Source organism: Mastigoproctus giganteus, chromosome 5 (genome assembly GCF_048544385.1).
Source record: "Mastigoproctus giganteus isolate SK-2022 chromosome 5, ASM4854438v1, whole genome shotgun sequence".
Lineage (NCBI taxonomy): Eukaryota > Metazoa > Arthropoda > Arachnida > Uropygi > Thelyphonidae > Mastigoproctus > Mastigoproctus giganteus.
The window spans coordinates 155,171,173-155,243,261 of NC_143579.1; positions in this window are offsets into that span (position 1 = coordinate 155,171,173).

Sequence of the window (72,089 nt, forward strand, 5' to 3'; positions counted from 1 at the left end):
GCGTGGCCTGACCATTGCCTTATACAGAGGGATAATCACCTCCTTTTCCCTGCTAGCAAAATTCCTATATATAATTGACAAAACCCCATGACCTGCCCTGGCAGCCTGTCTGCATTGTTCAGAAAACTTTATATCTGCCTGCACAATTACTCCCAGGTCTTTTTCATTTTCTACCATCTTAAGTGTAGTACCACACAGTTGGTACGTTTCTCTGGGGTTACTTCTACCCATATGCAGTACTTTGCATTTGTCAAGGTTAAACTTCAGTTGCCACTTCTTAGCCCATCTGCCCAAATTATCTAGATCCTGTTGCAGTAGCACACTGCCATTACTGTCATTAACAACCCTGCCAACCTTTGTATCATCTGCAAACTAAGCCTGATATGCCTTCATCAATATCATTGATAAATATGCAAAACAAATGTATTCTGCTATGTGGGTAATCCTCCAGGAACGGGGATACACAATGTTGATGTCCTTCGATGTCCCTACCCCATTCCTCTTTATGCATATGCAGCAACTATTTGGTCATTGGCCCCTACAACAGACTTCAACAAGTTCCTCAGCCTGAAACACTGGCTCCTGAAATGGCTCAACTGGCAACCAGTACACTATTTCTCTACATCAATCTCGAAGTCACACCATGGAAACAACGAATCATGGAAACAACCTTCTTGCACTGGCCAGACTAAACACTGGATGACTTGACGTTCCTGATATCAGTGCGCTAATAAAAACTCCCCGAATTACCGGAAGAAATCAAGTGGACACAAGGCTCCCGCTGAGTATCAGTTTCAGCAAACTCAAAGGCCTCAGACGCATGTTCCCAGGAAACACGGTTGATTTGATAAACAGTCTAACCATCGACCTCGATAAATTCTGCAGCAGCAGTACACCACAGACGCCAGAAGCTAATGGACACATACATAAATCTACCGTTATAACTCACAGGGACACCACCAGAAGGAAAATATGGACTGCCTCAACAAGGAAATACCTTTATGTACATATACTTCACGTTCGTTTTATCCAGTTGATCAAATATTATCTTGCTTAGTTTGGGATACTACGGTATTTTCTCAATTTTCAAGTACGCAATTAAAGAATTCTGTAAATACTGTTCCTTTCAGGTTAAGCACACATGTGGCTCCATATAACCCCGGACCATGTCCCTAACTTAACCTGTGAATATTATAATCGTCCCCACTAGCTTACTGCTGTCCAGGGGTAGCTCTAGAGCGGAGCAATAAACAGATATTAATAATAATAATGATTTAAGATACATCTAATTGTTGCCATCTTCTGTAGAAAAAAACACTAAGTTGGGAATTCTGATGGAACTCCAGTGTGGTTGGTAATCTTTTTTATAACAGATGGCCTATTAATCGAATTCGCTTCGGTCGCATAGAATATGACAAGCGATTTTTCAACATAATATTTCTGTATTTTGGTAACCAGCATATTAAAAACTTCTGATAGTCAATAAAATTAAATTTTGTAATTGTTTTTTCAAGTCTTTTAAAAACCAGAAGTATACGCTATTCATACACTATCCACTACAGCTCTGCTTCTAATTATTCTATTCCTATGATTTCAGCAATTCAGTGGAAGAAATGGAATGACTGAGAGGTTTAAAAGTTTAGCAAACCAAACGAAGATCACTGAGATTTCTCCGCTGGCATTCCTGTATTGCTGAACAACACAAGGTTAAGAATAGGTGGAGGACTACCTTCACAGCCCACACTGTGTATTTTGAAAGGCTCTTCGTTATGAAAAAATCGTGGGATGTAGGCGAAGATTATCCGATACTTCCAGATGTGAAGACTTTTTTTGATCACGATAGAAAATGTCTTAACGACTCCAACTGGGTAGGTATAAATGGAAGATGGAAGCATTATAGTTATGCATATTGAAATAAACAAGGAAAATGGTTTCATTGTTATGCAAATTAGCTGGAGAAATTCAATTCTTAAGAAGAGAAGTTCAGAGAACAAGTGAACTTGACAGGAGGAGTAAAGAGATTAAGAACCACATGAGGACGAAAAGAGGTGATCTGTAGGTTTGGGAGGATTTCAATATTAGAGCGCGCACGAGAATAAGTACCACTTTAAAAACCGAAGCAATCAAGAGTAATGTAAGTTTTATTGTACACCGGTTTGGTTATTTACCACTCGCGGTCAACTGGCCAGGGGCTACACTCCATTTTTCATTCCTCATCAAGATATGGGAATATGCTTATACAATTGATATTGTCCACAATTCACATGCCACTTGAATATAATACTGCTGGAATTTATGCTTTGAATTACTCAAACATTTGATTAATAAAAGCCATAGATACTCTATTACTATTTACATCAGCTTAACTTCAACGCTTATCCTGTGCTTCCGGTCCTTCATAATCTACCATGATCGATATCAAGATACTGAGCTTGAGTCAACAACTGATATGAGAAAATGCTTTGAGTTTTTCCAAGTCACATCTTGCTATGACCTAATGCAGACTCGTCCTCAGTGCTTGAGTCGGGATCCGCTAATGGCAAGTTTCCAAGATGGATGGAATTTCTACGATGCCTGCAATCATCTTGATTGTGGTGTTCAGTATGGCTTGCTGAATTTTGTTTCAGAGTGAAACAAAACGAATTTTTCTATAGGCTTTGGGTGTGTATTACTTTGGCGCATCTGTATTAGTATAACACCAATTGTAGCAGCCAATGGTCATCTGAGTAAATTCTTTTGATACTATATTTGGTCGTGTGCCTGGATGCATAGCACGACACTGAACGCATGGCACGACACACACACATTCCTTTGTGGTTTTTTATATCTTTATTATGCATTGGCGTTGCTTTGCAATTCATGTTGATGTGGAGGGACTGGATGTGCTGTTGAAAATTTAACAAACCGAGATTTCGACATCATCTTTGATGATGCCGAATCTCGGTATTGAGAAGCTTTTAGAATTTGACTACCATTCAGTTCCGGTGAGATGTGTGTTGGAGATGGCTTTAGAGGGAAGTTGATATGTGCTGACTTATTAGGATTAATTGCTAATGTGAAACGTTGAAGCCATATTATATAGTTCATTGCATCAGATTATTTAAATCACGTACTCACGTACCCCCACCCCTTGACCACAGCAGGCTTTTAGTGAGGGAAGTGACTGCTTTCGTGTAAACTTCCTTTTCCAAAATAAATGCTGCCCCGCTCGGCAAGTTCGTGCCATTAATTCGAATGTTCCACCATTCATGCTTCTTAAGGTAAAAGATTCAGACTTCCTCTAGCCACGATTTAGTGGCAGTAGCAGCAGCAAAAACAACATTTGAGATTATTTGCTAACTGGGACACGTTAAACCAGTTTTTCCTCTACTTTTTCTTCCTCAATACCTCTACTCATGAGATGCCTTTTCTTTACAATTGCGAGGACCAAGAAATTTTAATTTTTATACTTCTATTCTGCCTAATTTTAAAATTAGTTTTAAATTTTAATCAGTCTGAGAACTGTGACCATTGGCTCTGCGATTCACTAAGCATTCACCACAAGACTGAAGGAATGGATAAAGAAAAGGAGCTATTGGAACTCTGCTCTGGAGTAGAAACATTGTTCAGTTGAGGTGGAACGTTTTGGTTAGAGACAAAGCAAATTCAGATATGGGCGTCGCTTAATTTGCCTCTAAATTGTGTTCTAAGTTCGGTTTGTCAGAATGAAAAAAGAAACATAAAAACAACCTCCCGTCTCGAACAGCAAATGCGATGATATTCTTGTATTTTCCATATTATAAACTCCTATAATCATAGAGGCCGTCCCTCAGTAAAAAGAGAAACCATTCTTATTAAATCGAACCCCCAAACGTTTGCACATGATGTAGAAGAATAGTGCTCGTAACCAATGTGCTAGCCACGAGGTCAATCTCTTCACTGCCTGACGTCTTGGTTTTGTTGGTTGTAATACTCTTACACAATAATCTTCACTCTTGGCTAGCGCGGAGGTTATATCCATCATTAAGATACCCACCCTTAGCTTGGACTGATTATCTAGCTCCATCACAGTTATAGAATTTTTAGTGGGAATCAAATGGCTGAAAAGACATCACTATCTGGAAATTCTGTTTTAGGCTCAAGAGTTTTTTTATATGAATTCAGAGGAAATCAGTCCAACCACTTTGTTACGTGATTATTCAAGCCATTATCAATTCTTAAACATTAACTTTCTTCTGTTCTGAATGTTCACGGATCAGATGCTTCCGTTAATCTCTTCGCGATGATTTGCTTTCTGCCACTATGAATTCTTAAAGCGCTTTATTCGCTTTATAAATTTTAATGCGTGTTCTTCGAGTACACACACAGCTGAATACACCGTGATCTTGCGCACTGAGAACTTGTCGATACAGGAAACTAAACCTTTATACAATGACTAATCGCTCAAATAAATTTCCCTTTCGAAAGCAGCCTACAAAGTGGACAGAAAGATGACAAGCAACTGGAGTGTCCTGAGATATTTAATTACAAACTAATTAATTTCTAGAATTAATTAGTCTGGTTACTCCTGCTTGAACGCAGAGATCATTGTTTGCTGAAGTGTCATTTCGACTGTGCCACTGGCTGTCTCGCGAACACACAAGGTTTGCCCTTATGGGGAGCAGAGTTGGTAGAATCGTATTGAGTTCGAGCTCCGTGGATGATGTGAGGAATTTTTATGGGTTTTTTTTCACAACTTTGCTGAGTTAGTCTGTCTCAGACGAGGGTAACATGGATTTTCCTCCCGAAAACTGGTTTTTCGTCCAGGACAGAGAAAATCGAGGTCGCTGATGCTCCTAAAGCCCTACTGCGACAACAATTACGTAGATTATGAATACCATAATTAAAAATAATAAAATAAGTACAAAATCGCCATAAAACTTTCACGCGTGAAAAAATACATCGTTTTTCGAGTTTTAACAAATTTCCTTGCAGTGTGGATTCAATTTCGAGTGTGATCAAACTCCAGTAGCTCCATCATACATTAAGTTTTCACCGACTCTACTGCATATGACATTGAATTAGATTGAATTGATTCGTCTTAATTTTCGACGATTCTTTTTTGGAGTGTGGAGATACAATGGAAGTAATGGTTACATGCACGACGTACTCAAAAAAATTAATGTTTTAGTCCCTGGACACTTCTATTTGTGAGTCGGTTTTATGTTCTGCTGTCATCTGTATACCTGACATAGGTTTGAATAATCTCCAGGCCAGCTGAGTAGTGTAGGGGAAAAGTCACTCGATCATTTCCTTTGTAACTTTTCCCCCATCTGCTCGTGCGCTTGGAGTGCACCTGGCTTTCCCCAGATTGCGCCCCCTTTTGGCTATTGAGGGAATCGTGTTCCCATTTCGGTGGTTTAGAACGTACCTCCCCCCAACCACATTGCTTCTTTGAAGTAAGTAATTCATAGTTGCTTGGATCCCATTCGAATTTATCCGGTGGTTACGCTACAGAGCGAGCATTTACATCTTTGATAACTAAGTACTGTTTGGGAATTACCCAAAAGACTTTCGCACCACAGTTTTCTTCTGATGTGTCTAAAGTGTTCTTGAAGGTTTCAGCGCAAAAAGAATCTTCTTTCAATACTTGGAAGCACTGATTTCAATCTTATGCTCTACGTTGGTAGTGCACTTCTACTGTATCTGTACCACGTTTCACCTTGCAGAGTCCTGTTATTTCTTTAGGGGAAGGGACGATTTATCCCTCTCCAAATTGATACCAGTTCAGTATATAGTAAAGGCAACAGTTAGCTAGTTACACATGTCTTGACTGGCCTCTTAAATATATTTTGAAAGAAATGAAGATGTAAAGGCAAAAATAAACACATAAAATCCTTGTCTAACCATCTTTATGTTTGCAGGGTCCGCACTAGCCATAAACGAAGGGCGATTGATTTATGGCAGGAAACCGCTGTAGGTGGCGCTTCATTCTTCTCATTTCTCCAAAGGACGAAGACCGATCGTCAAAGTTAAGGAGTCCACGATGTGTACCGAAAGTACGGACGTGCACTCGCCTCGCCTCCCTGTCTCAATTTAATGACACCTCAGTAGCCTGAGGGTGATCGTATAACACGGAGGCCGCCTCTCCCCTCAGCGGTTGTTGGTTTAAGTGCAATACTGAGCAATTTTCTAATTCTCTTCCAACTGCGGTACTCAAAGTACTGAGAAGTGATAGCCTCAAGGAAGTGCTGGTGGAGGATATCTCCGTTATCTAGGAAAAAAAGTTTAGGAATACCACAGACCAAGAACTGTCGTTTGAGATATACGAGTTTATTTTCCCCTGGAGTTGGCTGTGCTTCTAAAATTACTTCAAAATAGGAAGGAAATTTCCTGAAATTGAAGATCCACATGGTTGAAGTAAGCTACTTTCAGAGAGCACCTGAAAACTCAATTTATACACGACAGAACGAGACAATGCTCTGTATTTTTACAATATTCGAGTTCAAATGGTCTTTCTTCGGGATGTAAAGGGCGGCTTTAAATGATGGATCCGTATCAGCAGTTTCTAAGAGAATGGACGAGACATGATCGATCAACAATACTTTGATAGGAATTGAGGATTTTTCTCTTTCCTTTTTTTAACTTTTAAATATATTGCTCAAAAAGTTACTTGGTATTTTTAGACGTACATACTTCCCACACAGTGATGATAACATCACCAGAACATTACAGCAGAATAATGAAATGCATTAAACGTGTTTCGCACTACATGTTATCCCATCTCATATTCATTTTTGAGAATTATGTTTTACCAATGACTTACATTAATTAAACTGCACTGTAAACAACATTTATGCAGAGATTGACATTTGAACTCATGACTTTTTAATGTCACTCTCTTCTATAATGTATACATTGCGTTTAAGCATTAATTTTAATTTTGTTTGTTTTACAAAGCAAATTGCATCTAGAAATATTTAAATGGATGTTTAACATTCTCTTATATCGTAAGCACATTACCAGTGCTGTGTAAATACTGTACTGTGGACAAATAAGTACGTTTGAACCAAGTTGAGCCAGCCCATGACGTTGACAAGTGGGATGGCAGCCTGGAACACCTTTTGAGTTATTTAAATATCACTTGGGGAGTGGGGGCCAGAGTGTCTTACCCGGGCTACCAAAATACTCAAGCAGGAACTACAGTCAACAATAGGAATGAAGTACTGTGAAGTAGAACCAATTTTTCCTGACCTGGTCCGACAACTGGTTAGCCCGATTCGGTTCAAACCCGAGGGCGAATCCAAAAATGTTATCAATGCCCCACATTTGTCTATTCAGGTCGGAAGTTTTCCTTTTTTCAGTTTATGCCGAGAAACTAAGAATATGAGGCATCAATATACTGTTCTTTCCGTCCCAGGGCTCCAGTTCGCCCAAGGAACTCGAACTCAGGCCTTATTCCCACGCAGTGTGAAATTTCTGAAAACAGATATTTTCCAAAGCAGTGCGAAACTATATTTTGACGGGCTAGTTTTAAACTCGGGGGAATAGCATAACACTTTTAGGACTGTCTATATGGTCGCGGGTTGGACACCCGTGGATTTGTTGGTTACTACAGTCTTTGCAATACTTCTTTTTTCACTGTTACCCGGCTAGTAGCCCTCAAGAATTCTACGTTCTGAGTTAATTCTTCAGAATTCTACTTCTATCTGAATGTCCCTGAACAAACTCTTATAACTGCCTCCACGATTATCCCTACCACTGAGTCGGAATAACTGGTCTGTAGCTACCATCTTCACTCTTAGAACTGCCTTTATATATTGGCGATACGGTGGTACTTTTCCAATCCAAAGGAATCTCTCCCGAGCTCAATGATACCATCATAATTAAACACCAATCTTTAACCTTTCTACACCTCGATTTAAGGATCTTCTTAGATCGAGGTATAGTATCTGTTCAATTCATCAGCTGGGTTATCTAGGACTTTCCCACACCCATTACAAGTTCCGATCTGATTCAATTTTCTTCTTTGTATTCGAATAATAAAATGGTAATAATATTCAAGGCATTACAATGCTTTTCAGCTATTTGGCACTGCTGATCCCATATCACAGTAGCCCCTGATCTTAGAGTAGTAGTTTTGGAAGTCTTTTGCCCCCAAAGAAATATAAAAATATTAGTAGACTACTTGTGAAACTAACCAAGATCTTCAGCCCGAAGAGACTAAACCACCAACCATATACCCTCTGATTTTAATTGAGAGAAAAACATTGTGTTTTGGTCACTTGAACACACCTCAACAAAAATATGATTAATCGAGAATTTCTCCTTCCTCTTTAATAAATTATTAATCAGTGGAAGGAGAAACTCTTGGTTCATGAAGACTATAAGATTATAAGTTACCGGTTTTGTTTTGTTTTTTCATCTAATATTTACATTTTTAGTATGTTTTTCGAATATATGTCTCTCCAAGAAGATATCTTGGCCTTGTGTTTTGGATCTAAAAGACAAATCATAAATTATTCGAAAGATTTTAACGGGCTGTGATATGGACTAGAATTAAACTAATTTTTAATTACGAAACTATAATTGAATAATCTCATTTAAGTTTCACAATTCACAAAACTGATAAAGAAATTTTCGTGTATGTGAATACAACGAAGAAGAAAGCTAATCAGATCGGACCCTCGTACACTGGGTATTTGAGACAGTCTTAGATAAACCAGTTGATGTTGCGGACGAATTGAATAGGTACTTTGCATGGGTCTTTACTGACGAAAGATCCTTCATGCTGAGAAGAAGCTGTGCGAGTAAAGCTGAGCCATATGAAATTAGTGACGTTGTGATTACAGATGGTTGTTTATTGGAAAACCTTTTGAGCATAAAGGCAAGTAAGGTTCTCAAAGTTGATGGTATATACCCGTTATTTAGGGTATCTTTGGAATCAGGGAGATTCCTTTGGATTCTCGAAGAAGTGCCAATTAATCACCAATACATAAAAGCGGTTCTAAGAGTGAAGTTGATACTACTAACTTCAGTGGTAGGAAAAATCTTAGAGGCAATGATTAAGAATGCAATCAATCGGAATTTAGATAGATATGGTATTGACACACAACATAGTTTTGTTACGGGAAAATCATGTTTAACTAACTTAGTACGCTATTTTGACACAGGAACTCATGATATGAATTTAAGGAACAATTTCGACAGTTTATTTGGATTTTAGCAAAGCATTTGACTCGGTCCCCCATGAGAAGTTACTGTATAAGCTTGAACAGGTTGGGATCACTGGGAAAATTCTAAGATGGATTTCAGGGTGGCTGCAGGGCAGAAAGCAGAGGATTGTCATTAATAGATATTCTTTAGACTGCTGCAATGTCAGGAGCAGAGTCTCTCAAGGATCCGTTCTTGGACAACTGTTGTTTCTCATTTTCATAAATGACATCGACGAAGGGATGTCAAAGATGCGATGGCAAAATTTGCAGATGGTGAACTAAAGATTGGCAGAGTCGTTAATAATCAGTGCCAAGCTCCTTCAGGAGGACTTGAAGAGACTTTAAAGATGATCAGAGAAGTGGCAGATATGTTTTGATGTTGCTAAATGCAAAGTTTAGATAGATAGCATATACCTGGCAGTTTTGAGGGAGATTGCAAGGGAGTGTATTAACAGAAAAAACACTTGATGAAAAAGGGATCTGGAAGTTACAATATGGGCAGATATGAAGTTTTCTGAACAGTGTAAACAGGAATCCAGGAGAACCCATGGTGTCCTATCGATGATTTATCGAATGTTATTCTGTACAGATATGGAAATTATAATCACACTGTATAAGGCAATTGTAAGGCCATATTTAGAACACCGTTTAAGTATGGAGATCTCATCTGAAAAAAAGACAACGAGCTTCTTGAAAAGGTCCAAAGACAGGCAACGCGAATGGTGAGATCGGCAGAAGGATGACCGTATGAGGAAAGACTCTGATTATGTGAGCTACAGAGATTCACAACCAACTTGGTGACCAGATTGAGATTTATAAGGCTCTCAGAGGGATTAGTAAAATGAATGAAGGCATTTTCACTGTTATAAAAAATTCGAGAACTTGGGGTCATTAATTCAAATTACTATGGTTGAGGTTTACATTAGATTGAAGGAAGTTTTCTTTTAGCCAGCGAGTCGTTGATTATTGAAACAAGTTGTCCTCGCCAGGTAGTTGAGGCTGACAGCTTGAATAAATTCAAGTGTCAACTGGATAGTTACCTGTGGGAAGGGGGGGGGATGGTTTCCCCTTCACATGACACATACACCGATGAGCCAAAACATTATGACTAGCGAGTCGTTATACAAATCGAAGCAAGTGCAGGTGAACTATGGCGCATGTGCGGGTTGGGACACGGTATAAAAAACACCTGATACTGAGCTCCGTTAATAATTGTTACTCTTGTTCTTCAGATGTGAAAGGCAGCGGACTTAAGCGAGTTTGACAAAGGGCAAATAGTAATGGCCAGATGACTGGCCATCAGAGCATATCCAAAATGGCAAAGCTGGTGTGATGCTCACGGTCAGCCGTGGTTAGTACCTACCGAAAGTGGTCCCAAGAGGGAAACCCATGAACCGCCGGCGAGGTGTTGGACGACCATGGGTCATCAATGCTCGAGGTGAGTGAAGGCTCTCACGGATGGCACGTGGCAACAGAAGGGCTACTGTGGCGCAACTCGCTGGTAACTGGAATGCGGGTGACGGGAGTAATGTGTCACAACACACAGTGCATCGAACTCTGCTGAAAATGGGGCTGCGTAGCCGCAGGCCGCTCCGAGTGCCCATGCTAACCACGGTTCACCGGCGACGGCGCCTACAATGGGCACGCGAGCATCGAAACTGGACCTTGAGTGATTGGAAGAAGGTCGTCTGATCCGATGAATCATGTCTGGGATACCCTGGGTCCAGTCATCCATGTGCCAGGTATTCTGACGTCTACCACCTAACTAAACGTCATTGATGACCAGGTACACCCTTTCATAGCAACAGTCTTTCCCTCTGGCAGTGCCGTCTTTCAGCAGAATAACGCGCCATGCCACACCGCCCGGATTGATCAAGACTGGTTCGCGGAACATGTGGAAGACTTCCAGGTATTGCCCTGGCCTTCAAATTCCGCAGACATCGATCCCATCGTGCATCTGTGGTTTGTGTTGGAACAGCAACTCCGATCTGAGGCATCTCAACACCGGATCTTACAGGAGTTAAAGGACCTGCTGATCACTGTTGATACCAGATACCATAAGACACATTTAGAAATTTTGTAGCGTCCATCCCTCGCCGGGTACGAGCTGGTTTGACTGCACTGTAGGTGGTCATAATGATTTGGCTCATCGGTGTATACCTCAACTTGAAATTTAAGAGGATTATAAATTTTGTCCAGTGACTCAAAGATCACTAGGTTCCCCTTTTGAATTTTGTCCAGTGGATTTGACTCTGTCTAACTTTACGACGGATTAACCATATTACTGAATTGATTTTTTTCATTGTGATGACAGAGCACATTTTTTACCCTAATTTTGAGTCTTTGATGACAAAAGCAAAACAACGAAGCTATATACGTGTAAATAAGAAAACGTAGTGGGAATAGAAATTTAACATTAAAAGTAACCTTCATTTTTGATATAACAAATACTGCAAAATTCTGGGAATTCATCTAAACTTGAATCACGAGTTTCACAAGAATTCGGGTACTTCCTTGTTTTCAGACTAAAATTACCACCTTGCAAGCAGAAAACGTTGAATACAACTTTAACACTTTAATAATTTCATGCTGGAATCAATTTTAAAGAGAACTGCTGATCCTTTGGTTCTTTCGTAATTCGTCCTTTGGAGTTTTTATTTATTTATTATTTTTTATTTTATTTACGTTAATAAAAATGCATTTTTGCCACTAGGGTTGCGCGACTGTGGAAAGCTCTACGCTAATACATTACAAGTTAAATGTTCCAGGAATGGGTCTTCCTCTTCTGGTGCACTACACGATTAAAAATTGTACAGACTGTAAAGTTTATATGAAACGTATTCTACAAGCACTTTACGTTATTTGTTTTACATCAGTCTGTGGTTCAAAGAGCTTACAAGTAATCTGTATGGTTCCCTGTAGCCTCGTGAGTCACTTCCGGTAGCGTAAGAATTTCTCTATAAGAACATGACCGTCAGGTTTCAAGGCCAACCTGCCTCGCGTAACCGTGGATTTTGTGATCTCCCGAAAACCATATTTGGAGTTTTTCTGTACCATAGCTGAAGTGAAATAGGGGAGAATGTACGCTGACTGTGACAGGAGTTTATATTCTTATAATACACATATACTTTCGCTCTATTCGCACATGGAAAAAACAACATTGACAGAAATGTTTGCTGAATGACAAAAATGCCTGACGCCATTATTATATTTAAGATTAATTTTTTTGTTTTCCACAACACAACTAAATTCTATCGAACGAATTTTCAACTTATTTTTCACGTAAGTTTAAAGGCCCCTTCATATTCCATTCCCTTGGTTGGTGTGGCACAAAGGAGGAATAAATGGTAAGAGTTCATAAAGCTTTTGACAATGTTTCTCACGAAAGACACTGGAGCAAACTGAGTTTACTGGTACCTTGAGTCAAGAGGCTGCATAAAAGACATTTCATAAATGGGCAGTCTGTCTTTGGTGTACTAGTTTGGCAAGTGTATTTCCTCAGAAATCAGTATTGGGATTCCTCTCTTGTTTCTAATCTTCCTTAACATCAGAAATGAAACGTAAAGTTTGTTGGTGATCTAAAGTTAGTACTGGTGGCTAATTACCAGAAACAAGCCAAGCTGCTTCGAAATGACTTCATTTGCAGTTTTCCAATCTGCAACCGAAGCAGATCGCTTGCAGAGATGTCGGGAAAATGGCAACTAAGGTAATAACGCTTTGAAATGTAAAGTCTTGCACTGGAAAACAGAAACCCAAGAGTGAGTTCCAGACTTCGTGTGGTGGGAGGATTTCAGGATAGAAACTACTTAGTGGTTACGTTACTCAAATATGAATAGCCATGTAGTATAAACAGGTGGCTAGGATGGAACACGGTGTTCTGAATTCTACAGAACCTTTGAAAGAAAGGAGAAGGATGACGTCATTGTCCCACTACATAAGAACATGGAGACACAACATTTGTAATTCTGGACTGCAAAACTCGACAACTACATCTCAGAAGGATTTTGAAATGGGGAGGACTGATTCAGGCCCCAAGGGGGGGGTCATCAAGATATATGATGAAGGTATACACAGGGTGTCCAGAAATCTCCTTTACAAAGTTTACAGGTTATGATGTAAACAGTGTACATGATAAAAACTGGAAACCACAAAACGCTATAAAGAGGATATCTTCAAGTTTTAATGAGATGTGTTCGATGTTGGCACCTTTAGTTACACTATAGATGTAGCCCTGTAATTCAGTTCCTCCCATATTGGGTACAAGATATCCTTATTAACGCAATTCACAAGCTCCATAATGATTCCTGGAATAGCTGGAACTTACAACTGGTATTCATTTTCTGAAATTTAGAAAACTGCATAGGGGACGTTTAGGTTGGCAGTTTTAAATATTAGAAGTAGGGAGCGTTGTGGAAAACTTGAAGTGAGTTCAGCCATTTGATGGTCCTGTAATGCACTTCTCAGATAATTTGGTGGATAATGCCGAATTTACACAGAACGTTTGGGCTCCTTCTAAAGTATCACATAGATGGCAGCCAAACTGAATTAAATCCATATGAATATCTATTTTTCATCTATCTATTATTATTATTTTCGAAATAACCGAAAATACTGTACACACTTATTTCGAGGTTCGTAATTGCTTAATATTTACTAAAAACGAAAACTAATATAGGAAAATATAGAAAGGAAGGGGTTTCCTATAAATAACGTATGATTTTTCCCCCACAACAACAGCAACACTCCTTTCTTAAAGACTGGAACGAATTCAAATCAAATTCTTATGCTTTCGAAATCATCATCGCTGCTCTAGACGATAACTCCGTGGATTTTATTGTTTACATCATAAATGCTATTACTGTCTCTTCTCTGTCTCTTCTTGAACAAACAGCTTTTACTACACTTCACATGAATTCTCATCATTAAACTTAATTATCGCTGCCTGTTCCTCGTACTCATCATTTCCTTGCTAGATCTCTTCCGGTTCCTTAGGGTAATAAAAAACCCAAAACTTATTATACGCTTAACTCATCTATGTATAAGAAATCACCTTTTCACTAAGCCTGAAAATATTTACATAAATTTCAAATGTATTTCGTCAATTCTCGACTTTCTACGCTGCTTGCCACTATAAGAAAAATAAATTATAGTAATGCATGTTAGTAGAGTTCAGCTTTTTAATAAAACTAAGTCATGAACTGTCAAACTAATAGAACAAACTTATCTGCGAAAAGATCTAAACCTCCCGAACACTTCCTTGTCCATTTCACAAATATACGTGGTCTCAGTTCCAATCTCAATGATATCCATTTCCACTTACAGTCTGCCAAACCCCATGTACTCTTTCTGACAGAATCCGAATTATCAGTTTATTCAACCACTGACCATCTCAGTTGTCCGAATTATTCACTGTATTATTACTTTTGCTTCAACGGTGGTACTTGTGAATACGCCCGTTCTGATATTCCCTGTCAGATTTGGTAATTGGTAAATTACCAAAGACAGTAATTTTGAATCTCCTCTTTTCGATCTTCTCTGACTTAAAATCTCTCTCTCACATTATGTCAAATTAATCTGTTTCCTCTATTGTTCTCCCAACCCCACTCATCACTCGGAACTCTTTTGACTCTTTGAAACTTGACTTTTCCCACTCCAACTTTCTTTTCCTTTGCGATTTTAAAGCCAAAGATTTAATGGCTTCCGTTTTCTAGTCACACAGACCCAGATTGAGATGCTGAGGCTTTTGCAATCAGTGATGACCTCGTCAGATTCATTTATCTACCAATATTAACCAAGCATTCAACACACACGAACGTTTTCTCGGAAACAACTCTTCTAAGTACACAATCGAGGTGATGGTCTCCTCTCCAATGGAGCCTTTCGCTCGTGCCCATTCTCAACCTTGTGTTATTTGGCATTACAAGAATGCAAAATGGGATGATCTGCGAGATTAAAAAAATAATAACTATAATAAGATCTCATTTTTTCTGACAGCTGTGCTAGAACTAGTGTAGTTCTAACACAAACCGATTCAAGTAATCTTTAGGATAATATGAGCATGTACTCATTGGTATAAGTACTGTACTGTACTGCTCTTCAACGTTGAATAAATAAGTTATTCGTCCCATTATTTTTGTCTCCTGAGTTGTTCTATATTGAATAAAGAATTTTCTTTTGGTTTTGGCTATTTTTCGAATTTGAGGACATCTGTCTTATCTGTGTCATGATTCTGATTCCATCACGCACTTCGCCGCGTGCAAACTTTGACTGAGGAAAAAGAGGAGATAAAAAAAAAGGAGATAAAACACTTAGGAAGAGTGCGTATATGAATGAAAATCAGCCTAAAATCATCCGAAGACACGAAGTGGTTCTGTTCAAAATATAAAGAGCTGAACTCTCCCTAAAATTTAACATCCTTCTTGACTTCCATGTTGCGCAGAAAATGTGGTCAACGCCTTTCAAGCAGTTGTTATTTCCCCGTTATATTTATTGAGAAATATGTAAGTCGTGGCAGTTGTATATCTTGAGCGACCTCTTGTGTCTTGTACATAAAACATCAGCATGTAGGTCACGTAACGCTAAGAACACTTTTTTTTTTTTTAACTCTACCGTCGACAGAATGTTGGAGGTAATTTTTGTCAGGACCTCCCTCATACATAATGCAAAGAATGTTTCCAGCCTTGTCATGTAAAACCAAAAATGCACACAGCCTATTCACATGGCAATTCCTTGTAGGCGAATATGGTGTATACGCGAAGAAATATTTACAGTATGTACCTAAGTGTTTCAGCAGTTTTGAATAAACTCAATAAAGAAACACTCTTCGGGTATTTAGAACTTCATAATTGCCTAATATTTACTAAAAACGCAACTTAATAGACGTTATAATTAGAATGAATCCCAAAAACTCTTGTTTGTAACAATCTACATTTCAAGTTGGTGAAAATCTTCTTTTCACTCGGGTGGAAACCACTTTGTCTTCTCTGGTTTTCATTGTAAACAAAAGCACTTACAGAGACATTTTAACGAGGCATGTTCTTAATCATTTTCTTAGTTGCTAACGGAGTCTTAATTGCCGGGTCTGAAGGAAAGAGTCCACACACTGCGAAAATGAGATCTGCTGTCTTTACCGAAGAAGGATGAATGTATTGGGTCTCCACGAAGGATATAAGAATTATGGCCTAGAACAGATTTTCAACCCAATTCGTCAGTTGGGTGATGGTGATCACTAGAGGCGCGTACTTCTGTGGACTCATTGAGTTGGGCGTGACCAAAATTATTAGGGAAATAAAATGAAATCATAAATACAACTTGAGCACAAGGAGAAGGTAAAGACTTCATCGTTCACCGGCCCTAATGGCACTGCTAAACTTGTCTTTATAGACTGGTAATATACGAGCCATATTTCGCTCTTGTACTTAATTAATGTTGGCGTAATAATTAACTAGTTAATACTTAACCTTTGTTTCTGATCCCTGAGAGATTAGAGGCGATTGAGAACCTTCGACTGATTTGTATTCTGACAATAAATTTATGGTTTCAAACAAATAATAATTACTGTCTTTACGATAAAGCCAGAATTAGCTACCAAAAACAGGCTTAACCACTCAAGTTGACGTTTGTAACGTTGTGGCATCTCTTACTGAGGAAGAGGATGCCGCAGCCATGTTCGCATAAAATGTGGCTGCGTCATCCGCATTCTTAAAAGCCTCATTAAGTACTTCTGAGATTGGCTTTGGCAGTGCCTTGCTTACAGGGCTTTCCGCATGCCGATGCAGTCCAGACTCTTCGTGCTTTGCAGGCTTTCCACGTAATTTGTCAGCATTGATTTTGCTGATCAGGCTGGCAAGCAACTTCTTCAGTTTTACTAATTGCAGCAGTGGAAAGCTTTCTTTCATGAAATTCTTGGTCTTGGTATTGATAGCTTGTACTGATATGTAGTTTGTTTAATGCTCCTCAGATGCTAATTCACTGCCCTTTAGACCGAAAAACTCAACCAAGTTTATCCTAAGTTTGAGTCACACTTCAAGGCAAAGCCGTGCAAAAAGGGTAAATATGCGAGGCATTCGTGCTCCGGAACAGAATAGGACCAAACTCACTATCGCATAGTCTTGGTGGGTGGGTGGGTGGGTGGTTGTTGTTGTTGTTATAGGATTTTCTATATGTCCTAAGGGTTACTTAGGCCATATTGCACATAGGTAGGTGCGGATGGAAAGCCAAAGATAAGGAAATCCTTGATTCGACGATCCTCTAAGCCTCTGTAGTCACCAAGAATCATTTGGTTGCTAAGCAGATTTTTCTCGCAAGAGAGTTTGAACCAAACAACAGAATTTCTATTTGATTAATTGGGCGCGTGTGGAACTTTGATCAGCAGCCATAGTGCGAGCAGAACTCCCAGTTCGGGATGGGACCCCACGAGTATATGCCGTTTGGAGTCTGGCCACGTCTTCGTAAGAGCACTGCGAATACTAGTCTGACAGTCAGGAAATATTAATGGGAAATGGGTGGAGGACCCGCATGCGGAATAATTTATTGGTCTGAGTGACTCAAGGTCCGGTATTTATAAAGGTACACAGTAATTAACCCACAGAAGTCATCAGATGGGTTAAGAGTTCAGTTTTTGGCAAGTACTGCTACTGTTTTTCATTCGTCACTGCCGCAGTGTCTGTCAACTTTCTAGTGTCACGACACGTCCGCCGATCATAATCAAAGGGGACATTTCCTTGTGTGGCGTCATGTGGGAAAGTGACCTGGTGGCCGTCAAGTGAGCCGTGTACAGAGCGAGATTTCAGGTGCAGTGTGCGTGGTCAGGGTACCGATGAACGTAGGGCAGGAAAGGGGGAACAGATTTAGAATTTGATAGCGGCTTTTTTATAACCCCCCTCGCCACCAGCCGTCACCTGAGTGAGCATACGAGTAGGTTAAGGGATGTTAATAGTTGCCACTTAACACTCAGTCACCCGGGTGGAGAGGTCGAATCGTACCCCGAAGCCAGAAGAGAATGTGCCTTTTACCTTCGAAATGAACAATCAGCAATACACTCCTAGAAAATCCTCCGACACGAGGTCATGCTGAGAAGGAACTTTCACAACTGTGGTTAATAAAATTAAGATCAGCAAAGAAAGAAGATGAATGAAGAGATGATAGAGTGGGAATATCTAATAAGGAGTACAATATACTTTATTCTTTTTTAACGTAGCTGTCTTCCTAAGGGCAACCCCCCCCCTCACGGATTACTTACCGGATGTACCAGGTGAATAATCTACCAGATCTTCTATGCAGTCTATCAGCTTTCTGATCTTGATGGAGCGACAACTTGCACACGATGACCTCTAAAGCTACCTTAAATCTTAATCGATAGCAGTTTTATATTCATTCGTTGTGACACTGAGGCAATACTTTGGGTACCGTAATACTCCATATTTCAGGTCACCTGTGCTGAGGTTAAACTAAACAATTACACAGAAAGCCAAGTCTCAATAAGTACTTCTTAATCTTGGATACTCCCCTCTTTACTTCTCCCATTTCTTTGTTTACACCGCTTATCTCCTGTGGATTGTCAAGTATTCTTAAAAGTCATTTGACATGCGCGCATCTTTTTCAAAGAGCACTAAACCCAGGGAACAAATAAAAAAAAAATCACTTTTGCTTTTTATCTCTGGGGATCATTGGGAACAGAGCGTAATTACGAGAAGGCCAAATAATGATAGCGAAAACCTGAGGGAGGAATTACAGAAACCAAAACAATAAATTTAGACGGCATTCTGTTATATTATTATTGTTGCTCCTATATTATTTCTTCCTGATGGGGGCGGTCCACCCCCCCCTAACATGTACTGCTACCAAGTGCACCAAGATGGTTGTCATGTCTGCTGTTACCGTTGGTCGAGGAACTCTCTGACCAGGGTCGTGCAAAGGTACTTGGGGGCCCCGGAAGGAAAAGGGATTAAGGGGACTCGTTTATTTATGTTGAGACTTTGACGGCTCCCTCGATATTGGGGGTCCTGGCGCGGCACATCCAGTGCATCCCCATTTGCACGGCCCTGTCTCTGACTATCCTACAGGTATTCAGAATTGCGACTTTCTGGAGTTCCTTGTTGCTTCCTGGGAGACTTATTGATGCTAAGCCATTATGTAGGGTCTTTGGCACCATATTATTATTATTATTATTATTATCCGTTTATTTCCATAAGGAAACCACCCAGGGACGGCAAAGTGCCAGGAGGGTGCTATGTACATATCAGGGTACGAGATACTACGTGCAGTGGGTTACATATACTGAATACGTAGTCTCGTCCCGAAATATTATATACACATTTTATGTTTAATATATATAGTATTTACACATTGATGATTCTGTACATACATTATACAACTGATATATTTACAATTCACTAATAATTCAATCTATAAATTACATATTAACATAACTGTTACAGAAGGTATATTTTTACAGTCAACAAATTATTATTGTTCTTAAAGCAGAAAGTTTCTCTTTTACTCTAAATTCTTTGGTACTTTGCAGCCGATTCATATTTTGGTAAGTCTATACGAATCCTGGAAGATCTCTTTCCGGTATGTTGCATCCTCACACAGTTTTTCGGCATCTATGTGTAGTGAGTTAAATATTTTCGCTGCATTTGATGGGAAGAATCTTTGCAGGCTACTAAGATTGTTCAGGACTGAACGCAGTGGATTATTTACTTCTCCGCAACGTCTAGCAGTGGCACGCGGTTTGACTAGAATATTATCCAGGACTGGAGCATCCACTCTGCCTGTGAGCATTTGTGCGAGAGTGTGTATGTTCCTGTTAATTGTCCGCTGCATCCAGGGTACGATGTTAAGGTTTGAGTAGAGAATGGCCCTTGAGATAGTAAAAGGGTGGCCAGCAACTCTGTTAAGCCATCGCAAGAAGCAGTACTCGATCCCAAGGACGGACTTATAATGTGAATCTGGAGCTGAAGACCAGATTTGCGAGGCATACATTGCAATTGGCAGGACACACATTAAAATGTACTTGGTCGCTAGCTGAGGATCCCTAATTCCTACCAGTTCCTGTCTGGTAGCCCATAAAGCGGCGAATATTTTTGTCTTCATATGAGCGAAGTGTTGAGCAAAGGTGAGTCTGTCATCCCACTTAAGACCCAGGTCCAGGTGAGAGTGCACTTTTACCACATTAGACCCGTTCACAGAGATCGAGATGTCATTTTTATTCTGCTTGCAAGTTATGGTCATTTGGGCAGACTTCTGCGCATTAATACGGAGCCCGATGCAATCCAGGTAGCTCTCAAATTCTCTGATTGTGCTATTTGCCATCTGACAAATACCTTCTGCTGATTCACGGTCTTTGGAAGTGATGAAGAATTTTACATCGTCAGCATATGTTATAAAATTGTAGTACCGTGCAAGAAACGGCTCCAGGGCGGCCGCGAAGAGAGTAGCCGAAAGAACTCCCCCTTGTGGCACTCCTCGCGAGATGGTAAAGCAAGATTGTAGCTTTTGGTGCTTAACTATAAGTTTCCTATGTTCTAGCAGGCTGGTTATTATAGTTAACAAATTTCCTCTTACATTAAAATAATTCTTTAAAATCGCAATAAGCGCTGGAATTGAGACGTTGTCGTAGGCTGCGGAGATATCCAAAAAAATAATATCGATTTGCTTTTTCTCATTTAGTGCTTTCTGCACGCGAAAAAGGGTTTCCAGTAAGTTTGTTATTGTTGATCTACCGGAAATAACTGAGTGCAAATGTGGTGGTCTATGGCTGAAGCAGTGTTGATTGATGGTGGGAAGCAGTGCTTTTTCGAATACCTTCTGTAGGGTGCAACTGACAGAAATTGGTCTGTAATCCTTAGCCAATTTTGGGTGTTTAATCTTTGGTATTGGGGTTACAATGTAATTTTTCCAGGCTTGCGGGAAAGCTCCTGACCTAATGATTTCCTGATAGATGTGCAGTAATAGATCTATTATAAATGGGCTACTTATTTTAAGGATGAACATTGGAAATTTGTCTGGTCCAACAGTGGCCTTATTGGGCAGATCGTTGATTGCTTTCATTACGCTCTCTTTGGTGATTTGTATTTCACTCAAAGGAGGTCTTGTTGGTTCCTCTATTGCTGAATGGTTTCGCTTGGTTAAATCTTTCAGGAATTCAAAAATTTTGTTGCCATTATCAGTGTTCTCAATTTGATTCAGTCCATGCAGGTTACTAAAAGTGTTATTAGCCCATTCCTTGAAAATGCATTCGGTCATATTCTCTGTGCTATTTCTATTGCTAGTAATTCTTTTTGCTCTTTTTAGTTTATTATGAACAACACTGCAGTGTGCCTGTCGTTTTGCTTTGATGAAATGTGCTCTTTCTTTCTTATAACGAATGTGATCGGAAGGATGACCCGTTCTTTGCCATTTTCTATACAGTTTTTGCTTCCTGAGGAAACTTGCTTTCAGTTGTGGGTTAAACCATTCTTTTGTTCTCTCAGATATTTTGATTTCTTTTGCTGCTCCTTCCAATGCTGTTTGGTGTAGCTTTTTAGTGATCATTTCTAAAGCTTCGTCTACTGGCTTTTCTTGCAGGTCATTCCAGTTGTAACTAGTCAGGTGACTGAGAATGACCTCTGCATTAATATACTTCACGGAGAAAAGATACTTCCTTTGCTTTTCCCAGTTCGTGTGGTTACCCTGCATGTATTTGTGTATCTTCAGTGCTGCTTCTATTTCAATGGGATTGTGGTCCGACTTAAATTTTATGCAGTTTTGCGCTAGCCTTATGTCTAAGGAACTATGATACAACAGGTCAAGTTGCTGCATTCCCCTTGTCACTGGTGTCGGAAGCTGCGTTAAGTGCAATGCACCCAATGTCGCATCCAGCTCTTTCTTGGCCTCCCTGTGTTTCGGAAGAGGCAAATTAAAATCTCCCGCTATTATTGTGTCGACTGATGGCTTTAGATTTGCAGCAAGCCAAGCATAGAGTTCGTTTCTTGTCTCCTTTGTGTGCTCAGGTGGGAGGTATATGATGCATAACTGTATTTTCACGTGCTCTTTTGAAAAGGTAACGCAAATCCCTTCAAAATTATTTGAATTGGTTTTTCGTTCTCTTATAGGCTGGTATTTATTTTGATAGCAAATTATAACTCCCCCTCCTCGCCTATCTGTTCTTCCGGTTCCCACACATTTGCAGTTTGCTGCCGCAGTTAGCCGATCCAACTGTTTTCCATTTCCCAACCAGGTTTCGATTAGGCAAATGAAATCCAGGTCCTCGTACATCATCATCGTTTGTAGGGTGTGGAGCTTATTTGAGATGCTTCTCACGTTTTGTACAAACAGGTGGATGTGATGTTCTGCATTCCCAGCTGGGGGTAGTTTTCTTGATTGCTATTGAGCCCGATTACTTGCATCATTTTTAACCAGTGGTCTGGCCCATCTGTCTCTGTAGGGCTTGACTAAGGTACCTACTGGCCAGGCGCTTACGTCTTGTAGGCGAGTTGCTGTATCTGGTGGACAAGAGATTATAAAGGAGGAGTAAGCTGGGTGTCGTGTTTTCACTTGCTTGACTTCCACAGTTATCCCATGTTCGCCCTCACACATGGCTTTAATGTTTCTGGGCTGTGTTGTGGGTCCCAGCCTTGATACAAAAATTTGCTCTCTGGTTGCAACGGAAGTAATGTTGTACATTTCAGAAAACCGTTTGTTTGTTTCAGGTGTGTTACAGGAAGACACGTTAATACTTTCTCTGTGAACTGGATTACGTCGTCGGCTGTCCTCGGCAAGAGTAGGCATGAAATTTTGGGATGGGCGGGTTTTTCTACCCTCAAAAGTGTTATGCTTTTTAGGTAGCATAGTGATGTGCGCATAAGTGAGTGGGTTTGCAGGAACATGATTTGAGGGGGAAGATGTAATTCTGGAGTTCGTACTCTTGGAATACATGCATGCTCCAATCATTTCAGTTGATTCCTGTTGTCCTAATATTTCTGAGGCTTCTTTATTTTGGTTTCGACTATTCCTAGTGGAATGTGTGGAGCCATTTCCTTGTGCTGCCCCTAAAGTTTCACTGGGTTTGGTGCTATTGCTTGCGAGGTCCTGCTGCAAACAGACAGTTCGCGGCTGGGCTTGAGATTCACATATTATTTGGCTGTCTTGTAGTTTTGCAATTCTTTCTGATATGTTTTCCCCCGAATTCAATTCTTTTCTTGTCTTCTGTTTGTGATTTTCAATGCTTTCTGTCCTCCTGTACAATCCATGCATATCACTTCTACTTTTCTTTGGGTAGCTCTGCCTCGCATAGCAAGTTTCGTCGGTTACGGGAGCCGTTGAGCCACCTTGTGCAACGAGGACGGATTCAAAGCATCCTAGCTTTTCCTCCAGTCGTTTAAGGGTGTGCAATATTTTACTGTTTTGTTCTTTGAGAAGAAAATTCTCTTCCTGCAGTTCCTGTAGCATTTTATGTACAGGGATGAAATTGCTCGCGAGGTTTTCAGCGTATTCCACAGCCTGCATCGAAAAGGGGCTGATGCAGTCTGCAAGGATATCCTTTAATTCCGTACGCGAGACATATTCTTTACGGTTCTCTTCCTGCCTTTCATCCGGGCTATGATTGCTCCTCTTTCTAGCGAAACCCCCTTCAGAGTGCTCGCAGTCTTCCGGGCAAATATCGCATCCCAAGGTTTCAAAAATTGATCCTTCAGGATGGCCCAAGATGCCATTTCCAAGGTCAGTCTTCGAGAGGATTTCTTTTGTTGCTTGTTCAAGGTCATTAATCTGTTCTGTGCAAGAATCTTCACAAATGACTTCATTGGGTAATTCTTCATTATTTTTCCCTGTTTGTTGCCTACAGGCGTTACATTCAAACTTGCGTTTTCTAGTTTTGTTTAATTTCTTAATATCTACAGAAGTACAATCAGGCTTATTGCAATAGTTTTGGTGACAAGTAACGCATTTAATTATGAAGTCGTCATTGGTCAGACATATGCAGCAAGTAAGCGGCACGGCTGATGCGCTGAAATCTGTCATTCTGAAATGCAAATGGGGGCTGGAATTTCAGTAATTTCGAGGCAGGTAGTCTTTAGTACAACAAGATAGGGCACTTCTATCGTTCTATGACTAGCCGAAGAAATATGCAGGTGGAAATGGGGGAGGTTTTAATCCCTAACTTTGTCACCGCTTGACCTTGTCCAGAGCTTAAGTGCCGTATTGCCTTAAGCAGAATATTGCTATGTTCCGCTGCACTGAATCGCTATAAACCAACCGTTCCTTTCAACTATTACGCGAAGTATGAATGCTTAAAATCAAGATTAGACATATTACCTGTTCAGGATTCCATTAGTAGACACTATATCCAGATTCCACTTCTCATAAGCTTTCTGTCAATATGCAGTTCATTTATGATCCTTTCAGGTTAACTTAGGTATTTGAGTATTTTTAGGAGCACATAATTCAGTAACTCACTGACCTTCGCCACCTAGCGGATAGCTGACACGATGACCGGGACAGTCGTTAGTCGTTGCATATGCCACAACCCTTTTATCTCCTGTCTTAGGTCCGTGTATATCCTGATCTTTTTCTCATGGGTTTTCTGGAGGTAGCTGGTGTTCGGCATCGCTATGTCAATCAGACAGGTAGCCTTTCCCTTCTTGTCCATAAGGGATTTTCTTGTCCGTTATTATGACGCGGTCCCAGTACAGCTTGTGGGTTGGGTTCTCTTGTACATCATGGGGTTCGTACTTGTAATACGGTACGCTTTCTTTGATCAACTGGTATTTCCTCGCTAGCATCTGATGTATTATCCTGGCTACCTGGTCATGTCTACGAGTGTACTCCATCTGGATGAACACTTTGCATCCTGTGGTGATGTGCTGGGTCGTTTCTGAAACAATGTGGCATTGTGGACATGTGTCATGTGGGCTCCTTTGCGATGAATTTTTTGTAATTCATGGTGTTGATTATCTGGTCATGGATAGTGAGCATGAATCCTTCAGTCTCAAGGAAGAGCACCCAGCTCGTGAGCTATGCACTGGAAGCCATTTTATCTATGTGGTCTTGATGGAGGTCACTGTAGTATCTACCATGGAGTGTTTTTTTTTTTTTTCCATCTTTCTAGCTTCGTTCGTCCAGTCTGGGCGGAGGGGAATCCTCGCTTAGGTTAAGTGAGATGTGCCGCTTGTTTAGCTTCCTTATGGCCTGGTAGAATGCTGTGTTTTTCTAGAAGTAATCCTTGAGATTAGCTATCGCTGTCTTCTATTGCTTGATGAGGTCTATCAGGCCCCTTCCTTCTTTCCGAACTATTGTCAACCTCCACGGCTCACTTCGGGTGGTGTTGGCGGCTCTTTTTCACCACTGTCCTTGTCATTCTCGTGATATCCTCCAGCTGGGTGTCAGTCCAATCTATGATCCCGAAGGTTTCTGAGTTGTTATAAAAAAGGATATAAAATGAAAAGGGCTGAATTGATTTTCGGGGATTATCAGTATGATAGTCGTAAATTACGGGAGACTGCATTGATTTCTCCATTCCACAATACGCAATTCTGATCTGAAGTTGAAGAGTATGGGCACAGGTTGTCTAATTTAGACATTCGGCGATCACTGTACGTGCAAGTTCGATTACAACGAACTGGTAAACCGATATTATTCATCCGCTGGCATTTATGCATTATAGTTAACTCTGAAGTGCTGAATTACTGAATATTTATAGCCGATTCTGGCTAAAATGGAACAGCTGAGCACGCATTACGTATTACAATAAAGCAGTTATAAATTTTGTTGGGCATATTACATGGCAGTCTCTAAGACGTGATGAGAGAAGTGGACAGGAAATTAGAATTGCAACAGGTATCAAAGAGGGTCGAATTAAACAAAAATATGAGAAAACCCATTCGGAAAATGGATGGAAACTCCTAGTCTACGAGGGTGAGTCAAATGAAAACGAGCTTTCGATTGACTAAATTATAATTACGCTGTCATGGACATATATTTACTGACTGGTACCAATTCTTCTATTGAACAACGATGTCTGTTACGCGAGGAGCGATGCACAGCGGCTGATAGACAATATGGTGTTGGAGAAGACGGAACTCCTCAGCTAGCGCGACAAAGCGATAATCAGGTTCTTAGAGGAGAAGGCGCCTATCAGTGAATTTTACCGGCGTACGGAAAAGATATAAGTCGACAAATGAACGCCACATCCACCAATGGAAGAAAAGAGAAATCATTACCGTGCAGGAATGAAAAAGAAGTTGCCAGAGAAGAGAATGTTGTCCTGGTAGCCGAAGTAATCAGGACGGATCGATGTTCGACGGTGGGTGATGTTGCCAGAGAGCTGAGTATCAGTCATGGGTCTGCCAACACCATCATCCATGAAAGAATGCAGTACAACAAATCAAATTATTATTTTAATGGTACCAGAGCTTGTTGCTCACATCCGCATGTGAAGTCTGCACTCACGGAGCAATCTGCATGTTGCCCGGGCTGAAAACCAGAATAACTCACAAAGGGAATCCTGCTCCCTCTGCCTGAGTTCGGCTAACTGCAGCTTAATCTAAAGAGGGATTTAGAAATTCTCCAGTCGTCGACGGGAATCGGACCAGACTTCTCCACCTAAACGAGTCCAAACGACGATGTATCATTCCGAATAAGCTGCCATAGAGAATGGCAGTGCAGGGTTCTGAAATGTGCCAATGATGAAAAGAAAAGATTGCGAATAAGATTGTGTATGCAGCACCGAACATGGTATGAAGAGGAAGGAAATTACTTGGATTACATAGTGACCTGAGGCTGAGACCTAGCGTAGCCACTTCTATCCAGAGAGCAAGCAACACGCAGAGTTATTACCACAGCAACGAAGTCTAATCCTTTCGAAAGCACTGGGAAAGTGATCTCATGTATAACTATCGCAAGGTCTGCCGTGTCATTTCAGTGTACAGATAAACAGTCCACCCAAAACATTACGCAAGAATCCTCAGAGTTGATCTGCTACATACCATCAAAAACGAGTGATCCGGAAGTTTGGCAGATAATGTTATTTTCTTACACTTCAATAAGTGGCCACATACGACTCAGAGAAACTATGGCAACCATCTGAAAGCTGCATTGGAAAGTGAATGGGCATCGTTTCAGGTTTCTATACGTTTCCTTCAAGTGAATAGAATGTTTAATTGGAAGGGAAACGCAAAATTTTCACCTCCTTATGAAGGAGAAGCGTTTCAGATTGATTTTGAAGGACACGATGAACAGTCTCCACTCACTTGAATTACATACTAGCGTTCCAAAGGCAATCATTAATCTGGAAATATTGCTGCAATAGACTAGTAAATATTATCGAAAAATGTATAGAATGAACTCCTCCTACAAAGAAAATTATACATCTGGCGACAGTGGGTTTTCAATCTAAAGTTTTAATTCCAGGAACTCCAGAAAAGTTTCTCTAAGATTTGAATCTCTCACCAAACCATTTAGCTCCCTCTGTGTAGATCGCATTGATTCACACAGAATGGGATTGATATTTTCATGCCGGGAAGACTCATTTTCATCATGTATTACTACATTACATTCTGAATCTGATGGTGAAACTGAACGGAGAATTTCTGGTCGAGAAGATCAGAACCAGGAACGACGAGTCTTATAGCAGATGGCAGATTCGGACACAATTATTTTTAGCCTTGCACTTTTAGATAAGCAAAACAGAATCTTCTTCATGGCTTCTCAGTTCACGCCAGACCAGACTTTGGGAATACCAAAAAGGAAGAGCTTTCTTACCTTGACTCCATTTCTTCAACTGTTTATTCCATTGAAGGGATAACCAATAGATAACCAAGGGATAACCTTGATCGCTAAGTTTTTTCCAGAAATATGCACAATACGCATTTTATACAAATTCTATAATGCTTTTTTCTTCAGCTCTTACTACAATCCAACCACAAACGTATCAGATTAATTTATTTCTGCGTTTATGACGATTACAATTACAACGCTCAAGCACAGAAATAACCACGGTTTACTTGGATTGTTCTTGTATGAAGTAAAATAGAACAGAGAGCTCTTAGCGGTCTGCTGAATATTATAACGCCATCTTGTACCATACATTTCAACACTTCTGGAGGTCTCTCTGTTCGCGTTCTAGAAAAATTCATAACCATTGGTCGCCAAGCTTGTATTAATAAAAAAATAAATAAAATTTAAAAACAGCTAGCGCTGTAAATTTGTTATTTCAGACACGGTTACGTATCTTGGACTGACCCGACTTACCAGCTATTCTAAAATACAATAAAATGACAAGGCAACTGCACTATCGATCTTCCTGTACATCACTGGAGAATAAACCATGGAAAGAACACCAAAATCAACCGTCTAAGGACTGAACCTCAGACGACTTTTCTGTGAACCACACATCCCAAAGAACTTGCGCCGCTACACATGATACGTAACTACCAACTGCGGTGTCCCGATCCGGCTGCTTAAATCTCTTCTACATAGATAATGAAAAACTTAAACAAGCAATGTCCTCCAGTTCATAACGTATCTGCACTTGCAGTTATGGATGTTGTAACTCGCTGTATGATACGACTTTCTTTTGGCTGTGCATATCCAAGTGTATGAATACAGAGTTCATAATAATATTTGCACTGGCACAATAAATGTTCAGAGTAGTTAGCGTTTGATTCACAAGTTATCTGTCCGTGAATAACATTTATCCATGAAATGCTTCATGAATATCAAATATAAATAGCACATAAATATCAAAACTGCCACATTTCTACACATCCAAGCTTTGGCCTCTTTGCATGTTCAGTTAGTGACAAGTCACGCTCTATTCTTTCGAGTCAACGAGTCAGCAGAATTCTTCTTCCTAACGATCATCCTCTTCAGAATAAATTCTAGCAAATATTGAGCTCATTCTTCTACTTTCCCCGAGGTCTTTTCATAACCAGCCTTCGGGTGAAGGGAAGCTAAATTGATACGAAGCCCTCCCTAATATCAGGAACTAAATAAGGCGATTGTTACTGCAGCACATTCGATCCCCACCTCTCTCTCTCTCTCTCTCTCTCTCTCTCTTTGTCCCATCAAGACTACGGCTACGTCCCCATACGACTGCACTCTCCATTCGTACGTGATGGCACAGTGGAAAGGTCCACTACAACAGTAGCAATCCCCGGTAGGGGCTAAAGTGTGTGCGTTTACTACTACATGATTATTTAAGCTTAATAATTCCCCAGAACACTGCTTTAGCGTCTCCCTCTTTAGAAAATATTGGGACATCCACTGAACGGCCATTGTAACTTCTTCCTATGTCATCTTCTAAATTCGGAATTTTTAACACATTCAGCAACTGAATAAAGGAAATTTCAATCTTCCTACTTTTCTGGGACTATTTTCAGTATTGACTGAAAATCTGCTTTTATTCTGCCAGCGAATCTGCCTTTATTGAGCCAACGAATCTGCTTTTATTGAGCCAACGAATCTGCCTTTACTGAACCAACATACAAATGCATATGAGGTAACAATATTGCCCTTCATACTAATGGAGCCCTGGTTTGACTTACTGCCACAAAACGAATTCCAAGCCCACGCAAAAGACGTTTGCCACAAAGGCCAAAGTTTGTGTGAGGTGGGGGATGGGGGAAGAATTTGATCTCTGTACGTGTTAGGTCGTTTGTTTCACCGAAAAACATGTAAGTAATTTTAATGCCGTTTGCGATGATAATCTCGACACCAAAACCCTCTTTTCTAACCACTCTATCAGCAAGACAAGATATACAACCTTCAAGGAAGGTTCGTCGTCAGATCGGCGACGTAGATTTGAAGGAACGACCGTGACGGCAATCATGAGGGAAGACAAAGGCCGACTCCCTAGAAATAGGCCTGGAGCCTGTAATTTCAGGCTGGGAATTAGGGGTTTCACCACGGAAGGTCGTTACCAGTTTGTTTCCACCCCCTACCCCCCGTTCAGCTCTTCCTGCATGCTTTTGATATTGGTACGGGGGGGGGGGATTGACGAGAATACTGAAAGTACGTATTAAACCTACAGAACGACTTTCTTAATTTGGCTTGATGGCCGCTAGGGGGCAAAAATAAAATGAATGGATGGATTTCATTTAACTCCAGGTCTGTGGTCAATTTCTAGTTGATACAGAGATAAACAGGAGGAAATTTATTCCGACATTAAGTAGCTGCCTCAGAGTTAAAAGAAGAGTGCAACCAGGCGAAGAACACGTTGCTCTGTGTGGAATTAGTGGTTGACTTACAGACGCCTGCATCGCGTGCTTAAGATTCCAAACAGCAGTAGCCCTGCAGCAGAGGTTTTGAATCTGAACGAATCTCAAGGATTCTGTAAATATTTTGTTATTGATTTTAACTGTACACGTATGTATTATTGTTTTTAAATATACTGGAATTCTGTGGCCCGAAGATGCTTGAAAACCAATACAATAGAGTACATATTAGAGGACGCTACCAGCGGAAACAGAAAGGGCATCAGAGAACAGTTAATTTATCCCTCCGATCTAATATACGTATAAGTAAATTCGCAAAGTCTCTCACTTAGCGCAGTATTTCACGAAACTTGCACGTTATGTACTCAGTCTGCACACACTAGATAATTTTCCAGCACACAAGCAGATCGATGAATCGAGCTGACATATTAGGTCATATGGCATGTTTATCTTTCATATCTAGTCATGTTTACAACTCTTCAATTGCAATTGTCAGAGAGATCGGAGTTCGTAAAGTCTATTTTGGAGCAAATAAAGTTTCCAGTTGTATCAAATAAACTTGTAGTTCATTATCATGTCTGAGTATTATGTACAGGTCAGATAAACCCGGAAGCAGTATATTCAGCTTAGATAAATTTCTGGCAGTTGTAATTCTGAAGGCATTGTTTGTCAATGGCAGAGAGCTGTATACCTCAGAACTTACAGTTACAAACACAGAGTTTGAAAAATTCGTTCTGCAGTTGTCCAAACAATATATTGAGATACTTTATGGGAACTGCTTGAGTGCTTCAGGCAATAACATAATATCTGGGAAATCATTTGCAAGATTCCATCATTTCTGTGTATTATTTGCCATATTACTCTTACTGACCTTACCACATCTGCAGGCATATTGAAAGAACAAGCGTACCATGCTCCTGTCTTCAAACAGCCAAGCTTTAAGACAATATCAACCTTGTTTTTCAGGGAATTACAACCAATATTCTCAAAATCTTTTGAGTCTTCGAGGCACAAAAAATCGTTTTAATTTCTTCGCGAGCAAGCGATTGGAGTCTACCCATCAACCTTGTACATCATCAGCAGTTGAAATTTTTTTCTTTACAGTTTGGGTCACTCCACAGTACTCCATAGTAGTACCAACTGTTTGGGTCACTGGCGGATTGGGCCATACAACTCCCATTCAAGCAGCTTGAAACCATACCAGGGTCTCCAAGACATCGCAAGGGGAAACACCGTCACAGAGCATAATCACTTAGGCAGGGACATTGATCATTCCATGTATGCTGGCAATGCAGAAATACACAACGGAAGAGTACCCTACCTACACAAAGTGGGTAATGCCCTATCATAAAATTTTCCCAGGTACCATAGGATATCTACACAGGTTTCTAATGCCATTCATAACCATATCAACTCATATAGTCCCAATAATCAACTTAGGACATACTGTGCCGTATATATTATGTCTGTAAATTGCCTGTGTTCTGTGGTCGATTTGCTGGACAAAAAGCCTATGCTGTCCTCGCCTGAGACCGACTAACTTAAGCCACATTGTGAAAAAGATCCCGTAAAAATATCTTGCGTCATTGGCGACATTCAAACTCAGCCTTTTCCAACTGGTGATTATACGAAATGCGATACCCACGAGGGTTTTCGCAAAGCCATGAGGTCTGAATTACTTCGGATGAACTCGGCGAGGCTGCACGTCGAATCAGAAACAAGAAATGCCCAGGCCTTGATCTCATTGAGCCCGAAATATTGAAGAAAACAGTGGAATTTCAGCCACAATTACTCCTCACATTATACAATAGATGCTTAGAAACCGGTCTATTCCCAACTACATGGAAAATAGCTAACCTAAAATTAATACTAAAAAATCCTACAAAGAATCCAGAAAACCCCGAGGCCTATCGACCGATCGCACTGCTCCCAGTGGCCAGCAAGCTGTTTGAAAGATTGCTCCATAAAAGAATAACAAATCACTATGAAACAGCAGGCCTCCAATCCGCAAACCAGTATGGCTTCAGACCGGGGACCTCAACTGTGGATGCACTGGGGAACCTGCTCAAGATAGTGCAAGACTGCAGACAGAAGTACTTGCTGCTCATCTCCGTTGATTTTGCCGGGGCGTTTAACTCACTTTGGTGGCCAAGCGTCCTGGCGAGGCTGAGGAAGGCCCGAGTGCCCATAAACTTGTATAAAGTCATCGAAAGTTATCTAACCCAAAGAATAGTGGAGATAAACGTGCAGTACCAGAAACTTACGAGAGAGGTGCACAGAGGATGCCCGCAGGGGTCGGTTCTGGGGCCACTCCTGTGGAACATTGTCCTCGATGAGTTCCTAGAAATGGACCTGGGACCCGTGGGAGCGCATGCGTTTGCAGATGACCTTACCTTGACAGTGGAGGCAGACTCCAGGGCCCAACTGGAGGTGTTGGCAAACCGGGCACTACAGCAGCTACAACAATGGGCTTCCAAAAACCAATTAAGAATTTCACCAGAAAAAACCTCATCAATCCTCCTCAGAGGGAAACTACAATTGAGGCGGCCCCCACAAATAAAAATTGAAAATGTCACCATAAAATTCGCGAGCGAGCTAAAGTACTTAGGCGTAATCCTGGATAATAACTTGTCTTTCCAGCAGCACCTGAAATACATCCGGAGAAAAATCAGGGGCTACTCTGGGATGGTAGCCAGGATCACAAAGAAAGACTGGGGTCTCAAAAAGAGAACCCTGTCAATATACTACAAAACAACTTTCCTACCAGCAATCACCTATGCAGCAGCGGTGTGGTTTCCCAAAGCGGCACTGGTTGTGAACAGAAGAACACTTGAAACGATCCAAAGGACCATATTACTCACAACAACGCGAGCTTGCAGCACAGTAAGCACTCCAGCACTACAGGTGCTTGCTGGAGTGCTCCCCATGGATCTAGAGGTTATCCAGGCAGGGTTGCTGTTCCTGCTGTCCAGGGGAGTGGCTGCCACCCATCAGGGCTACACGACTGATCCGGCGAACAGCCTAAAGAATGAAAAAGTCAGGTTACAGACCCACCTCCTAAACCTTTGGCAGAGAAGGTGGACTGAGACCACCAAGGGAGAAGTGACAAAAAAATTCCTACCGGACATCCGAAAGATATATCCAAAACAACCGGTGTGGTACTTCCCAGGGTACCACATGACAACACTGTTAACAGGACATGGCCCTTACAATGAAAAGCTCTTCGGGCTGGGTCTCACCGACGATCCCAGCTGTACATGTGGAGAGAGCGAAAGCTGGAGCCACATAGCTTATGAATGTCCACAATATGAGGACCTCAGAGGGATTCTCATAACAAGAATCAGATACCTTCCGAAGGGATTGGAGTCTCACTTCCTGGACTCAGAGGAAGAATACAGGGCGCTCTCCCTCTTCGCGCAGGATCTATTCCCCAGGAGGAAAATGCTAATTGCAATCTACAGCAATCAACACAGAGACTGACAAGAAACGCTACCAGATGAAACAGAAAATCGAAATTCTCGGGACACCAGACTCGACCAAATGGAACGCTGACAACTGGAAGAGAAGTTAGGACGGGGATTACCCCATGAGTGACATTGAAAACAGAGAAGAGACAAAACGCAGCATAACTGCCAACAGACTGATGGCGACCTGAAGAGGGCACTCTAGCTCCCTTCACCTTTTATTCCCACATCCTTGGGGAGGGGGGAGGGGACGACCTTTGCTCCCTCCCCTTCTCGCCACCCTACAACTTCTACTCTGGTGGGGCATGGGCATGCCTCACTGAAAATTGGGGCTACCTACTCTATTGGTCCCATATTTCTGTCTCTCACCCCCCAGTCTTCTGTCTCCCCCCACTTCTGTCTTTACGCTAACGAAAGCCCCATACAACAAAAATTAACGTGCCAAAAATCCTTTGAGCCTGAATTCGGCATAACAACCTTAGCGATCATACCCCCACGCCAACGCATATGTGTATGTATACACGTGTATGTAATTGTACATGTGTGTATATATGTGTGTGCATCGTCACTGACCTAATGGATTTTTTTTTTTTTTTTTTTTAGGTCCTAGCCGCCGAAATCTCAGGAAATTAAGCAGCAGGACCTGCCAGAGTAAATCTTAGTCTACTGGTGTTTCCTGGTCTGCCTCCACGGGGCGAAAGTGGGGCAACGTTGGGCCTCAGTAGGGGTCCAGCGGCTAAATGACCAGATGAACAACGGTACACGACACTACACATGTACAATATCCATATACTTTTAAATCTCTGGCATTTCCCAGCGAACTGGTTCACTCACAATGAAAGCAACGCGGAGATGGGGGAAACCCCTGCCGTTTGACCCTAAACACACTTTACACTTTACACTTTACTTCGGTTGATCTTTTCTCTTTCATGTGAACAAGGGCTCAGAAGAAACCAGCAGTCCCAAAGTGAAATGACAAGATTTTGGAAAAAAACATTAAATAAATGTAATTTAAACCATTACTCTGAGCCAAACTACAAGAGAGTACTTCCCAATGATAAAGAATAAATTTTGCACCTCACGAACTTTATACTGCTTCGTTTCCTTAATGCATTCAAAACTTTTGAAGAACGGTTTTCTAAACACACCAATTTTAACAGTCAAAAATATATCCCACACATTTGAATAGGCGTCCTTCTCTTCAAGGTCCAAAAGGCAAAATTCTCTTCAAGGTCCAAAATGGAAAATTCTCTTCGAGGTCCAAAAGGCAAAATTCTCTTCAAGGTCCAAAACGGAAACTCGATCTTACAGAATTACTACTTGACTTCCGCAGTATTATCTGCGTTGCACGCGAGTTTCAGACTTAAACACTGTATGGGGGCATTGTGTGGACACCGAACAGAATACATACAATTCATTATTTAAGCTAGTTCATGGCAACAGTCATTAGGCATGCGCAGACTACTACAATCAATATGGTGAACAGCTTCCATTTTTCATCTTTGATCTATCATCAAAGTGAACTAATTGCCTCGTTTGTCCGTTATTCGTTGTCTGCGCTTCTCTTCGCTCGCCCTGTTTTAAGCATTCGCCGAACTCTTCGATACAACAACGTTACGTTGTAAATTCCGGGGGTTCAATTTCCCATGACCTCCCGTTCTAGCTCAGTGATTCTCGGCATCCTCGGCCACAACCATCATCCTGACCGCCGTAGTAACGAAGGGATCCGAGAGCCATAGTATGTTTAACGAATTCATGCTCGAAGAACTTTGTCTACCTCCGCTCTTTCAAAGGCAGTTGCCATGGCAACAGGGGGAAGACGAGGAGAGCGGCTATATTAGCAGAACAGAATTCTGTCACCTTCATTTCATCCCCGCCCGAAGCATTCCGTTTAGGGTGGTATTCTGTCTCCACTTTGGGAGTGGGAGAGTGCGATTTGATGATGCGTGAAAATAATCAGAGCATTTTAACGGTAATACGGCCCGTCTTAAGTTAAAACGGCAGAAATTGTAAATATTCCAAACAAGACTGCAGGCGAAGTTGATTGAATTTATATCCGAAGCATTTACATCTTAGAAAAACTAAGGTGCTTCAAGTCTAGTTTGGGCACGCAGCAGTAATTCACAATTTCGTGAGAAACGGGCCAGGCGCATTTGCTGTAAGCAGATGACCTCCCTCCCCCTCCTCCCCTTCAAAACTATTCGCGAGACGACCCAAAATCAAGAGTACTAAATAGCAACTTGAGAATTTGTACAATTCTACATCTTTATGAATATGCCCTCAGAACGATATGGGTTTCTGGAAGTATCCCTAGTTTTTCCATCATGGTCCATCTTCCGAAAGTACCAAGGGCCTGGCATCCTCTGCAGTAGAGTCTGATGATCAATATTTGGAATGTTTACAATTGTTGGTTGTGCTGATGCCCGTTTATAAGAATGATAAGCATCCGGCTAGTACTGCAATCGATCTATATCTATAGGCACGAGTGCATGAAACAGAAGCAATTAGTGCAGTTGGGATCTGGCCAGAAAATTCAGGGTTAATTTTCAAGTTTCTATCTTATGCTAGAGTTGGCCTTTATCCCGGAGGAACTTTAGAAATATGTTTTTGGTGTAAACCTCTGTCCGCAATGTGCAGGGAGAAGTTATGAATACTGCAGTATTCTTGCATTTCACCAGACAAGGTTTCTGGACGCATCCAGAGTTTGGCCAAAGTAAGTTTGCGGATGTGAGGAACTTGGAGTTAAGATTCCGTCTAAGAGTTAAAAGATTTTGTTGGCTACAGACGGATAGAGCTGATCAGGATTTACGAGGACTCATTAATCAACTGCAGCTGTGTTTCTGCCATTACAGACAATGCGCTGGCCGATAGAACTAGGTGACAGAGCAGCTCAAGCTCTATTCGCGTATCTGTGAACTCGCAACTAACAGAGCACGCGGAAAGAAAAACGAATCATTTTATATTTTTGTGGAATTACACAATCAAATCTGCTGAAATTCGTCCAGATGAAATCCGTTTATGTTAGTAGCACTAGGAGATCAAGTACAACATAAATTCCTCTGCACACCACTGGAAAAATAAAAGGTTGCAGCACGTTGGAAGAAGCTTGTTTGCTCACGAAAGAAGTGGATCTTCTGCACCACAACCACGTACATCGTCCACGTATATTTCCGAGCAAGTGGGAAAAAAACTACAAGATTTCAAGTAGGAAATCCTGCCTCTCTCTCTCAGCATACAGCTCAGGTGTGGCCCAAATGGTTTACAATTGAAGGATACAAACTTTCCTGACAAAGTCAAGTCTTTCAAAGAACTTCTCAAGCCAGGGCACCAGTCTGAGAGGTTTCTTGTCACTAGTGCACTGACGTAAAACTGCAGATTGTGTCCTTTTGCGCACCGGTCTGTAAATCAGCACGTGTATGAGGCACGCGTGCACGAAACAGCGAAGAACACTGTCTGACTTTACAAGCGAGAAAACGAAAGAGTTTCTGTCACTCAAATCGACTGCCATAGTTCAGATCAATCTGGTGTTCGCGATACAAGATTTACAAACCGAAATATTCATTATTTATCAGTTGCGTTTATAAATACTAAATCTACTATCATACTAGAGGAGCCCTAACGAAGAATTGTGGAAAAATATCCAGCCTTCACTACTAACGAATGATGCAAAGCCTGTGGTTCAAGGGTTAGTCATATTTGAATACCGCGAATTGTCTTTGGGATGACGAATCCAAGAATGCGCTCGACTGTGAAGTAAAAACAGCGTGTGAGTCAGACTGTACAAATGCTTAATTTCGGTTCTCCACTCTTCAAGAATGAACCTCCTTCCTCCGACGCTTAAGTGCTGAACACGATACTTCGTTGTTACTGTTTCGAAGTGACTTGCAGGATTCCAAGAGAAGCTTGTAGCGCGCATTCTTGGTTACTGTTGCTAAGGCGCCATTCAAGTCGTGAAGTTAAACTTTGTTCCACTCGACTGAACAGCGGAGTGTTTGAGCTACTGTTGATTACTTCCACACTCCTATCCAGTTCGGCTGGTTGCTCCGTACAGCGGGCTACTTACTAATATCACCGTAACTCCTTCCGCTACGTCGTGTTTGCCGTGGCTTCCCTGAACTCGCGATGGCAGAACGCACTGGTAGAAACACACGGGATTTTATAAATAGCTTCGTTAGGTTCACACGACGCAGGTTTCGGAACACAAGGGTTATTTTTGCATTATCTTCTCTTTTATTGGTTCGTCGACGGGGTTTCGATAGACCCCGCAGCTGCTTCCGATGTCCGTAACTTGTCGGCACTTCATTAAGCGGCGCAGTGAGTGACACCCCATTGCATTAAGTTCTCGGTAAACACGCGGCCATTTAAGATGGATGATTTTGAGAGAACGCCTCTGTGGCTGCGTACACCGAGATCGTCGTAAACCAGGTGTGTAACCTGTGTGCGCCTGCAGCGTTCTGAGCTCGCACAGTGGAAATCACTTCATTTTTTTGAATAAGAAATGCATTTTGGAGTAGTCGCAGGTGAACGGTTGCGTGGGTGTTGGCATTCGGTGTATTTAAGTAGGTTAAAGAAGTTTATCTTCATACTTGAACATTCCGACAGCATCCAGCACCACCCGGATTGAAAAGTACGCCAGTTTAAAAGGATGAATCCGTGGCGGATTGGTAGAAAGCTCCACACAGTTAGCAGCACATGCGCTACACGCTTTTACTTGAGGTTATCTGGTGAGACATTGAAATATGATCCTGGAGATTACCTTGTTAGGCCGTTTCTGTCATCTAATCAAGGTCAGATCGCAGCTGCTTCGCCTCACCACCACTACGTACGGGAATCGTCAATCAAAAGGGTGGGTTTAGCCAATGATCAGATTTATTTTTGCGTGAATATTTACAGTTAGGATTGATATAAATCGCGCTTGATGTGGGCAAGGGTTGCCTGCGTGTGGAGTGCGGAGATTATCTTTAATGGTGTACAGTCCTCCTGCTCAAACTCAAATTCAAGTAGGTGCAGACTACCATAAAACCTGTGGAGTTGTCTGAACGAGAGAAACAAATCAGTTTGGTATGACTATCTGCCATAAATGTGTTAACGGAACTCTAACTTATTTCTTGTTTATATGGGAGTTGCAGTTACGGAATCAGCAGGGGGTTCAGTCGCTGACCCAAAAGAAGTGAAGTGTCTCAACTCGACGATGACGGGTTTACAAAGGAAGGGAAAGAACATAAACAAACGAACAGAGAACGAGGGAAACCTCCACGAAAAGCATCTGGGGAGGGGAATAGAAACTTGACCTAGGTCATGAGAAATTACGAAGTGAACACAATTCGTGGGAGTTGGAATGATGCGGATCAGAGGATTGGATAATTTGGCGTCGATGAAGAAGAAAATCGAAGTTGATGCACATGAAACGAAGGGAAGGCGAAAGGAAAGTGGATTCCGGAGAGGACAACGCTGTGAACTGAAATCAGAGATGCGAAATGTGTGCCACGGATTTCTGTAATTAAAGGAGATTACTGGGGCTCAGTAATGGGTGCCAATGGTTGGAAGAAAACTTTAGAGAACACTTAAAACATGCTTTTGTCGCGTGCTCCGTTATATGAAGAGCAGATGCCTTCCAGAACTGGAAGTCATCCAGAAATCCAGTAGAGGTGAGATTGGGTTCATGGCATATCTCCAAATAAAAATTCCAGGATACTCATACCCAGATCATATGACTATGCCTCTGGAGTATTCAGTGAACTCGGATGCAGTGAAAAAGGGGAGACGAGAAGTTGGTGTTAACTCACAGACTGGATTCATAGAGGGAAAAACCTGCAAATTACAATTTCATTTACTTAAGGACTTCTTGATTAGCAGATAAATCACAACCTTCACAATTCCATCCATTACAAACTACGATGAGTTCGAAACTGTTACTGTAGTGGGGTTTAAAGAGCATCAGCGACTGAGACCATATTGCTCCGTGTATACTGTCTGTAAATTGCGTGTGTTCTGAGGGCGATTTTCTGTTTTCTGGACGAAAAACCCGAGCTTCCGGGAGAAAAAAACCATGCTACCCTCGCCTGAGACCGACTAACTACTCAGCCACGTTATGAAAAAGGACCATTAAAATTCCTGACGTCATCGACGAGACTAAAACTCATGTCTTTAATTTCCCGTGCGGGGAGGACGGAAGTTCTACCAACTGTGCTGCCCACGAGGGCTGTTCTAAAATGTGGGCGGACACAGTCTTCTTTTAATGTACAACTAATTAATAACTTTATGAATAGAATTTATGTTTTCAGCTGTGACCATTCCTAGAATTAATAGAGGTTTTTGAAAACACGCCATGATTAGTATGTTTTAAAGGCGTAAAGATTTTTAAAAGTACGAGAATTAGAAGGATGGTGCACCGAGACAAACCGATCTTGTATTCCACTGGTTCCATCTAAATTATCTTTCTAGACGTATCAGAAAATTGTTCAATTTTTAGTTGTTTAACACCGCTCCCCTCCCACCACTCACGGCCGGTTGCCGAAAAGTATTTCTATATCTTCAACGTACATTTTTCACTACAAGCACTCCGTGGTCTGAACTCCAAACCGCTCCACCACCTGGAACTGTCTTTTAAAATGGCGGCTTTGATTTGTGCGTTTACGATCTTTGGACTGACAGGGAATTCTTTGTTTGTGAGGTGCTACTAACTATTACCATATCAAATCATGTCACCTGATGGGGTAGTTTATAAACTTCACTTTCCCCTTAGTTAGACGTGCTGTCTTCCCCTTAAGTTCCCCGTCAATGACAGGCATTTGTTTATTATCTTATATCCAAGATACGAAAAAGGGAACAGTAAAGCGATAAAGACGAAGAGACAATGATACATGAGAAAGAGAGAAAGAAGGACAATGTGTGCGTGTGAACAGTGAAAATCGAGAGTAAAATAAACATAGAGAGAGAGAGAGAGAGAGAGAGAGAGAGAGAGAGAGAGAGAGAGAGAGAGAGAGAGAGAGAGACGTGTGCCGATAGGTTAGACCGGGAGAAGGAAAATAGGAAAAAAGAGAGAAGATCAATACGGAAGTAATAGATGGTTCACGTACTTTGCCTCGTGAGACGTGTATGTGGCGAGGCAGTATTGTACCGCTGAAGACGTCGCTTTCAGATCATGTTACGACGTCAGTTCCACGAGGAACACAAGAGGAGGAAACAGTAGTCATGTAATCGAATGAAGTCCATCATCCAGATGGACGTTCTACTTGCCTCTAATGGCGTCTTCAAATATGTACGTCTCCTCCTGTATTGCCCTATTTTTCCGTTCAGATTTTAATAAATTCCCCTTAGCCGCAGAGTTACGAGGACGTGCGTCTATTCCCCGATAGCTGTATTCATCTGCAACCTTCCTCAGCAAGCGGATGTTACTGTGAGCGAGACTTAGACTTGCCGAAGGTTTTTTCTTGTTTTACAATTAAATTCAGCAAGTCGGCAGCAATTTAAGGAAGAAGGAACTGTTAACAGTTTAATTTAAATACTTTGTTTCAAATGTTCATGTGTGTGTGTGTGTAACGCCAGACGTCAGCAGTAAACATTTCGCTATTGAAACTTACGATTGACAGCCAGCCTCAATTGACTTATAGAGAAAGTGAATGCTCGTAGAACTGAATGAATTTTTTGAAATAGAATGCTTTAAGATTATTAAATCTTATATTTCACTACTAGGGTTTCCAGGTGACTTCTTCAGAAAGATCAGGCAAACGAACAGCTTCCGGTTTCGTTTATCCGCAACTTCCAGTTTCGTGCATTCATAGATTATATAAAAAAATAACAATAAATAAATCTAACTGTTTTATAATTAGGACTACTCTAGAATTACTTCATCTATTCGTGTGCATTACCTGTAAATTACGTGTGTTATTTTGTCGATCTACCTATTTCCTGAAATTTTTGGGAGAATTTTCTGTCCTTGCCTGAGACCGATTAACTTGGCCACGGAGTGAAAAACAGCCCATAAAAAGCCTTTTCCGTCCGGTGTGGGGAGGACGGTGATTATAACCACCGTGCAACACCCGTAGACGCAGAATATACAGTAAGAAGTACTAATATTAAATATTAAAAAGGAATTAAATTAAAAATTTATTCAAATAATAACCAACTTATAATTTAAATTTGACTCGCACCTTTAATCGCGCGCTCTCTCTCTCTCTTTCAATAAAAAAGTCGCTTCGATTCAGCACAGAAACTCATCTATCTATCAAAGTTGAAATTTCGTTAAACCTCTATTATTTTGACTATGCGAGAGAGCAGGTAAAACTAAATTAGGAAATACAGGACACTTAACATGTCCGGTATTTGCTCAATTTATTTACAGGACAATAAGCTTAAATATTGGACTATCCAGATCAAAATCAGACCCCTTACCACCCTATTTACTATATGCTTTGATAGCAACTTTCAAGAGAACTTCACTATATCGTTCCGTTTCTCCCCACTCCCAAAAATATCTTGTCAAAACTCCGAGGTGCTTTTTGGAGTGCTAAAACGTAAAGGTTGTGTCAAGACTTCTTAGTTCGCTCAGATACAAAGAAATCCCATGAACACATACTTGTTCATAATCTGTTGAGTGGATTTTGTTAATTGTAATATCCATTTATATTGGGGATGCCAAGGAAAGCACTTCTTAAAACTTGGACTTTTTAAAAAAAAAACTTCAAGATAAACTGTTAAAGGAAACGCGCGTCCTCACACACATACAAAACAGTAAACCTGCATTTTATCAGACTAAACTAGCGCCTTGCCTTTGGATACTCCACAGAATCCCAGTCTCTGTTTAGTACAGATCAGTGTTTGTGTCTAAACAGAGAGACTTCTTTAGACTATTGTCTTCAAAACTGGTTACTTCCAAAGCTTTACATCTTGGAATTCCAGCTGGTTTCGTTGCCGCTGAGATCTGAGGTGGAAATCCATTTTTTGAAGGAAAAATTAAAGTGAGCGGATCCTACCCGTATAACAGGTCACGCGATTTCGGCAGTACACTTGCCAGAAATGGAAAAAGAAATCTCATTTTTAACTCAGTCGCCATCTTAAATGCAGGAAAAAACTTTCAGTTTTTTCTTTTAGGCATTAAAGTGGTATTTTATATTAGCATACAGAATGTGTGCTCGCGCTAACACTGGAATTTTAAACTAGCGCAGAAATGTCATAAATATTTATCGCCAAATCTGAATATGCGACGTTTTGATAATGAGTCGGGGGAAAGGAGAGAGAGAGAGAAGAGAAGAGAAGAAAAGAGAAGAGACATATGAAGTAGATAGGATGGAGAGAAGCAGGACCGAATTTAATGAACAAATTCCTACATAGCGCATGCACTTGATATGGACTCTCACAGAATCGGAGATGATTGCTGAACTCCAACGTTTGACGCGGCCAATAGCGATGAACGATTTAAAACGGGAGATAGTTATGTAGGATTTTAAGTGTCGTGTTTGGAACACGTCAGAACAACTGTGATGAGTGTTGAAATAATACCAACAGGTAGAAATGGTGCCTAAATTTTTCATCTAGTCAGTCATAACATTCTACGTAAAAGTTGCCATTCCAATGCACACCAATGAATGTATTAAGAAATAGCGAAAGATCAAATTTTAACTTGGGATTCTAAAGTTCAGTTACTGTACTGTTTTAATAGTAATGATAAATTAAATTAGATATTTAAAAAATAATAATAAATCAGAATCTGTGGTATATTCACTCAAGACGCATTTATCGTCCATCAGCCCTCCGCTGATGGAGCCCCAAAATTGGTTGTCAAATACCATCGAGAACTGGTGTGACTTTGATCATAAACTGATGTTTGATTTTACCTACACGTTCAGAGACAGGTCACTCACGCCGTACAAGCAAACAGCACCTACATACGTAATGGGTCGGAAAATTATCGTCCGATACATCCAAGCCACTGTGTACTCACCAGTACTCTACATTGCTGATCTATGTAAGTCTAAAAAGCAAGCTTATAAAGCATCAAACCACCATTAAACTTGTATATCCCGTGGAGTACTGAATGATAAAGGAGATTACCCGTAAGCTTAGACTTCCATAAAACATTAGAGTCGCAGATATGACCCAAGCCCTCGAGATACCTAGGCTGCTCCAACTCATACTTGAGAAAGGCTGCAAAATATTCACTGGAACTGTGGAAAACGTACGCACGAAGAATTCCATATGAACGCCTTAAAAGTGTCTCAATAATCCAGTCACTACCAAGGCGGCTTCACTAATCACACCGTTTCCTACGTCCTCAGATGCTGCTCCCTCCTCCTCCAAGGTTCTCTAAGGTCTTGTCACGTGTTTGGATCAGCCTGGGTTTAATTTCCGTCTAGGACATAAGTGGCAAATTATGCAAGAAAGCAAGCTTATAAAGCATCATCTAGAAAAAAAGAAAGAAAGAAAAAACTTTCCCACATCACCTATCATCCATCCACTCCAATAATTTGTCTAGTTCTTCCTTGAACGTACTCAAACTGTTTACTTCCACAACACAAGTCTGTTCCAACAGTCGCTGGCTGAGAACAAACTTTCGCACATCCTGCAGCCATCCTTCCTCAATTTGAATTTATCCACGCTCGTGTGTTTAGTCTGAGGAAGGATCCCATCAGCACTGAGCTAGCTCAATCCATTCAAATCCTTAAACACCTCAATCAGATCACCTCGCAAGTGCCTAGTCTCCAGACTCTGCAATTTGCAGAACTGTAGCCTTTCTTGGGTTAGATTTTTAAATATTCAATCTGAAGTTGATGCATTCTCTTAAGCACCATGTAAATATTATTACTATTTTGTAATAAAGGCCAATCAATTAATACTCATTTTGAGAATGAAAAGTCTTTGTATAGTAAAAACCTACCAAAAAATAGTCCCAGAATTTGAAAAGAAATCGATTTAATTAACCGGATGCAAGTTAAAGAACAAACACATGAAGAAATATAAAATGCAGTCCATAAAACCATTTCCTCTTTCTGTACAGTGCTACCGGAATAAGAGAAAACTTGAAACAGGAAGTCGGTTTATTAAGCTGTAACCGGTGGTACACCATGTGCTATCGAAACAAACTAAACATTTAATTAAGGAACTGTTTCACTACTTTACTGATTACTTTGCCATCCACTCTGCATGCAGATCAGGTAAGAGAGAAACGGGGCTTCATAATCCAGACCGTTGTTGGCCCAGAATAATGAACCCAAGTCGTTGGTGGGAGAGATTCAAAAGCAGAGTTTCCTTTTGTGGAAAGGAAGGAAGGTTTGGCACATCCCCAATTGGACGTGGGAAGGAAGGGGAGGGGAAGATAAGCTATTCCTGTTTCAAGTGAGGGATTAGAGCGAAAGTGAATGAACAAGGTTGGACTGCACATTCTCATGGAAGGTCATCAAGTAGTGGTTTGGAGGAAAGTGTGGAGGGAGATGAAGAATTTTAATGCTTGTTTACAAAGAAAATGTATGTCTTTAACGTCATGTTTTAAGTCAAATTTTATGAACTTAGCAGCAAAGGCTTAGAGATCTGTGGTCTGCTCCAAAAATAGGTGAATGAAATAACTGTAAAAGATTATATATACATGAACTAATTTCGTTAATTGATACTCAGTAATCAATCGGATGAGTAAACTACAGATGGCTAGTGACGTAAGATATTTATATTCTTATACAAATCTGCTATGGGAATAAAGGAGTAGTAGTGGAAAGGTCTACACAACTGTCGTAGGAGGAATTCGAAACCACCATCCAACAAGCTTGGCTGATTCCTCATGGGTGTTGGAGTCCTTTTTTATAATTTTGTTTTGGGGGAGGCGCACGTTCCACACTGTAAGTTTGTAAAAACTACCAGTATACAATTATTACAAATTATGTAATATAAAACAAAATGTTCTTGGGAGATTTAGCTGCGCCTCGTGGATCCAAACAGTCAAATATCCGACATGATAAACAACGAGAATTATCAGGATCCATTTGAGGAGGAACCCTCCTCAAATGAATCCTGATAATTCAGTAGTGACAGACTTAGTACACCGTGTCTTTAACAATGAGTTATGGACTGCTTTTAAATATGGGTAGTTTTTGACTTGTGAGTACTGTATTCGGGTATTCACCAATCATGGCCAAGAATCTAACATAACTCCTGTCTTTTATATTTAAACTTTTTTGACTTCACAAACATCTTTAGGTACTGGAGGTGTCATGGAATGCTGTGTAGCCTTATTATTGTTCAGCGTCGAATTTCAAGAATTAAAATGGTTCCAGATTAACGTTTCCAACGTGTGTGACTCGCACGCACAAGGAGAAAGATTAAATCGCAATCGATATTGAAGATGACGCTACTGCAGATTGCTGTTATTCAGTGTGCTTGAACATTACGGCTCTAGTCTTTCTAGAGCCTTAATGTTTAAGCAGACATAAGTTCTAAATTACGACGCCGTTTATATAAATATTCCAGCAGTGTATGGACGAACTGCAAAGATATTTTTCTGAAAAACTAGACAAGGTAATCTTCATACATTATCGAGGACTTCTTCAGAATTGAAATTATAATATTTCAATTGAGAGTGGAAATTTGATGAAGACACACTAAGAGTCTAACGAGTCCGTGATGGAAGGACTGGTAGTCTTCAAAATGAAAATGGGTTATTTAAACTAGGGATGAAGTTAAAGGCAAGACGGGTACATATCAGGCATGGTCCGAGAAATTTATCCGGTTGAAATTGTCTATGGTTTAAATTTGAATAAACAGAAAGTGCACATTTAGGATATATTTCTTAGGGTGTTTGAATATTTTCTTCTAAATATACAGTTGTTTTCTTTTTTTAAACTCATTTATAGTAAGTTGTGCACACACACATAAACCACTTAGATGTACTAGTCTGAAGCCAATTAGATATATTTTTGTGTAGCTACTTTCGGAATTTGAAAAATAAAGATAATAATAATAAAAAGAGTGGAATTTTCCAATCTGGAGTATCTCTATAGCTGTCTCCCATACTGCAATTAGTGGTTTTTGTACTGAGATGATTCTGGCTTCTCTGACAACTTCTTTTGGAAAGCTATCAAGAAGATGAAAAACTTTCATTCAATCTCTAACAGCAGTAAGAAGAGAGTGTGTAATATCCGACAAGCCTATTTCAACTTCAAAGATGAATTTATGTTGCTGGCTTGGCGTTGGAAAGAATAACTTTTTGCAAAGGTTAATCCGATGTACTTGAAAACATCAATTCTAGAAGAAGTCAAGTATTCACTAGAACGAAACAAGAAAAATATACTTGGATAAACAATCGAAACGGATGAGTAGATGTTATGAAGTTGGTGGGGGGAAAGAAAGAGTTTGTTTACCTCCTGGATTTTACTCAACAGTACATTACCTCAACAATTTTACGAGGCTGTTGAACGGAAAGATAGCCACCCACACACAGAAAATTTTCTGGCAACGGCTATTCCTGTCTTTGAATATTTATTCAACGGCAATCTTAAATATTAAAGACCTTTTTTCCTTTAAAGGGACTCATTAAGAAGCCAGCTTCGCAGTGTACTTTAAAACAAGATTGTTTAATAACAGTAATAACAAAAACCGCAATGAAATCGTAGCTGGCTGAATACGCTGCAGTTGTGCTCGGTAAATCGAGTGGTGCAGATACTAAAAGTGTGTTATTTTCACGACTTCTTTTGGATGACTGCCCTGGATTTAATGCCACCATATTATTATAATGTACGGCCATTGCGTAGCAATTACCGCCACGTTGGCTCTGGCTGTGGAAGTTACTGGCGCCCCAAAAACTTTACCGTGAAATAGTTCCTCATCGCCGGGAAATTTATATAAGGCACAAAACATAATCGCTGCACACCAGCTGCACTGAACAGGGAATCATTATTGTCGGGTTTGGTAGACGGGAAGATGTAGTGTGTCAATAAACGGGCATCGTTACATAAGTAATTGAAAATTTAACACACTTTAAATGAGTTATATTTCACGGCGTAATTCTGCTCAATGTACCCAAAGAATCGAGGATATAAAATACATTTTTTAACTGTAATGCTCTGTATAATGTCTCATTGGTGTGATGGCTTCTGCGTTTGTTACACCTACGAGGTTAATTCCTCTATTTAGCTTCTTTCTATATTGGATTCATGCATGCTGGATTGTTTGTCATGTTCAGCCAGAAGAGTGGTGAATGATCTCTTTGCATCTCGTAAATGCGCAGCAATATCGAGATATAATGCTTTTCTTTTCTAATGGTGCTGAACAACGCAACAAAATTTACAGTTCCAATCTGGTCACCCTTCAAAATGTAGTCTTGGATGAATAAACCATGGCGAATCCTACTCTCGGGGGCACAGCGTAAAACTCTACTTTGGGGCCCCTAATTGTTAATTTATCCTTTCGATATAAGAATTTTAAGAGCGTTCAGAGAGTATCCTTCTGCTGGAGGACCTGGTGTATTGCACCGGTTTGCTTCATATACGCTACGATCCTTCCTTACTTCCTCCTCTTGAGATTGAAGAAGGCTTCAACAATTCCAGCAGTCTCCAACGGAACTTGAACCTACGTCTTTCTCCGAAGGGAAGACCACCATGGAGGAGGCCACAAATAGTAACACATCTTAAGTTACGCTTATTTCTTAGGCATAAAGTGTAGCTAGCTACCAACGTAAATTACCTAAGCATTAAAGGTACGTATCTTTTACCGTAACTTCGAACTCTCAGAATTGTTTTTTATTAATTTATAAATTTCTTGTAATGCGTTGTGTATTTATGGAATCATTGATTATTAATTTCAAACCAGTTTCACAACTGATCCTCCAGTCTCGTATGCGGTAAAGGCGCCCCTGGCATCCTGTAATTTGTCAAGGGTCAACTGCACCCCCAAAACAGGATGTCAAGGCACGGAGCAACCTACCTCTCCTCGGTTTTGATGCTTATAGTGTCCTATCTTGAAAGATTATTAAGCTACAGTTCAATAAAAATTAAGATCCAGGTAATTTCTCGAATTCACACACAAATCCGCAAAAATACTTATAGTATTACAAGCATTATTTTTTTTATAGAGGAGAGAGAGAGAGAGAGAGAGAGAGAGAGAGAGAGAGAGAGAGAGAATTATCATCATTATACAGGAAGGATTTAGATTTTAGTAAAAATAAACGGGCAAACAAACAGAAGACACGAGTTTAAGCCCTAAAATGAGAACATATAGGATTCAGATAGAGAACTCAGCAAAACTTTCTACAATCCCCCTTAAACATCAGTTAGCACAGCAAGGGACGTCCCGCAGGTACTGGTGGGCAGCTTATTGTGGAGATCAAGCAGGCGACTTTACAGGGTAGATAAAGGGCGGTCAGAATGGAAAGAGAGATCGAGAGGGTTGACATTAGCGAAGTTCGTCTTGAAAATTGTCAACGATTAGGAAAAGGCACCACTCAAAAGTGACAATTCTCATTAGACAATTCCTACTGCGTAAGGGGCAGTATTACAATATTCAAAAGAAAAACATATTAACATTTCCGCAGGGGAATATGTGTGGAACCCAGCCAGTGGGAACAGAGTTCTTTATATGCATTCCTTGGTGTTTCTTTTTTAATTTGGGAATACTGATTCTGAATACGACATTAGTTTATACCGTTGAGCCAAAATATTATGACCACCTACCTAATATGATGTTGGTCCTCCCGTGCAGCCAAAACAGCTCATACCCGGCGAGGCTTGGACGTTACAAGATTTCTAAGTGTGTCTTGTATCTGGTACCAACACGTAACCAGCAGATCCTTTAACTCCTGTAAGGTCCGTGGTTGAGACGACGCAGATCGGAGTTGCTGTTCCAACACAAACCAAGATGCTTGATGGGGTTGATGTCTGCAGAATTTGGAGGCCAGGGCAATACCTGGAAGTCTTCCTCATATTCCACGAACCAGTCTCGAACAATCCGGGTAGTGTGGCATGGCGCATTATCCTGCTGAAAGACGGCACTGCCAAATGGGAAGACTGTTGCCATGAAAGGGTGTACCTGGTCAGCAATGATGTTCAGGTAGGTGGTAGACAACGTGCCCGGCACATGGATGACTAGACTCAGGGTATCCCACCAGAACATCGCCCAAAGCATGACACCACCACCCTGGCTTGTTTTCGTTCCACGGTGCATCCAGATGCCATCACGTCCCCATGTAAACGACGCACATGTACCCGGCGGCCGTCCATATTGTCCAGACGACCTTCTTCCAATCACTCAAGGTCCAGTTTCGATGCTCGCGTGTCCATTGTAGGTGTTGTCGCCGGTGAACCGTGGTTAGCATGGGCACTCGGAGCGGTCTTGGGCTAAGCAGCCCCATTTTCAGTAGGGTTCGATGTACTGTGTGTTGTGACACATTACTCCCGTTAGCAGCATTCCAATTAGCGGTAAGTTACACCACAGTCGCCCTTTTGTTGCCACGTGCCATCCGGGAGAGCCTTCGCTCACCTCGACCATCGATGAGCTGTGGTCGTCCAACACCTCGCCGGCGGTTCGTGGGTTTTTCCTTCTCAGACCACTTTCGGTAGGTACTAACCACGGCTGACCGAGCATCCCACCAGTCGTGACGTTTCGGATATGCTCCGACCCAGTCGTCTGGCCATTACAATTTGGCGTTTGTCAAACTCGCTTAAGTCCACTGCCTTTCCCATCTGAAGAACAAGAGTAACACTGATTAACGGAACTCAGTATCAGATGTTTTTTATACCGTGTCCCGACCCGCGCTGTAGTTCACCTGTAGTTGCTTCGATTTGCATAACGACTCGCTGGTCATAATGTTTTGGCTCATCGGTGTATGCATTCAGCAGAAAAAAGTAAAAGTAGAGGGGAGACATGTTGCATGAAGTAATAAAATTTTTGTATATGGTGGACACAGGAAGAATATACCCGACTCTTTGCCACATACACACTACTCGGCCTCCCTCCAGTCACTAGATGGCAGAGTAGAGGCAGAGACATTATACAGCAGCTGATGAGGATGCCTCCATCCGGACGACAGTCATACCTGCATGATGGAAGAGATGAGGGTGGGGGGAGGGTATGCCAGAGATTTACAATGGCGACTAAACGTGGGTTTCACCACTTCGTCTCCGATAAGCAAAGTGGTGGTGGTATTGCACCGGTTGATGAGAGAGTCATCCACTACGTGGAATTGCCTGGTAACACAGAGGAGCGGCTTTCCTCTGCCTTTTGTGGACATTACACTTCGACCCCTGCTTGTGCGTTGGTTCGCTGATGGGTGGTCACCACCAGTATATTAGATGCAGTGTCTCAGTCTTTGCAAAAGGGGGGCATACTAAAGGTTGCTGACAGTTCTAACATCGCGAAGGAGGTGCAAGCAGAGGATTTGTTTGTCGCAGAACGATTGGACTTCACCAAAATTCGGCCCACTTGACTGACAAGTGTCACCTGAAAATCAGTTCCATCAGCGTTTTGTAATCTCTGGTAGAAAGCCCTCGCTTGTCATACCTGACAGAATGTCCGCAAGGACTAAATTGCACTGTACATCGGTGGAATTAACCCTCTTCGGGTTAATCAAAAAAAAAAAAAAATATATATATATATATATTAAAAATGAATAATTGAACCACTTTTGCTTTGGTGGTTTTGCAATGTGACCACCCTAAACCAAGGACTAGATACGATTGCCCATTACAGTTTCATTCCATGTTCTATGGTAGCGGCGTTGTTGTTGTAGGGTTTTAGGCACAACAGCGACTTAGGCTATATTGCGCCATATACAAATATATTGTCTGTAAACTGCGTTTGTTCTGTGGTCAACCTCCTTCCTTGGTACCTCTTTTCTCGACTGACTATGTATTGGTGAAATTTCTCTCTATGGTTTTCACTAACATCGTCCAGATTTGGTCTAAAAAAATCTAGGTGAGAGTGTGCAAGCGATGGAACTTGATTGAAATTCAGTGTCCTATTTTTCCGTAATTTTCAATAAACTTGTCAGCTAGTAATTTTCACTCTCCCATTTTTCCATAATTTTCTATGAACTTACTAACCAGAACTGGTTAGTAAGTTCATAGAAACTGTAATGTAATTAAACTGTAAAACTGTAATTTCCTCTCTTACTCTTCCCAAGAAAGCCATTCACTACAAGGCAAAACGACTGCCAGACATTTAACTCAGCATCAGCTGTTATGCTTTCTAATTTTTGTAAAGCCAACATCTGCTTAACTTATTTATAAGTTAAGTAGATGTTGTCGAAACACAGCCTGTATATGCTTGAAGGCGTCACCTTGAGGATCCAGTGCCTTATGAAACTCTTCCACTAATCCCAGCATGATATGGAGTGGCGGGAACAAGACTTTTGTTTCTTGGAATTGACTTGGAAGAGACTGTTTACTACATTGTGTGTGTGTGCAAGACTGTAACTCAATATTGGCAGCCCATTCCCTGATCCTTTGGAGCTGATCTACTGCCCTACTGTCCCTCAGACTGAGAAAGCAAAGTGAAACCATCTTGCAAACCAAGAAGATTCATCCACTTGTGGAATTCATTTGAAATCTTCCACAGAATCAAATTTATACTGGACATACCTAATCTTCTGTAATACACGCTCACATTTCTGTATATGAACAAAGTGCGTAGATGGATGTATTGTAAAGCAAAATCCAACTTTTCGGATTTTAAATTTTACTCCAACTGCCTATACAAAGAGACCACGCTTCTGTGTTGGGTTCAATGCTCAATTTCTTTATAAATACTCATCAAATATAAACAATAGCACAGGGATTCTGAAATAGTGTACAAACATAGATCCATAGGTAACATGTATTTTTCTGCGAAATCTTGCAGATAGAATCCACTAAAAAGACATCAGGAGCTTGGTTAGACCAAATCCCTCCTCACTGTCATCCAATTCTTGCTGATTAAGGAAAGAAATGCGGTGCTGTCCTTGAGCAGTTTTCTGAGGTACTCGTATAATTCCAATTATGCATCATCCCATTCTGAAGACTTTTCTATAGAACGTGAATTGGGAATTAGCAGGTCTTCACAACAGAAGATGAAGAAATACAGGATACCACAGCTTTTCGATCCGCAGTATTTTAAACTTTGTGTCCGCCATATAAAAGTAACAATCGTCATAAGATTTTATGGGCTTTCTCCATATTAGAGGCATTCACTTATAGTTTCCCCGGACGGTTAGTTATCCATCTAATGTTGACCTGCAACTATCGTAACAGAAATGAGGTGGCCACAACTTGTCTTTATCACTCATGGGCATTTCAAAATAGGCTTCGTGCGCACTGTAAAACTTGTCGTCAACAGTGTTATACACCATCTCCTTCGGATTTATAAAAACCAGTGCCACCACTTGGTTCATCACAACAAATACATTAAGAAGAATCAAATTCAAACGTTTGTGTTACAGTGTAATATACTTCAGCTTGGAACTAAATCAAAGTAAAACAGACTGTATAACGAAGTATTTATTAAATAAAACAAACACGCGTGTACATATTTACAGCCAAAATATAAAATGCCTTAAGCGATAAAATAACGCCATTCAAACAGCAGCTTCCATAAATGACAGCCGTCTTCGTTGCCCTCGTAGCTGATACACAGCACATAAATATCAGAGAGTAAACAGGATCATGGCAAGAGTCCTCGAGAGTTTATTCTCGTCTCAGGCACTTGCCATGATCCTGTTCAGTCTCTGATATTTATGAGCCATGTATCAGCAGCGAGGGCACTGAAGAAGGCCTTTGAAAGCTATTCTGTCCTAACAGTTATTTTAGCCGTTTTATCAGTATTGTCCTGCTTAACCAAAAGGTAGTTTATAACCGGTATGTATGCTGTCCAAAGCGACAGGCAACAGTGCCATTCACATTCATAGGAAACACAGCAAATTCGGGACGGATTCAAGCAAAATAAGTGTGGGTTTTTAATTGACTTTCATTTTTGGCTAGTGAAAAAAAGGTTAGGTTAGTTTACGCCAATAATTGAGGGCGGATTGAAGCAAAAGAAGCCACTTCCTTCGGAGGTGTATCCATAATCTACAGATTATGGGTACACCTCCGAAGGAAGTGGCTTCTGATTGTGCAGGAATGGAGTACCATGCAGACATGAGTGTGTCACGCAGTTCCTCGAGATTCAACGGAAGTGTAGGCCTGCAGCGAACAGCACTTTCCAGCCCATCCCAAAGATTTTACCTAAAAGTTTTAGAACCCACCAATTTGGATTGATGGTCTTGATGGTAACTCTTTTCGATTGGGACCGTATTTCTTTCTTTTCACGCTACGCATTATAAGTGACCCTCCCGGTAGTCTGCTGTTCCTCTAAACTTATCTCGCATATCTACAGCAGAGTATAAATGGAACTAGAGATTGCAAAGTTTCAGACCTGATAACTTTATCTCTTTATTATCAATAGTAACGTAGCATTTGGCTGTCTTAACTGTTTAAACGGCCTAATTTGTAAGCGTTCTCATTTTATTTGATAGATGCATCCAATCGCGGTTTCCAAATTCAGAGGTGGTTTAAAATTCAAGTAAAAGATTGGGTGGCACACACTGGCAGCCGATCCTTTTTTCTTGTAATGCTATAAGGCAAAAGTCGAAAGCATTTCGCTTTCAACAGTCTGATAGTAGGGCGAATATTTATACAATGTTGCGTTATCAACATTTTAATGTTACTAAAAAGGCAATAAAGGCATAATGGCTACCTGCCAGAACACTGATAGATCTTTGAATGGAATACGGACCTGTATGCTCAGTTGTATTACCAGTTAACGCTGCCGTACTAAGAAACTATCGCGTGCAAAGTGAAAATAATAAGACGAGAGAAATCCATCATTGGTTCTGCCATAATGGACACGGCACAAGATAAGCAACAGGGCACAAACGAGGCGGGTTTGGAGGAGGGAGTGCGTGGAGAATGAAGATAACAAAAGCCAGCAGCAGGACAAGTTCTGGGACCACCGCAGAAATGCAAATCTAAACAGCCGCAGGAGATCAGGCTGAAAGCACGTAATCATCATTTGGTCCTAAAGGAAATACTGAACCCGCGAAATAAACATTAATTATGGAATATATTCGTACAATTAATGAAATGTGAGCACATAATACTCATAAATATCAGAATATTCAACAACGTGATCTAATCTTCAATTTAGAACAAATCTGGTGAAGTGCATTGGACAATTAGCCAATATTGCTGAAGGCCACGTGTTAACCCCAAAGAGTTGACACTGGGTCGATAAATACGGATGGTTAGTAAAGTATTAGCAGGAATATTATTAATAATTAGTTAAGTGAAGAATTTTATGTTTTGGCTGCGAAGTCCATGATGGAGTCAGCATCAACAGTATTTTATGACGCCTACCTGTTGAGATCGTGTAAAATTGGCCAATCTGAGATGGACTGTTTACCTTTTGCATGATGGCAGGTTATTTACAGAAATGCCATTGAGTTATTTATATTCCGTGCAAAGTTGATGACAATATAATTTCGAAATTGTGATTTCTGGCGTGTCCGTGCACAGAACGCTGCATCCGTGGTTGCTCTCCCTACGAGTGATCAATCTACTTGAATCGCTTTTTATCTCGTGTTGGAAAATCTTTTCATCTTTAAAATGGAGAAAAAATTGTAAATCGCGAGTCGATCTCCAAACTCGATTACTTTATGGATGTCCCTGATGGGCATAATGTGGGTAAGTCGGAAGCTCGCGGCTCAGTTTCGTATCCTGGAGATGCAGTGATTTTCTAGCCAGTAGCATGTCCGCGGTGTGATGTCGGTAGTTCCACGTAGGTTTTTATTGTCGCATCTGCCGTAAACTCGAGCGTCTGAGGTAATATTTTATTGCTCGGAAGAATATGTTCGCATTGAAAAAGGCGTTCTCTCAAGCGTTCCAGAATAAACAGAATTCGTAATTTGGTTGAACTCGGTTACTTCACGTTATTCCCTTTATTACGGAAAGGGTGGTTTTGTAACGGCCGCTTATGTCAGGCTGCTCAGGCGTTCTAGTTACTCACTTTACGGAGGACCTTGAGCAGTTAGGTGAAATAAAATTATCCTCCCTTCCCCCGAAGTAAAAATATAACGCGAACTTCTCTTGCGTGCTTTCTGATTCTGGAATATGCCATACGATGGTAACCCACTCCGCTGGGAGCCCGGAGAACGTTTTAAAGCAGCAATAAAACTCCCCGCGGTTTGTACGAGGGAACTATTTTCTCTTGCCTCTGCTTGTCTAAGGTTGATGGAAGGTTTTTTAGCTGTCGTTTATAGGCTAGCACGCATTACGGACCTCATATTATGCTCCATAATGCTCCCGTATGGCTCCTCAGTGAATTATGCGCGCACTGTCCCAACTGGACTCATTTACATCTTCAAGATACGTAGTAGAGGGGGATTTTGTGGGTGCTTTTCTCTCATTTAATATTTTCTTTTGTAGCAGAAACAGCTGCTGGAGCATTCATAATTATAATTATTTGGTAGATTTTTACGCATCTCTTTAAAACAGAGTTATTGTAAATGAATTCTAAGTAATTGGGAGAAGACTATCGCTTGTTGTAACATAGGTGGAGAGTTGGAAGAAGGAAAAACAAGGGGTAAGTTATTGCTAGGACGAGATAAGATGCTGGAGCTACGTGGTTTTCTTTCCGTTGACCTCTTTACGCCATGCTGCTCTGCAGTAGACATAATTGGATCATCGATGATTCAACTGCTCCAATTCATGATAGAAATAAGCCGAAGAATTGGCCAACATCTTCCTGTCAGATTTCACTTAAGCACCGGAGAGCTTTCGATAGACGTCTGCATTGATCTGTCCTGTTTACCGAGAGATTGAAGATCTCTGTCAGCCTGTGCAGATCGTTCAAAGATAGGGAAGTGTTGGGTTTTGGCGGATTCGTTGATGGTAATGCAGCCTCAATATCGAAGGGTTTAACAGCATTAGGTCTGTTGTTATTTAAAGGTGGGTGGTTAATGAAAATGTGGGCACTCATAAGAAATTACGAAACGAATGTCAATTACGAAACCCAACTGTACACATATTTATCTTTAACGACACCAAGGAGTTATGGGAATTTTCCAGCAAATATTTCGAATTTGAAATGAAGTTAATGAAGTTTATGCTACTTCTTCACTTTAAGGACATTGTATTTCAATGGGAACTTGCGCACCATGTAGCACATGCAACAATAAAATACTTCCTCACTGAACAAAAGATAAGAATCTTCTCTTGTTTCATACTCTCAAAAACACCTTGGCAATAGACCAAGCTGGTTATGAGTAAATCAGAATCATCCTTCTGATTTTAGTCTGCTTGGACTGTAGGATTGCATACACTAGAAGTTCCTGAAATCAGAAGGAAATTTGGTAACTTTCCAATGTACTCACGCGCCGTTTTTAGCACTCCTAATCTCTTTTTCGAATAGGCTTATCAGGGGCCGCTAACGTTCTACTAGTCAAAGCAAATGTTACTTTTCCAGATTTTACAATACAAGGAAACTTTTGAGAAAAATCTTCTTAAACACTACATCGTATTTCAATGGAATTGAAAAGGAGGTGAACAGCTTTTTCTGGCTTCATTCTGAAAATATCCCTCATGGCCAGAACATTCACCGACTCTAATTATTCAGGTATATCAAGTGACGAAATTTCTTTGCCTCATCTTTAAAGAATGCTTCCCTGCCTCATTTATTGCGGTCATCGTAATGTTTTATTAGCTGTACTTCGTGTAATGGAGCAATAAATAACTGGAAAGCTGACTTGTTTGGTCATGAATCTTCGCAGGAGCTCATTCGAGGTTGATTAATGGCAATGTCTAAATATTCGAAGCTCGCCTACTGTAATCGCCAATATTTTATCACACGGTTCATTTCCTAATCATAATTGAAATATAAAACTATGCGTATAAGGTATTACGGTCTTATTTACCTTCATTTGTAAGAGAAGGTGAGTGATCTGTGATATTTATCAATGAACAATGGGAATATAAAAGAATTTATATAAATCCACGTATTCAGAACATTATAAACCTGTCATGGCGTGCAGTGCGTGACCCCATGCAGAATAGGAACTCCAGACCACAACAGATCGTGCCACTTCGTACATTAAACTCAGCTCGATAGGATACCTGTGGATTCCACGCGCATGAGATTCCAAGGTGGACAAAATGAAATATTTTAGAAATTCTCTAAACAGTGTTTTTCTGAAAAAATGAGAAAAGGTTTTCTGTCTATATGTTAATTTGTAAAGGTCTTTGGAACTGCTGCTTAAAAAGTATAAATTCAGAATTTAAAATATAAATTCTCTCTCGCTCGCTCTCTCTCTCTTTTTATAAGGTCTCTACATCCGTTTTTAGCATCTCGTAACCTGTCATGCACAATGAAGCTTTCCTTAAACAATATGGTTGGCTGAAGAAATCAGCTTCAATGAGAATCAATTGGGTTGGGATGTTACCTTTATCCAGAATCAAAGATGGTGGAATATTTCGGTAAATATGTGAACTCATAAGCTGAATCCCGCACCAGCTTTTTGTCATAATTTTGAGATCGTTCCAGGAAAGATCGGGGTAGCTGGTAAAGTGGATTTTATCTTACATCGCAATAATAAGAAGTGCTGATTATCAGAAATACTTTTGGCATAAAGGCGCTGTTCAACCACAGAATTTACGTCAGGAGGAGTCATTCTGCCTGTCAATAGCAGCCTACTATATTTATGTCCCTTGCAATTCACTGGCGCCATGGAATGGCATCACAGTTGGTGAATATGACTGATCTGGATATTGTGAATTGATTCTTTGAGATTTTGTTGGGCTGCATAAGGAGCCAATGCACTGAGGTAATTTCTTAAAGGGGCACTGAAGAGGATAATACATCTTTGCACATATTGATTGGCAAACTTTGAGTTACGGAAACCAACCAATTAACGAGTACTTTTCGGATTTGTTTAGTTTTCACATAGTAAAAAATCTTTCACCATATCATTGTGTCAATAAATGGTAGGTAGGTTCTACATTGGTCTTATACGAAACGCTTATTTTAACTTAATGAATATTTAGGAAAATTTTATACGCGATTGGTGTGAAAAGAACGAATATAAATTCATACAAAATCTGCTAATGATTTATTTGACCAATGCAAGCGAGTTAAAAAATGCGAAAACGAAATTGAGGCAATCTTTCCCTGATATTATACACCTGACAACATCTGGTTTTGAGAATGGAAAGTGGAAGCAATTATTTATGATAACAGTAACTTCCAATCCCAAAGAAAATGAGGGAAGGAGCTAAATACTAGAACGCTGCAGGAGTTGAAAACCTGATTCTATTCGTTCATCAAGAAAATTCCAGCTTTTCCAACAGCTAGGCCAACAGCACCCTGCGAAAAGATCAAACATTACCAGATGACGCACTCGGAATCAGTCAGTGTTGAAATCGAATCTAGATTGATCTGAGTGTCCATTGTCAATGTCATTCCAGGAGGTATTCTTAGATTTAGGCCAAAAGGACCTTCTTTTCGTCTTGTGGTTAAAAGGAAAACAGACTAGGAGTCTCCTTTCATATAAACCTTCTAAATCCACCGAAAGCAGCCTGCCTCGAAAAAAATCTTCCTTGTTGCAATCGCAAGTAAACTAATAACCCTAATCTCAGTTCATGTGTGGTGTAGTCACTATGGTGACTGGCTGTATATCGGTCGTTCGGTGCGAAATGATCCTAGGAGGCCTTGGACGTGACACACTGTTTCCTGGAACTATCTCCATAACCTGTTTACTGGCGGTGAATATTTAACCATCTTGTTACCTCTGCTTCGGTTTGACCTGTTTCTATTTCAACCCCTCCCCCACCAGGCCCGTTAACCCCATCTCAAAAAAATCGTCTAAACGGTGTCCATTTGGTGTTTTCGAAAATGCTTCGAATTAAGAAAAGTACATTTAAGAGAACTTTTAAATATTCCGGATTGAAAGAATTTATTTTGACAATGAGTTCCTAAAACCAGGTCAGGTTTCGATTCTGTTTCCATATTAATCTTCAATTTATTTCCTCCAAAGAACACGTAATACAAATGAATCGAAATGAGGGGATGACATAACCCAGTTTTCATTGGGTGGAAGAGGGTAATTATTGGCTAATTTAATTTGAGAGGGGAAGCAGGTCAGAAGAATTTTGTTTTTGCTTTGCTTTGTCGATTTGATTTGCTTTGCAATCTTCTCTAATTCTAATTACGTTTATAAATATGTTCAAGTCCAATAGTAGTCTGACTGTTCCTTGTCTAAAACAATCTTACAAATCAGGCTGTTATAAATCTTGTTTATAAGAAAGTCCTTTTGCTTTAAATTCTTCAGTAATTTTATTTAAAAAAAATATTTGAGAGGTGTTGCTTTATTAGTAGATAGATTTCAAATTTTGAGAACTGTTCCTTTGTCAATTTTTACAACAGTGAACTATTTGGATCAGGGTAATGATGGTTTAATTTTTCCGTTGCAGTTTCCTTAATCAAGATAGGGTGGAGTTCATTTCTCACCATGTCTCTGTAATCAGTGAACTTGTGCTTTCTTCCTTGTTCGCCGGAAAAGGCAGTGAGCGAAGGCTACCAAGTCAAGTTCATAGAACTCTATGTAAAACATCTGTTGTTCTCTCTAGTGGTCCTTGAGATATATTTCAAGGATTTCTTATCAATTTCTAGAAATAACCGTTAGGGCTGCAGCAGAAGAAAGTAGGGCTCGAAAATTACATTGGTCATTTTGTACCCATAATTAGTAAAGTTACTTTTTACAATCCTTCCTAGATGAAATTCGAGCGAATTCCATTCTGTCTTGAGTTGGGCTTTTTTCAGGAATTGGCGGTTACATTTTTCTACAAGACCCTGGGTTTCGTCCCACCAAACATTGATTCTTAGAACAAGCAACTTGCAGGACCCTGGATTTCGTTCCTCCAAACATTGACTCTAAGAACAAGCAACTTACAAACAATACAGTTAGGATAGGAGCAGAATTTTTACAGTCCATCCTAGATGATAATCGAGCGAATTCCATTCTGTCTTGAGTTGGGCTTTTTTCAGACATTGTTGGTTACATTTTTCTACAAGACGCTGGGTTTCGTCCCATCAAATATTGACTCTTAGACCAAGCAACTTACAAGACCCCGGGTTTCGTCCGTCCACACAGTTAGGACATGAGCAGATATCTGATTCTGGGGAGGTGATTTACTGGGGGGGTTATGGCTAGATGGCTAATTAAATTTGTGGTGCAGATGATCTATCAACACTTCCTCAGCGCAAACTGGTAAAAATTCCCTTTTGAACCCTAAGCATCTTTATGATCAAAGTGCAGTCATAATTTCGAAGAATTTATATCTTCCTCCCTCGCCTACGTACGTTCCCGAAGTTCCTAATGACATTTGCCTTTCCGCTAATCTAAACACTCTCAAATCAAAATTAAATTTCCAAGAGGAAAACCACGAGCTAAGGGACAGCATTTTAGTTAGATTTTTTCCATCCATATGGGGACTTTTTAGTACCATTCCTTTGGAGAGGAAGCTAATAGCTAAAACATATTTATTTATTTATTATTTTTTTTTTTTAAATTAAACTAGGCCAGCCAGTTTTCCTGGGAACCTCGCTCACCCATTTATAATACTGTACAGATAGCAAACATACACTGCCACAAGTTGGTTAGATATTCATTTTATTATGAACACATTATTAGGATTCAGATTTCTTTAACTGGTATTTTAGGACACCAATTCAGTTCTCGACTGAGCAGCCAGATAAATCATGGGGTAGGCAATGAAGTCCTGAGAACGTCCACAGACCTCCTTGTCATCATAATCCACGAGGTTTATCACTCCCTTTTTTGCTCTAATTATGCAACAGGAAACGGAACTAAGTTATGACGATAGGCTGGATCTCAGATTTCCAAACAGACCATTTTAAACGGTTTATTGAACAGCTCTCTATGAGACAAACGTACCGGTTTTAGGTCATGCTTGTTATACAACCTACTCGCTCCATCCTGGTCGCTGTGTACTTAACCGGCAGACACATCGTGAACTGTCATCTGCCAACGTAAACAGGGGCATGTCCCGACTCTCGTGATCGTTATTCCGTCTGCGTCTTCACTGTGGTGAAGTTTTATTGCCTATGGCTGAATGCGAAATTTCCGGTCGTATTTTAATGTTTTGTGCCTCTTTCTGCGAGTGTTGCTGGAATATTTTGTCGCGATCACTTCTGCCAGCCAGTCTTCAAAGTGATACTTTGCTTCCATGCTGGAATACAAAATCGACTCTCACTTCGCTGGCACAATTTCTATTGTGGTGGCTCTGCTTTTAGAGGAGTTCTGATAAATATGCATTTTGTGTGTACAAAGAACCAGACCACATTTAGAACACTTCCGCCAAGTGACACTACTGCCACCTGGCGAAAGGTTTGTTTTGCTTCTTCTTTTGCTCTTGAATGTGAATACATTGTGGAAAGGAGGGTCGTAAACATTAAAATTGAACAGAAAATCGTGCTTGCCTAAAGAGGCGTCTAAATTGCTGTCGCTATGGTGATGAACTCAGCTGAACCTTGTTAATTTACAGTTCAAGAATACAGGCACGAGATTTAAACTTCAAACATTCCAGTCAAGCAGCAATAATAATAATAAATCAACTGCAATAACCCGAATACCGGATTTCTGCTGGTTGGTTCTAAGTTAATATTCGCAAAGTGAGGGAACTGAAATGGGGATACTTTACCATATCTAAAAACCCGTGCTCTAAGAACATAAGTTAAGATTGATGTACAGTACAATATATTACAGACAATGGTCCGCAGTGTATCACACACACAAACCACCCCTTCGTGACAGTAGAGTAATTTTCGATTTCCGTATAGTAATCCGAATTCAGCACGCAAAACATGCAAATCTACCCTAAAAATACAACTTTTATACTTGGTGGGATTGAATGAAAACTAGCAGAAGAAGAAAGGGATTTGGGAATTACAATATGGTCGGACATGAAGTTCTTCGAGCAGAGTAGACAGGCTTCAAGTAAAGCCCATGGTGTTCTATAGTAGAGAGAACTTCTTTAGATGGGTCAGTGTCGTTCGCTAGCTATCCCACACGGAATGAGAGAGAAGGTGGTCGTTAACGAAGGACCTCAACAGCCTACAGAATTTCTCCCTACTGTACCGATGATTTATTGTACATTTGCGTGAAGAGATAGGGGGGACATAATTCCACTATAAGGCAATTGTAAGACCAAATTTGGAATACTGTTTTCAAATATGGAGACCGCACCATTAAAAAAAAAGAAGACTTCGCGCTTATTGAAAGGATGCAAAATATGGACAATCCACACGTTGAGATATATTCAAAAAGGCATCCGTATGAGGAAAGACTTCAAATATGTGGGCTAAACGCTCTCACAGGAGATAATACGAAGGGGATTCAAAAAATATTTGTATTCATCCAGAAGTAGAAGTGACAGAAGGCAGAAACAAACACCATGTATTACTTTTTCAACGAGGTCACAAGACAAAATGACAGATGCTTGTTACCCCTCAATACACTTCCGCAGGCCAGTTATATAGAAGTCCTCTGACTGTGCTTCAAACCGACTCGGCAACCGATATTGCTTCCATCATCATCAGCAGAAGCAGCACAATGTTTTCACGGATAAAGGACTTCAAGGTAGAAAAGAGGAAGAAATTCGAGAGTGAAGGAATACTACTTCGCCGTCACAGTACAATCCTTTTGAAAGTAATTTGTTGGTGTTACATCATGCTGTTCCCAAAAAGCTGATTGCATCATCTTGCCAGCACTTGGTTGCACCTTTGCCTTGGAGAAGGAGGGGGATGATCCTCCATGCTTCCATTATTTTATCATTTGTTTAATTTCGGAATCATAGTGATGGATCCAAGCTTCATCCATGGTGAATTGCCGTGGGAAAAACTCTTGCTTTGCCTGGCACATCGACATCATTTCATGCGCACATTGTGCCCTTTCCATCTTTCTGGTAAGGAATCAGAAGTCTGGGAACCCATCTAGAAGACACTTTACAGACCCTACACTAATTTGGAATCCTTCAGCTAGATCTTTGACGCTAATCCGGAGATCTTTCAGGATTAATGCCTCAATTTTTGCAACACTCTCTTCTGTTACAGCAGTTGCTGGCAGTCCTGGAATTTCTTCATCTTCCACTGAGGTTCTTCTACATTTGAATTGTTTATACCAATGATACCAATCCTGTTTTATCCTATTTTATGTAATCTAACCATATTAAATAAGGTTAGATTACATAATTACGATAATCAACAGTTTTTAATTAAGAATATAGAAAACGCAATATCGCACGCACATCACTGCAATGGAAAGTTAATATCCCACGAAAGTTACGATCTGTTAATACCTTGGCCTTATTAATTAAGGCTAGGTTACCTAAAATAGGATACTTAATAATAAGCGTTAAGCATTTGAGAAACATAAACGTTATTTAAGGTTAGGTTATCTTAAATTGGTTTTAAGAAATAACTTGGAAGCTTGCCACATAAGAAGTGATTTGTGGTAGCTGCCAGTGATGACAGCTCGACTGAGAGCAGTTGTCATGATCAGCAGAACCCAAAGATAAGCATCATACACTGAGATTGTCAAGTAATCGACATACGTTAAAGCTACAGCAAAATTGAACGTAATGTTAAAAATCGTTTAATTAACTCTTCTCTGCAGACTTCCCAAAAGAGTGGTAATTGTTGAATCTGCTACAATCCCACCGTGAACGTTGACGATTGAAGTGAATTCGTGAGCACAAAGAAGTGAATGGCCTTCCTGTCGTGTGAAGCGGCAGTTCTCAACCTGTTTTGTGGCCACACCTCACTTTCTAAATCGAGCGATGTATTTATACGTAACAAAGAATTTGCATATTCACGCAACAAAGATCTAAATTGCGAATCGGTTTGGAGCTTCTCTCGTACAATGCTTTGAAATATGGACACATAAGTCAGAAATTCGTTTAAGTACAGTCCCCTTCCCGGTTTTTAAATGATTAGGCTTTTACACTTGACACGAAGAAGCTTAAAATGAGATAGGTTTTTCAGATAACTACAGCAGAGACGATTTGCAGCTACAGCTAATTGTAACCATTTTACCTCTCGACACGTGCAATCATTAGCTGGAACCGAAATGGGATCTCCAGTGGTAGACTTAGCCGATGCGCAGTGATCCAGTTTAAAAAGTCTGTGGTATTCGTATTTTTTTCCTATCAAAGTACATCAGAGAAAATATTTTTTATAGTGCCGATCTCAATTAAAAGGAAGAAAGTTGTGCTTGGAGGCAGTTTCACCAGAGGTGCTCTCAGTAGGCTCACAATACATCAACGTGAAGATCAACAAGGGCGTTCCGTACTGTCTCTCCATTGGCTACATTTCCAGATGAGGAGATGCTGAAATTGTCCATTGATGAGATGCTGAAATTGTCCATTGATGAGATGAAATTGTCCATTGATGAGATGTCGAAACTGTCCCCTGATGAGATGAAATTGTCCACTGATGAGATGTCCAATTGAGGAGATGCTGAACTTGTGCTCTAAATATGCACGCGTGAAGATCAACAAGGGCGTTCCGTACTGTCTCTCCATGGGCTACATTTCCAGATGAGGAGATGCTGAAATTGTCCATTGATGAGATGAAATTGTCCATTGATGAGATGTCGAAACTGTCCCCTGATGAGATGAAATTGTCCACTGATGAGATGTCTAATTGAGGAGATGCTGAAATTGTGCTCTCAATATGCACAGGTGGAGATCAACAAGGGCGTTCGGTACTGTTCCTCCACGGGCTACAGTATTTGAGCAATGTGTGCGACATTTGCAGCCATCACAATCTTGCTAAGCAACGCGCACGTAACTAAAGCACGTGACGTGCATATGTACCGAACTACCTGCGATTCTGTATAGCCTAATGCCTCTGCACGTGCCCCTTATTACGCGTACGCGTGTTCACTCAGAACGTGACATTCAACACCGCTGTAAACAAGGACAAAATACTGTCCTCTTGTCAGCGAACAGTTTTTCATGCGTGCACTTCCGGCTTTCATTCCATTTGGAAGGGCGATTTGTTGTGATCGACGTTCACGATACGTGCTTAGTCATGTTTGTTAAGTTGTGTTTGTATTTCCACCCCCCCCCCCCCTCTCTGCGCAATGAGACATCGGTCTAAGCGACAATCGAGCCGAGTTAGTCAGCCAGGGATTTTTCTCCCGAACACAAACCGGTTTTTCATCCCTCAAAACAAGATCGAGCTTACGCAGTTTACAGCCAGTACGCACGCCTCATGATCTTAGCTGCCTCGGCGTGAAACGTGAACTAAACCGACCAAAGGGCAAACTGAACTTTGCCATCACCAACCCACTCACTCTGGAGACGTCAGACGCCATCTTTTTGATTTTGACGTCATGCCGCCTCTCTCTCTTGCACGCACTGGTGTGCAGGCATGATCTTCAGTATTACATACCGGCGTAAAAGCGTTCGACTACCGCTCAAGAGAAATCGAAGTCGCAGCGATACGTCAACTCGAAGAATGTGAGATCGCCATATGACCAACGGCTCGCGCGCTGCCTTCCCGGATGCCGCTTACGTTATAGGACGAGTCCGTTTGTTGTTGCAAGAACTTTCATCAACGTATATTGGTTGCCATACCAACCGCCATCCATTTGTAGAGCGTGCACGACATGATCTGGAAGGGTTCTAAATAGCTTGTTCGCTTCTCTGCACGATTGTTGTCACGTGTAGCACATATTGCCTCTTCTTCTCCTCCTCACTCTTTTAAAGAACAGCGGAATTTTTACTCCCAACCATGTATTAAAGTGGGGCGGTTACGATAACACGTACCTCTAAGCGGAACCGTGCTCGAGGGCTTGCGGTGGAAAAAAAAAAAAAAAAAAAAGAAAGAAAGAAAGGAAGAAGAAAGCAGTTGGTGCTGAGAGAAGGAAGGAGCGTTGCGGATGGGAGAAACGTTCAAATATGTAGAATGCTACAAAGATAAAATATTCAGCGAATGTTTGTAAATAAACTGCCTGCATCTTTTAGAGCGTCAAGAAAAATTACTTTCTTTTCAGACACACAAGAGGACCGCATAATGCGGTGCGAATTTAATGGATTCGAATCTGAACCTCTTAATGTCGACAAGGAAGCGCAAGTTAAGATACACACCGGCGTTAACTGTACACTCGTAAGGGGGGAAAAATAATAAAAACATTAAAAAAAAAACATGTCCGACGATTATTTTTAAATAATTTCAGCTCGTGAAAGCTTTTTTCACGCAGTAATTAAATTTGCTGTTGAGAAGTGTGGTTGTTATGGTTACTAACGCGCCGTTCTGTTTATACGCGGAAGAGGACGATTTGGAATTCTTTAGGTGCTGGATCAATGAATTAGCTTAATTGTCTAGTACGGTGATAATTATAAACTGTAGACAACACCACACTTTCTATTAGCCGTAATATCTTCGCGTGTTTTTTTCTTTTTTCCTTAATAATTAGCTTACAGTTTAAAACTCCATTCCGAGTGAAAAAATAGTTCTTAAGATAAAACATACATCGTGAGTAGAAAAAAGAAGTGAATCACCTCTTCTTCCTTAAAGTGTCAAGAAAACTAACTCCTGCACTTCTTAAAAATATCCTATCTGCCTCTTTTATAACAGTAAAAGAGATCCCCCTCCCCCCATTTTCCCCCCTTCCTCTTTTATTTCAATGAAGCGGTAGTTTCAGAAAAAGAACTGCTGGGATTCATGCGTGTGATGTACTTTTTATTTAATACCATTTTTCACGTCACATTTAGCTACTTGCAGGCAGATAACGACTTCCAGCTTCTTAATCTTCACGTTTTAATTAATTTTATAATTAAACCAACTTCCAAAGTGAGATAAACAATCCCAAATTTCGCCACGTTTCTGAGTAATGTGCTGCCTCTTCATACGAGGAAACACTAATATGAAATACTTGAAATTAATACTTAATATGAACATTGTAATTAATATTTAATTACTCTAGCATTTAATTAGTGCTCTGATTAATACTTAACTAGTGTCTTACGTGTTATTAATTACAGGATTGACTTAATATATGTGACATTAATTATAAAAGTTTAGAGATTGCAAAGAACGTGTACACTTTATCTTTGATTCTTTTCAAAATCCATACAGACATTCACAATATGTTCTTGGTTCTTCGAGGCTTAATTTTTCAAATATGGCTGATGTTCGCATTCGTCTTGATGGCTTCGTGAATTAACAAAGTTAAGGATGGGCTACACGAAATCAATGGCATGATGAGCAAGAATTATTTACCATGAAACTTCTGCAAAGATTATTGGACCTTGTTTTCGGGATAACGCTGGTAATTAGATCTGTCGTTTGGATCTGTGTGTTTAGTTGCTTCTGGCCACTCTGTGACTGTGACTGGGAGGTAGCGATCGCCAGGAAGGTTGCTTCTCGGTAACCGTCCACCCCACGATGAGGAGGAGAAGGAGGTCCAAGCACCATCCTAAATGTACTAGATCCAGCAGCCATAAGAAGTAGCCCACGTCTCCTACTATCACGTACGATAATTTAAAAACAACAAAGAATCCACTGTGGATAGTGCAATACCAATAGATGTCAGTTTTCGTACCTAGGAAGCCCAAGTCCGGGTCCAGAAGGTGGATAATCCCGTTTCTCTAGTAAAATGAAGATCAGCGAATCACATAAATCCCTTATATTTTTCTTTATTGTTTATATTATGTTTATACAAGTAGCGTGTGTATTCATGGGCCGATCTGCATGTTAGAATAATTCACAGAGGAAGAGCCACCACTCTACGCCGTTGGACTTGGACTACTACAACATCGGGTGAAGAGACCTTTAAGAATTCTTCCATTCTCGGACAGAATCAAAGCCTGCCTTACAGAAAATAAACCCTAGAACAATTCTCTCGATAAATCACCATGTCACAGTGGATTTGTTACTCGCATCCAGTTAGGAAGATTCTAGATTCGATTACACCAACGACTTAAGGCACATTAAGATCTTTTCAGGGAATGACTTGGTCAGTTGTAGATATTTTCCAACTTGCGAATAGATCACAGTTAATGTCTGCCCCAGATGGGTTAAATGAGTCCTCCCGCTCTCTCTCCCTCCCCTATAATCTCCAATTATTGGAGAGGCTCAGATGGCTCATCTTTTACCGTTTAATATTTTATTATAACAAATTCTCTCATTAGCGGTGCTTACTGCGAAACAAAGAGGTTCAATATAATCGCACACCAATGCACATCGTAAAGTTCAGGCATTTAGAGAGGAAAGTTTAGATTTCATCATCATGAATACCTTCAGTGTAATCTCCTTCCTTCTCCATTGGTACATCGATTGCTAAATAACCTTTCAAGCAGCAGAGTGATCAGTCGCAGCCAGCTGACTCCTGAACAAGACGGCTGTTAGTGTGTTGTAAGAGACCGAACACCTTGACGTTAATGTTACAGAAGTGGAAGTCTTTTACGTTCTCCGGTGGCACGACAGCTAATTTCGACAATCAATTTCCAAACGATGTCCCTTGCAAGAACGGCCATTATTCTGCATCGCTGTCCGATGCTGATTAAATCATCGGACGGATTAACCAGGTGGATAACAACTGACGAACTTACGATGGCTGAATCCGTTGAGGTATTAATTTTATTTCCATGTTGTACGCGTTCCCCTACCACTATTTTTCACGCTAATTGCGCCTTGATGTTCTATTTCCTTAATCACAGGTGCGTGCGTTAAGTTTACATATGTAATAGTAGCAAAGTAGGCTTAAATACGCAGAGTGCGATTAAGTCTCAGGGTTCGTTGCATGATTTAGGTTAATGGCAAATTAATTACCAGCAGATTGCTTCCCTGGCTGTTACTTAGATTCGATAATTTGCCGGGCTTCTTGCACTCATACGGCATCAGTTGCCCTCTCCACTATCAGTCAGCTGTATTAGCAGATGTGGTCACTAAATAGCCCGGATCGATCCGCTTATCGCAACCGAGCGTTCTGTGGGCAGACTGATGGGAGGTATGACGTCACTGCATGACATTAGAATGGTGAAGAAGAGGAGATAGAGTAGCGGAAACGCTTTGTTGAAAGACTATCATGACGTGGTAATGCTATGGGTAACATGTAATTAGCTTTCGCGTGATGAGCATGCAGTGGCTCTAGTAGCGGAGTTCAATGGACGACGTCAATCATTGCGGCTCTTTCTGTGCTCCACTGACGATTGCAGCGGGTCAAGTTGATGAATATCGAAATATTCCTGCTGTTGTATTTAGTTGATAGCCACTTGTCGCAGAAATCCACACGCGCCGTAAAAGCACATTAAAGACTCATGAATCTCGATTTATACGTGTCCGGCCAGATAATAGCCATGTCGGTTGCGGGTTTCATTTACTGCAATTGGCGAGGGAAACTAATTGCCGAATGTTCTGTGAGTCAATAGCAAGGATGCGAATAGATACGTAATATCGCATTCATCTGTTGTTTACCAAAGCCATTTGTAAGCTACTGAGCAGATGATGGGCAATATACGTGCAGATATGGCAATGGCGAATTTGCACTGCGGTTTACAACACGAGCCAACACGAATTTATGTCTAGAAAATTGAGTTTCCTTTTGCTATCCTTTGCCTCGATTAACTCCACACCATTAACATCGTTAAAGAGACGCTACTTCTGGGGACATTTTTTTCCAGGATACAATCAATCATCAGTAATCACAGGACCATAAAATTTCCATAACAAATTGGATTTGAATGCTTCACAATTATTCTGAAAAAGGGCGGAGAGTAACGCAGTGAAGTCGATAAATATGAAATGTACAGTACCAACACAGTAGAGTCGCAGCCTAATTGGATTATCTGTCGGGGCATCACATGTCACCAGTGCGATAGGTTGTCCTCCATGACACTTCAATGGTTTTCTCCAGCTTGTCACTCATTGGAGAGATCTGGGTTCAAATCCCGTCGGAGGCTGAAGGGCTTACACGCCTCTTTAATTAAGGTTGTTGTCCACCGATCACGACAGATGGAGTGGGAGGTTTTCCTCGAGAGTTTTCCGAGTTTCTCAGCCCGCAAAACATGCAGATGCCAGCGACATGCCACCCTTGACGACTGCAAGATTAGCATCTAGCGGTCGCGTTGGGCCATGGCTACTCTCGCAGAACATCGGAGTGTTATAGTAAGATTAAGAGCTGTTATTCTTCATAGTCTGTGTTAACAATAACCTCCATCTAGCTCAATAAACCTGTACCGTCTCCCACTCATTTTTTAAATACTTCGGAGAAGCCGTTGTTAGGGAGACGATTTAAGGTACTCCGGGTGACGTTTATTAGCTGTGTACAATGGAAAATTACGACTTTTTGGTTCGCCCTTGAACTCAGGAAATAAAAATGTCGCAAGGGGCAAGATCTCTGAACTATAAAAACGGAGGTGGAATTGTTTAGATGCTCATTTTCTGATTCGCTTTCTTTTTGGCCTTCACTGTAATATTACCCAGACACAAATTCAGATTTATTTTAAAGGCATCCAAAGCTTGTCGCTTATATCCGTATGTACAATTGTCTATGGAAGGGTGTGTTTACGATTTGCATATTGTGCGGGCTGAAAAACCCGTGATAGCTGACGGTTATAACCCTGACTTCGCCTGAGATCAGCAAATACAGCCCCCACTAAAGAGGATTTTCTCCATTCGTCGATGGGAATCGAACTTAGATGTTTTCATACTAATAGCAGACATCCACAAAGATAATTATAATAATCAAATAAACAAATAAATATTGAAATTAACATCCCTCAAGCTCAAAACCGTGAGTGTATTATGACTGCAGAAGCGTGTGTTCACGGGCCGATTTGCATGTTTTCCGAGCTGAAAAAGTCTGATTAGTTCACGCAGGAACCCTACACCCTCCTGAGATCGGCTAACCAAAGCCTGAAATGTCGACTTTAGAAATTCCTCCAACCATCAGTGGAATCGAACCCACACCTTTCCAAACGAGTTGCTGACGCGATGATTAGTGTAAATTGACGAGTATAAATTCACAAGATTTCCAGATGATTTGCCCTCTTTGGTAGCACAATTGGTATAATTACAGTCCTCCCCGCACCGGAATAAAGGACCTGAGTTCGAATCCGGTGAATGATGCGAGGAATTTTTATTGGTCTTTTTCACAAAGTGCCTGAGGTCACAGCCACGTTGGTAAATAAACAGTTGGTCTCAGTCGAGGGTAGCATGGTTTTTTCATTCCGGAAGCTCGAGTTTTTCGT